Genomic DNA, 72,089 nt, shown 5'->3' on the forward strand with positions numbered 1-72,089 from the left:
GTGTCTGATTCTATTCCATTGATCAATGTGTCTGTCTGCTTATATGCCAATACCATGGAGTTTTTAATGCTTTATCTATAGGACAGCTTCAAATCAGCAATGGTGATAATTCCAGATGTTCTTCTACTGATATATATATATATATATATATATATATATATATATATATATATATAGTGTGTGTGTATATATATAATATATATATATATTGTGTGTATATATATATATATATATATATATATATATCTTGATATTGTGTGTATATGTGTGTATGAAGTTGAATGTTGTTCTTTTTGTCTGTAAAGAATTATATTTGAGTTTTGAAGATTTCAGTGGTAATAATTCCAGATGTTCTTCTACTTATCAAGATCATTTTAAATATAGATATATTTTGTGTGTATATGTGTGTGTGAAGATAAATGTTATTTTTGTCTGTAAAGAATTATATTTGCATTTTGAGGAAACTGCATTGAATGTGTAGATTGCTTTTGGTAAGATGGTCATTTTTACTATGGTAATCCTGTTTTAAATCGATGAATACTGGAGATCTTTTCATCTTTTAATGTCTTCTTTAATTTCTATTTTCATAGACTTGAAGTTTTTGTCATGTTAATCTTTCACTTGCTAGATTAGGGTTATCCTAAGGCATTCTGTTCTGTTTTTAGATGTTATAAAGGATGTTCCTTTCCTGATTTCTTTCTCAGTCTGTTTGACATTTGTATATAAGAAGGCTACTTATGTATTTTATATCATTTTATCTTATTTTATTTTATTTTATTTTATTCATTTAGTTAGTTATTCAATCTTGTATCCAGCCAGTTTGCTGATGGTATCGATCACCTATAGAAGATCTCTTGTAGAATTTCTGGGGTCACCTATGAATACTATCCTATCATCTACAGACAATGATACTTTGACTTGTTCTTTTCTAATTTGTATCCTCTTGATCCCATGCTGGTCTGTGCACTGGATGCTATCCACAGAGGTTTCTGGCTCAGCCAGGTGGGAAAATTCAAATGAAGGGGAAAGGGCACAAGCAGGGATGGGGAAGTGCAACCATTGCAGCTGCTCTGGTGCCATTGCCACAGTAGCTCTCCTAGTTGTTACTCTGGCTGTGCAGAGATGAGCAAGCAGGGGACTGGCTAGCTAGGGAAGTGCAGGAGAGCTTCTAGCAGCAAAAGCTTCCAGAGAGCATCCTCTTCCTAGGAAGCTTTAGAGTTCTTATATTGCAGATGCTCTCAGGTGATGGAGTAGTTCTCACACACCTTTATTCCTTCTGGACAGGATCTGATATACAGTTCTAGGATAGGTTGGAGTCTGAGATCAGGTGCTTCTTTTTGGCTTGGTCTGAGATGATGCCTCATCTACATAGGGAGGGGCTTGAAGGCCCTGTGACATGTCTGATGGTCACAACTCTCTCTCTCTCTCTCTCTCTCTCTCTCTCTCTCTCTCTCTCTCTCTCTCTCTCTCTGCTGTCTGTGTTTATGTGACTGGGTCCTGGTGTTTGGAGCAGGTGAAGCTCCTACCATTCTTTTGGGTCCTGGGGCTTCACTCCATCTCAACTTGCCAGGCCACTTTCATGATTCACTGCCCCACAACTCCTCCTTTTCTTTTTATATAAAGGAAAGGTGTCATCAGAATAACTGTCTCCTATGTTGACAACAGTTTGGTATTGAACCAAGACCTGATTAGTAAAGATCTTTGCAATGCTATTCACCATCTGCTTTAGAAATTGGATTAGGCAAATTGCCAAAAGAAGCAAGGCTCCAATGGCTACTACCGGTTAAAGGAAGGGAAGAAGCCAAGCTACCAAGGGGTTAAAGTACAAGGGATAGGGGTGTTGACAGCATAGCAACAGCAAAGAGTTTCCCTGGAGCTCTTTGCACATTTGTACATCTTGTTCTACCAGCCCAGATTAATTGACATAGAAGCAATATCTCTCCCCCAGCAAAATGCAAGTCTCTCCCTGGTCAGCATTCAGTAAGTGTAGCCATCCAATGACCATGGATGAACTGGCTTTACCTGAAAGCGGGGGCTGGAAATGAAAAAAGATGGGGCTGGGAAGGGGGTGAGCATGAAGCCAAGACAAGGTTGTGATCAAGGCCCCAAGTTTAATATTCAGCACTGAATTTCTATAGGGGAAGCCTGCCTAACCCATCTCTGTTTCAGCTGGATTATATTGGAAAGCAAGCTCAATGGGCAGTCTTCTAAGTTCCTGTAGGAAGTTGCACTTGCAATCAGGGTGGTTGACTCCATCTAGGTCCTTAAAGTCCATTGTGGCAAGTACTCAAGGTATATTCAACCCTCTCTAGACTGGAAAAACCCTGCTCAAGGCTGGGGCAGGCACGAGTAAGTCCAGCCCCCCCCCCCCCCCCCCCCCCCCAGAATTTGAGAACAATTCCTGCTAAGGGGGTTATCTGGTCTTGGAGAGACTCAAGGCTGTCTGCAGTGGGGGCCATTGCCTAGTCAAGCCGGGCCTGGAAGTCACCGATCAGATGTTGTGTTTGGACAAGGGCTGCTCCAGCAGTTCCTGTAACACATTGTGAGACAGCAAGGGCCACTCCAGTGAGCAAAAGGATGAAGATCTCTCTGTTCTATTGGATTCCTCCCATCTGCAAGGTGAGTTCTTCAGGTTCCTAGAGATAAACATTGGGAGCAATTAACCCCGAGGTTCAGGAGCCTTGGGAATGGAGGTTATTGCAGGCACCTGTTGTGTCTTTGCACCAGAGGAAAGCAGGAAGGTTAACACATACGGACTTGGTGATGGTGATGTCACAGGCACATGTGAGATGGGGTTTTGATGAGGTTTCTACAAGGAAAAGAGGGGAATGCTTCAAAAAGAGGAATGTCTTTTGCTTCCTTGTGGGTAAGTGTCCATGGAGTTCATGAAGGGGAGTGTTACTGGGACCAGCTGCTAATACTGGTCAGGAGAGAGAGAAGCACATAAAAAGCATTGGGGTAGTTGGGGTGGGTGGTTGAGGGAAGGAGGTCGCTGTATATTGGATGTGCTATAGCCATAAGAAGGGAGCTTGGAGTTCTTTCTGAGACTGATTTTCCTTTTCAAGACTATTAACATGGGTAACGACTAATTTGGAGGCAGCAACAAACTCATGGGGTACAGGTAGGTCAGCTATGGGGCATTTGGCATAGCCATTAAGGTAAGGTTTACCCATGACTCCAGTTCACCAGTTTTCATCTCATAGATCACTGAGGGAAAGCTGAAAATGAGTTTTAAGGTTGGTGAGCATGGTACCGCTGCATCTGGTGGATTCCATTCTGTAGCTCCAATATCTGCAACCTCTATTATGTGGAGACTTCCTGTGAATATGTGAATATCCTGGAGACATTCACCTGTGTTTTGGTAAGGAAAGCAGAGGAAAGAGCTGGAGGTAGAGGAGATGAATCTGGGTGTAGAGGGTTCTCAATTCTGGTCCTACATCCTTCAAGTGAAAAATCCTGGGTTCCTATGACTTTGTTGTGTCCCTTGTAGGTGTCCTGAGTGAAGAATCTGAAGTGGTATATGTTGGCAAGAGAAAGCCTGAGCAGTAGCAGAGTTAGTATGAAGAATGACAAAAATAATCAGGATAATAGACGAAAGGAAAGCTTATTGAGGCTACATGGCCTGGGCAGCAGTCATTACATCATGGATGTCCTTCCAGGAGATCTTGCTGTCCCTCTGGGTATGGTGCTTCCTCTGCCTCCTCTTTCTTTGATCTGACAGTGAGAGGCAGGCCATCTTCTTGGTTGGTGGGGTGGTATCAGACATTTCTTACAGGAATTCAGATAGGCTTAGGCTGGTCCTGTGGAAAAACACAAGCAAGACCTCTCACAATTGTAAGGAGAGGGTCTGGTCCCTTCCAAATTCCATCCAAAGGATCACGCCATCGTACTAGGATAAGGAGGGTTAATTTTGGTGTGTGCCAATGGAAGGAGATAAGAGAATGTTTGGAGTTTTTGTAGATGTTTAGTGTGTGTAGTGTAGTCAGAGCCATCATTATTTGTACATTAGGGGTATAAGTGGTTGTCTTTTGTTTTAGAAGTGGGGTTTTAGGGTTTGATGTGTTTTTTTCTATTATTCCTTGGCCCTGAGTGTTGTCAGGAATCCCTGTATCCCAATATGTGCAGAAGATTTTGAATTGAGAGTTAGTGAAGGCAGGGACATTATCAGTTTTTATCTGTTGAGAAATGTCAATGATGGGAAGGGTGCATTAATCTTTTTTAATTTTTACTTATTTGGGTTGTAGCCCATATAAAATGCTAGTATCTACCTATGTTAACAAAAATATATTTCTGTCTACTGAATTGGGGAATATGGGTGACATCAATTTGGCATAAGGCATTGGATTTGAGGCCTCAGGGGTTAGTCTCCATTGTTTGCAAAGCTGTGGTAGTAATAAGGGATGCACACATACAAGAGGAGTATTATCCTTTGGAGTTGATCAAGGGAGATATGGGGGAAGTGGGCATGAAGCTCCTATATATTTGTGTGTGTGGTGCCTGAATGGAATTGTTTTGCTTGCTCAATAGAGGCTATGAATGTTCCTGTTGAAGCAATTTGGTCAGTGAGTGCATTTCCCTCAGATATCAGACAGAGCAGGGGACTGTGATCTGACATGCTGGATATAGATTTAGACTCTTTCCTGTAGGAGGGTAGAAACCTGTATGATTTCACGTGAAGGGAGAGTGGGTTGGCCTCTAGTTTGACAAAGGATCTTGACAGCCAGGGGAGCAAATTGACAGCATATACACTGTCTGAAAAGAGGTTAAGGGGGCCCTTGATTTTTTTACAGCAAGATACATAAGATATAATTCTTTATATTGATGAGGTGTGATGAAGCAACTCTCTGAATATAAATCATACTGGGTTCATCCTCAGGGGAGTGGCATATTAATACTGCAGCTCCTCTCTTTCTCCAGTATTAAATATTGAGTGGTTCCAACTGGGAGCTTTTTAAACATAGTTTTGGGGGCAGCCATTGTAACAGAGAGAGGGCAAAGGCCTATTTTTTGTCAGGATAATGGCTGTCAATTTGTCCTGGGAATCCTATTAAGCAGATAGCAAAGTGAGAGTGATTTTTGATTAACCACTGAATATTGAAGAGGGAGAGGGAGTAGCAAGAACTAGCAAGTGCATCCACTTCATTTAAAATTCAGGGTGCACCACTCATTAGGATGTGAAGCCATTCCTGCACTCCCTGAGGTTGGGAAAGAGCCCCTACAAGTATAAGGGTAGAGTTAAAGATAAGGAAATATATAGGTACTGTTGGGTCATATATAGTAAGAAACACATCTTTTAGGGTTGCATTGACAGAAGATTATTGAAGAATTTCTGAGGGAGTCAAGAGTTAATTTTTGAGGGAAGGAAAGGGTTTGAGGGGGTTATTGGGGTAAGGCAGATCTGTTCTTAAACATGAAATGGGAAGAGTAAGTTGGATTTTGTGAGTGGCTATTTTGAATCCTAGGGTAGATAGGGAAGGTATTAGTTGGTCTTTATGTTAGGATGGGAATGTGGAAGAGTCTTCCCATATTAAGATAGCATCCATATAATGGTGTATTTTGAGTCCTTCATCTAAATAAGGTTTTAATGCTGTGGTTACAGCCTCATGACAAATTGTGATCCTGTTAGCCATTCCCTTTGGGAGGGCAGTCCATTCATATGGTGAGGCTAGGCCAGAGTTGTTAATGGGGGGTACTGAGAACACAAAGCTTTCATAGTCTCTGGGTTGGAGAGGGATGGAATAAAGTCGTCTTTTATATCTATTGCTAGTCTGGGGAAATGTTGGCAGGGATGGCTGAGACATGGCACAGCCTCCTCTGGGGGAGAGCCCCAGACTTACATGGTTTTATTAATTGTCTTCAAATCTTGTAATAATCTCCATCACCTTGACCTCTTTTTTTATAGAGAACAGAAGGGTGTTTCATGAACTGTGGGAGGGGTGAAAGTGTTGTAGTAGAAGCTGTTCTTCTATCAGCTTTGTGAGGGCTTTAAGCTTCTCTCTAGATAGAGGCCACTGAGAGACTCAGATGGCTTCATTAGAGAGCCAATCCAGGCAGGGAGTATCAAATCTAACAGTGGCTCTTATAATTGGAGGCCATTTAGAGGAGTGTTTTAGGGGCTCCTTCTTGAGTATTACTTTCTTTATGGGTAATGTAGTTTATACAGATGTATTCTCTTTCTGATTGAGTGGTAAGCAATACGTACGTACTCTCCCTAGTACAATAGCTCTCCCTAGAATATTGGTGGCTACTTGAGCTACCAGGGGCCATATGAGGCTGGTATCTTCATCAGGGTCCTCCCATCTGTAGGCCTGTTTGGTGATAAATGCATGAGAGGTACCACCTATACTTAGGAGCTGCATCCCAAGGGTCAGTTGCCAATCTCAGTGGGATCTCTTGTAGTTTTCAGATTGTCTTGTCTTCTCCAATATCAACGAGGCACTTGAATGCTTTAGTATCTATTTTTATGGGTGATTTTTGTGGGAGCCTTCTGAGATGCTGAACACCCACAAGGCTTCTTTGGGAGTAGCTGTACCTCTTACTGTCAGGGCTGAGTGCTAACCCCTCTGAAGTTTAAAGGCTCCAGTGGCCTACTGTCCTTATCACATATGGAGGTACACTATCTTTTCAGTGGAAACCTTTTCCTGTAACAGGGCAAATTTTCTTAGGGGGATTAGGATCTGTTATGGTGAGGTGTTGGGAGCCAACTTTTAGCAGAAAGAGGCTATCAGCTTTGCAGCCATCTTGAGCCATATACCCTGACATGAGACTTGTTTTTCAACAGCCTACAATAGCTGAAACACTCTGATATCCCACATATTTTGTTTTGCTGTTTACTGCCCCCAGCTAAAAGGCACACGTGGTATCCATGCCTGCAAGGCATACGGTTCATGTGCTATCCAGGTGCTATCCATGCCATACATGCCTGTAAGGCGCACATGGTATCCAAGCCTACAAGACACACAGTACACGTGCTATCCACACTATAGACTTCTGTAAGGCTTACGTCATATCAACACCTACAAGGCACATGGTATCCACGCGCCTACAAGGCACGTGGCAAAAGCGTATAAATACCCCTGATTTCCCTTCAATAAAGGAGACTTGATCAGAACCTCTGTCTTATCTCCATTCTTCGAGTCTCTTCCCCTTAATCCTCTCTCTCTCTCTCTCTCTCTCTCTCTCTCTCTCTCTCTCTCTCTCTCCCCTGACTCACAGACCAGAGCGGCAGCTTGGGCTGGGAAACTGTGGCCGCCAAGCATGGAGTGGAGGGGGCCACAACAGTGAGGGAACGTGGTAGGCATTTATCTCTCCAATGTCCTGTCTCTCCACATTTCCAGTAAATTCCTTCAGTTTTTACTGCTGCTACAAATGTCTGAGCCAAGGATATAATCTGGTATGATATGGTTCCTATATCATGCATGGGTTGCCACAATCCACCTATGGTGGTGCTCTTCCCAGACCTCCTGACAGGCCAGTCTGGATTCAGAAGTCATGCCTTTCCTTACAGTGGTTTTAAGAAGGAGATCTCTGGCTGTGGGGTTGGGTTTTTTTTTCTTTCTAAGCTTGTTCTAGTTCTGAGAATAAAATTGGATAGGGATTTTCCTGGCTTTTGAGGGAGAGAGGGGAGGGAGGAGGCAGGGTCTTCTGTCCTTTTCTCCCCCAATAAAACCCTCCCATGGAAGTGTGCTTGCTTGGTGTGGTCTGTCTGAGGAGCCTTCATTCTAACACAACATTTGGTGGTCTGACTAGGAGATTGCTAGACCCAGGTGCACCTACCTTCAGCCCTCCCATTACCTGCTCTAAGGCCACAGTCAAAACACCATGTATTCTCCCCCTGGGACACTGACCCAGCATAGTTCCTTACTTTAAGGGGAGTTTCTTGGGTAGATGGCCTTGTCAGAGTACATGTTCCTTTCTCATTGAGGGAAAGTTTTCAAATAGAAAGCAGACTGGGTTCCTATATCTCGAACTCCTCTGCCTTTATTAAACAGTTTCAATACATTACTCAATCTTATAGCTTGACTTTCCACAATGTACATATGATCCTGGCTAATAAGTTACTGACATGTACACAGGCAAGTTTGGGAGCAGGTCAGAATACATGCAGATGAGACTAGCAAAGCGACACAACATATCCAATTGGATTTGAGGCAGTGCCTGACCAAGATCCTCGATGCAATTCCCCATGTGGTATTTTAGCCAGAGATAGATTCATAAACTGCCTCCTGGCCGGCCTCTATATGGCAGCCTTAAAACCAGCAAATTTTGAAAAACTCCAAGAGGTCATCCAGGACAAACAAGAAAACCCATCTCAGTTTTTGGAATGTCTTACAAAGGCCTTATTCCAATATATTAATCTGGACCTGAAACCCCAGAAGATAAGCAAATTCTGATGAACTACATTTTTCCCAGAGCTACTCCAACATAAAAGCCAAACTTAGACATTTGGAGAAGGGACCCTTAATTCCACAGGCAGAAGTCTTGGCACTGGCCTTCAAAGTGTACCATGAGAGAGATGAAAAGGCCTGCAGACAAAAATACCATATGCTGTGAGACCAGTCCTAGCCACTACCCTGGACTCCTGATCTTTTAAGACTCAGAGGCCACCAGGCCCCTGCTTCAAATGTGGTCAACAAGGTCATTTGGGTGAGGGCTTTCTCTAACCCATACAAGCCAAAGGGGCCATGTCCTAGGTGCCATTAGGAGGGATGTTGGACTCTCGATTGCCCTCACATCACACAAAACAGAGGAACATGCCTCCCATGTAACCCTCCAGCCTATCTCCTAGGCTTGGCTATGGAGGACTGAAGAGGTCCATGCTCTCTTGACCGGACTGCATCCATTACCAGCTAGAGAGCCCCATGTAGTCATCATGGTATGTGGGAGACACACCTCTTTCCTCTTGGATACTGGCGCCACGTACTTGGTCCTAACAAAGTTTTTTGGGAGCCACTTCTCCCTCTCATTCCCCTATTGTTAGGGTAGGAGGAAAAAATCTTACCTTCCTTACCAGTCCCCACCACTTAGATGCAATTTTAGGGGTGTTACTCTCACCCATTCATTTTATTAGTACCAACGTGTCCTATCTGCTTATTGGGAAGGGATCATCTAGCTAAGTTGGGATCCTCTATTTCATTTGCTCTCCCTCCCCATTTGCCTAAACCCAGGCTTTCCAGCAGCCCTTCTGCTACTTCTCCTAGACAGTCAACCTACTAACCCTAACATGTTGTTTCATTTACCAGCTTCTCAGGTTGACCCCTGAGTCTGGGACATCCAGAGCCCCTCTTTTGCTAAACATCATTCTCCTACTGCATCCAATTACTGGACTCCAACAGGTAAATCACCCAAGTTCAATTCTCATTCTCTCTCTCTCTCTCTCTTTCTCTCTCTTTCTCTTTCTCTCTCTCTCTCTCTCTCTCTCTCTCTCTCTCTCTCTCTCTCTCTCTCCAGAGCTTCAGGGGACTTAACCTTTTAAGGAAAAAAAATCCTCCCTAAATCTTCTCCCTTTAACACCCCTATACTGAAGGTTAAGAAACCTAATAGAACCTACTGCCTGGTTCAAGACATCAGGTGCATTAATTCTACAGTGGTTCCCCTCCATCCTGTTGTGGCTAACCCAAGCACACTTCTTTCTACTCTTTCTTCAGGGACTTCTCATTTCTCAGTCCTAGTACTCAAGGATGCATTTTTTCTTCATTCCTCTAGATGCCCAATCACAGAACATATTTTTCTTTACCTGGACAGATCCTGACACCTACTACTTTTCTGCCCCTTACCTGGAGTGTTCTACCTCAGAAATCTGGGACAGCCCACACATATTTGGACAGGCCCTGGCTTCTGACTTATTTCTCTGTCTTTCCCTACATCTAAGATTGTCCATTACATAGACAACATTCTTCTCTGCAGCCTCTCTCTAAAAATTAGCCAAGTTGACACTCCTGCTCTTCTGAATTTCCTTTCCAGTCGAGGCTACAGGCTCTCACCTTTTAAAGTCCAACTGTCCACTTCTCAGATCACCTATTTGGGACTAACAATCACCCCACCCACAAGGCTATTACCTTAGACAGAAAGAGTCTGATTCAGTCTTTAACTGTTCCTTCTCTAAAGAAGAAATGTTATCATTCCTAGAATTAGCTAGCTTTTTATGTTCCTGTGTTCCTTCTTTCCCCTACTTTCCCTCCCCTTATGTGAAGTGGCATTAGGCCCTACCCATAAACTCTTCTAGACCTATTACTAAGCCTTTTCAAAGGCTCCAACATGCTCTTTTTGAGGCCCTAGCCTTCCATCTTCCTGACGTAAATAGTCCTTTTTCCCTCTATGTAACTGAAAAAGAGGCATTTGCCCTTGGTGTCCTAGGTAACCAACTGGGACCCTCTTTTGCACCTGGTACATTCCTGTCAAAAAAAAAAAAAAAAAACTAGATCTAGCCATACAATGATGGGCGTCTTTTATTCATACCTTAGCAGCTGCTGAACTCCTTATTAGAGAGTCAAACAACTAACTTTGGGTCACCTATAACTCTCTTCTCTTCTCAAAATCTGTCACAGCTACTAATTTCCAGAGCTTTACAGATTCTGCCTCACTCCATGGTCCTTTCTCTTCAGGTATCAGTAATAGAAGGCTCCAAACTCACCATCCAACCATGCCCACCTATTAATATTTCCAGTCTTCTTCCTCTCTACCAAATACTAACCCCTCCCTATCTCACTCCTGCACTGAAACTTTAGAGGAATTGTTACCTCATCCTTCAAACATACAGGAGGGCACATTGCCTCAAGCCATCTATACCTGGTACACAGATGGCTGCTCCTTTCTACATGAAGGGGCCAGAGTGCTGGCTATGCTATAGTGTCAGACACAGAGGTGGTTGAGGCACATGCCCTTCCTGCTCATACAAACAATCAACAGGGTAAACTAATAGCCCTTACCCCTGCCTTTCAATTGGCACAGGAACAATCCCTCCACATCTACACAGACTCCAAATATGCTTTTCCTATCCTCCTGTCCCATACTGCTGTCTCGAAGGAGCGTGGGTTACTTATGACTAAAGGAGAACCAGTAACTAATGCAAACCAAATTGTGGCCATGTTAAAGGCCTCCTATCTCCCTATAGATATTGGGATTGTCCACTGCAGATCCCACCAGACTGGTAACTCTATTGTCTCCAGGGGGAAAACCAAGCTGACAAGGCAGCTAAGGCTATAGCTCTTAGGGGCATAGATTCTTTTCACCCTCCCCAGGACATTCTTACACTGCAACTCACATCCCCACTCTCACTCCCTGACACTCATCAGACTCTGTTCTATCTTCACCAACTCTTTCATCTTAAGGGCCAAGCATTGACTTCTTTTTTAAAAACCACGTACAACCTACACCTGAGGATTTAAGTTTCTCAGAATCTATCACTGTCTCTTGGAAAATCTGTCAGATGTCAGACTCCAACTCCAGGTATAGTAGCATCCCTTTTCCAACCCATCGGGCTAGAGGTTCCCTTCCTGGAACTGACTGACAACTTGACTTTATCCACATGCCCACTGTCAAATGTGCCAAATACCTCCTGGTCTTGGTGGACACCTCATCAGGGTTGGTGGAGGCATTTGCCACAGCTAACAAAAGGGCTCAGACAATTTTTGATCTCCTTCTTCAAGAGATCATCCCCTGATTTGTTGTCTCAGCCTCCCTCCAGTCAGACAAGTCTTGAATTCACTTCCCAAATTCCTCTAACTCTATCTAAAACCCTAGACATCCCCTGGCATTTTCATATTCTCTACCACTCCCAGTCTTCAGTTAACATAGAAAGAACTAACTGCTCCCTAAAAACCACTCTTGTCAAGCTGTCCCAGAAACTTTACCTCCATTGGGTAAAACTCCTACCTCTGGCTCCTTTCAGGCTACAAGCTCTCCCCAAGCAACCTCTCTTCATCTCACCCTTTGAACTCATGTATGGACATCTGGTCCCAACTCCTGATCTTTCACCTAAATGCTCTCCCCCTCCCTGATCATCTACTTACCCCATTATTTTGCCACCTCTGCTCTCTCCTATGGAACTTTGTTGACCACTGTCTACCATGGTCACAAAATGTCCCCTATTCACTGCCTATCAATCTTGGAGACCAAGTTCTTCTATCCCCTCCAGACCATCATCCCACACCTCTTTCTCCTAAATGGCAGGGCACTTTCAAGGTAATTCTCGTGACTCCTACAGCTGCTAAACTCGAGGGACTCTCTCACTGGGTCCCATCTGAAACCTTTCACTGCTCCACCTCAAAATGACTCTTCTTTCTACAAATTGACCAAAACAGGACCCTGCTGTGCTAAACTCCAGAAAACATCCAGACCACCCACCTTGTCCCCAATCCCAGAAAATGAGACTCCACCCCAGCAGCTGTGCTCTACCTCACTGAATTAGACATGGGCTTCTCATACTCCGCATCCTGCTGGTTTCCATCCAGGGTAGCCCTTACATCTGGAGATTTGAGATTCAAGAAACCCCCACTGATAATAGTCTTTCCAAATAGAGTTAGGAAACTGCTCTGTGGCCGGATACAAGAAATCAAGCCAAATTGCTATCATTCCTATATCCACCATTCCATCCAAATATTATGATCTCTTTGCTTGATTTTTCTTTGAACAGACTAAAGATGATTGTAAAAAAAAAAAATGGCCAAATGAACATGGTGGTTGACCATATTGGTTCTGCCAGATACATTTGCTAGGATCACGGACCAGTCACTTCTTCTCTCAACAACAACAACAACAACAACAAAAAACCCATTCTTTTTCTACATACAAGACCCATGGAATCCCAGAATGAGAGACAGAAGTTGTTGGTAAACTCTACCTTAAAAATCAAGCTGGATCCCAAGTAAGTACTATCTGTATCTAGAGAAAATATGTCTCAATTGCCCAAACTTTAGATATTGGAAAAGTAGGAGAGATAATCAAACACTCCTCTGAGGTCCTTACCTCCTTGATATTCCCCTCACAAATGGCACTAACTTGTCATTTCACCTTTTGCTTCAGACCTTGACCTCTGCATAACAACTCCATAATGCCACCTGACATTTAAAGATTGCTGGCTATGTGTACCCCCTGGCACTAACTCACAATTGTAAGCATTTAGAGCTATGAGTTTTCCTCTTAGCACTGCTTTCATCATGTCCCATAAGTTTTGGTATGATGTGTCTTCGTTTTCATTAAATTCTAAAAAGTCTTTAATTTCTTTCTTTATTTCTTCCCTGACCACATTATCATTGAGTAGAGTGTTGTTCAGTTTCCATGGGTATGTGGGTTTTCTGTTGTTTTTGTTGTTAGTGAAGACCACTCTTAGTCCATGGTGATCTAATAGGATGCATGGGATTATTTCAATCTTCTTGTATCTGTTAAAGCCTGTTTTGTGACCAATTATATGGTCTATTTTAGAGAAGATACCATGAGGTACTGAGAAGAAGGTATATTCTTTTGTTTTTGGATAAAATGTTCTATAAATATCTGCTAAATCCATTTGTTTTATAACTTCTCCTAGTTTTACTGTGTCTCTGTTTAGTTTCTGTTTCCATGATCTGTCCAGAGATGAGAGTGGGGTGTTGAAGTTTCCCACTATTATTGTATAAGGTGCAATGTATGCTTTGAGCTCTAGTAAAGTTTCTTTTATGAATGTGGGTGCCCTTGCATTTGTTGCACAAATGTTCAGAACTGAGATTTCCTCTTGTTTGATTCTTCCTTTGATGAGTACGAAGTGTCCATTCTTATCTTTCTTGATAACTTCTTGTTGAAAGTCAATTTTATTTGATATTAGAATGGCTACTCCAGCTTGTTTCTTGGGACCATTTGCTTGGAAAATTGTTTGCCAGCCATTTATTCTGAGGTAGTGTCTGTCTTTGTCACTGACGTGTGTGTTTTCTATGCAGCAAAATGTTGGGTCCTGTGTACATATCCAGTCCGTTATTCTATGTCTTTTTATTGAGGAATTGAGTCCATGGATGTTAAGAGATATTAAGGAAAGGAGATTGTTGTTTTCTGTTATTTTTGTTATTAGCAGTGGCATTGTTTGTGTGGCTATCTTCTTTTGGATTTGTTGGTAGATTACTTTATTGCTCTTTCTTATTTTCTCCTCGTGTTAGAGTTTTCCCTCTGTTATCCATTGTAGTGCTGGGTTTGTGTAAAGATGTTGTGTAAATTTGTTTTAGTCATGGAGTATCTTGATTTCGTTATCTATGGTAATTGAGAGTTTTGCTGGGTATAGTAGTCTGGGCTGGCATTTGTGTTCTCTTAGGGTCTTCTCACTTTTACAGTATCTGGTGAGAAGTCTGGTGTAATTCTGAAAGGTCTGCCTTTATATGTTACTTGGCCTTTTTCCCTTTAGTGCTTTTTAATATTCTTTCTTTGTTTTGTGCATTTGGTGTTTTGACTATTATGTGATGGGAGGTATTTCTTTTCTGATCTAGTCTATTTGTATTTCTTTAGGCTTCTTGTATGTTTATGGGCATCTCTTTCTTTAGGTTAGGGAAGTTTTCCTCTATAATTTTGTTGAAGATATTTATTGGCCCTTTAAGTTGGGAATCTTCACTCTTTTCTGTACCTATTATCCTTAGGTTTGCTCTTCTCATTGTGTCCTGGATTTCCTGGATGTTTTAGGTTAGGAACTTTTTGCACTTTGTGTTTTCTTTGACAGTTGTGTCAAGATTTTCTATGGTATCTTCTGCACCTGAGATTCTCTCTTCTATCTCTTGTATTCTTTTGGTGATGCTTGTGTCTGTAACTCCTGATTTCTTTCCTAGGTTTTCTATCTCCAGGGTAGTCTCCCTTTGTGATTTCTTTATTGTTTCTACTTCCATTTTTATGTCCTGGATGGTTTTGTTCAATTCCTTCACCTGTTTGGTTATGTTTTCTTGTAATTCTTTAAGGGATTTTTGTGTTTCCTCTTTAACAGGGCTTCTCCCTGTTTACAGGTGTTCTCAAATTCTTTGAGAGTGTTATTTATGTCCTTCTTAAAGTCCTCTATCATCATCATTAGAAGTGATTTTAAATCTGAATCTTGCTTTCCTGGTGATATGGGGAATTCAGGACTTTCTATTGCGGGAGAACTAGGTTCTAATGATGCCAAGTACCCTAAGTTGCTGATGCGTATGTTCTTGAGCTTGCCTTTCGCCATCTGGATCTCCTTAGTGCTACTTGCCCTGTCTCTGACTGGAGCCTGTCTTTCCTATTATCTTGGTTGTTTCAGAACTGTGTGGGGTGGGTGTTACTACTGGTGTTAGAGCTATGGCCCAAGATTTGCTCAGTGCTCTGGCACAGACAGGAAGGAACCAGTGCCCCGAGCCAGGAGTGAATTCCTGGGTCCCATTGGGTCCCAGTTACTCTGTTTGGGGCGGGTGTTGCTGTCTCCTTACCTAAGATACTGCCCAGGTCAGAGCTTCTGGGAGACCCACTTCCTCTGCGTTTTGTGAGACTAGGTGCAGAGCTGCCTCCCTGGATCTGCTGAGTTGTGCTGCAGTTTCTTACCACTTCCACAGACCAAAGAGGTAAATTTCTGATATCATGTATATCCTTACATAGTAATGGAAAAACAATGTCCCACAGTTATTTCATTTATAAAATTCAAAACAGAATAATAGCTGAGGGCAGTATTGTACTATGTATATGGTTATGAGAAAAAAATAGAATTAGTTTTGAGAATAATGTTTTTATAATTAGAGATTGAAGCTAATATTCTTATTCAACATGTCAAATTGCCAAATGTTCCTTTGAAAATTTTTGTTTTTTGTTTTTGTGTGTGTGTGTGTGTGTGTGTGTGTGTGTGTTTACTTTTGCATCGGATTTTGCTCCAAGGTTCTTGGTTGTGGATATCTTTCTAAGGGATACATGGTGAGGCCCTGGCCCTGGATGCTTCAAGTCTAATTTTATCCAGCCAAATCAGGAAGGGAAAATCCCCAGCCATGCTCATCCAGTCACTCATTCTCTCACTCAGTGAGCATTTTCTTTATTTTTTTTAATGGACATTTATTGACCTTACTTTGCATGCCAGATGCTGCATGTACTCCAGTCATGGTCTAGTGTGTGACCCCTAGACATCTATGTGATATGGCAGTCTTGAAAGAGTGTGAAACAAAGCAGAAATATGTGTGAGTTAAATACCTAAAGACAAGTTACAGAAATCTCAAATTCTATACAAATTTATGGCAAAGGTATCTGTTTTTAAAGAACACATATTTTTTTTCCATTAAAATATTTTCTCTCCCATTTTATCACCTGTTTCCTCCCTCATCCTGTTCACTCAAACCATACAGATATCCATAGACATAAATGTGTACCAACCCACAAAATTATGCTGTGAGGGCTATATGAAAAGAATTTTATAAATGACTTTTCCTCCAAATTCAGTTTTGAAATTTTGAAGCACAGCCAATTAAGTGATTTGGCAATGGTTGGCAACAGTTAAGAAATCGCAAGTTCCTGTCTTCTGACATAAACTTCTGCAAATTTCATGCTAGATTCTGCTGATGCTAAAGCTACCAGATTTCAGAAGTTTGCCAAAATCTGTTCTCTGCATACCTATTGTACACAGAGGACCACACTGCACTGTTACTACAAGCTACTGAAAGAGAACTTTGAAGGGATCTCAGCCAGAAAGGGGTAAGTTGTGCCTGAGCTTGTCTCAAAGATCTGCAAAATATAATTTCCCATCTAGAGATCTGGGTTGGTGGCTACTGATGCAAACAAAGAAAGTGCTAACTGAGCCAAGTAGTAGCAGAAGCCAAAGGATGCACATTGTATGCTGGGAGGACTGCCTGTCTGATGAGCTTGTGTGAATGTTAAGATAAACTAATTAGAGAGGTATCTTTGAAAGCCAAATGCAATGATAATCTTATCATTCTAAACAGGAAAGAAAGACCATTCCAAGGAAGAATTTGAGCTGTTCTATTATTTTCTGGACCAGTTAGAGAGCACATCTTCTTCCAGAAAAAACAGAGTTGGAGGTTAAGAGAGAAACAAATGTTTTTACCTTCCTTTGTCTATAGAACATGATAAGTTCCCTACCTCAAGACCAGTGGTTCGCAACCTTCCTAATGCTGTGACACTTTAATATAGTTCCTCAGGTTTTGGTGACCTCCAACCACAAAGTTATTTCATTGCTACTTCATTACTGTAATTTTACTATTGTTATAAATCGTAATGTAGACATCTGTGTTTTCCCATGGACTTAGACAACCCCTGTGAGAGAGCTCTTCGACCCCAAAAAGCTCATGACCCACAGGTTGAGAACCATTGCTTTACAAACGTGGTTCAGGATAGTTGGTCTTAATTATCAAAGGCTGGAATTTCCATAGCAGCAGACACTTTTCCCGTTGGGAGTTTTAAAACACACATGTTAATACATCTGCCGCTATTGCTTTACACTGTCTAAATAACAGCAAGAGGTTTGTTTTTACCATTGTCAAAAGGTATCAGATTGAAAAGCAAAAAGACTAAAAGTCTTTCTAAATTGTGTATTTTATAGAAAATTCAGGGACGTTTAAAGAGCAATTGGAAAATCTGACTCGAAAAGAATTTCACTCAAAATTGACCATGTATGTTTTCCCTTGCCAATTAGCTCATATTAAAGGCCTTAGTGTGCTTTTCTGACACTAATTTAATGTCTACTTAACTTATTAGAAGTTAATTTTTATGCTCACTTAAGGTCCATTATGGATCATGAATATCAATTCATTTTGCACTAAAATTTTATGATCCTTACAAATGACTTCAGCGTCCTACATGAGATTGGTCCAAATAGACCAACAGCACATATGACACTGCAATTGAAGTTGTCCGGTTTCTACTTGGTAAATTGCTATGGTAGTCAAGATAGCTGTATCATAAGAAAGGAGAGTATCGAACAGTAAGAGAATCAAAGTAAGCTTGTAAAAAGGTCCTTGGCTTCCACCTGTAACCAGAGGGAATGAGGTGAGTAGGTTTTACAAGCTTACTTTGATTCTCTTACTGTTCTAATATTTTACTGTCTTATGATACAGTTATGTTGACTATTGTTTCATTTTCTTTCAATCACTGCTTCTCATCCTTCCATGTGAGAATCCTAAAACCAACAGAACTGATGGGAGAAAGGGCAGGCTCATAGAAAGCCCAGACTCAGTGAATGCCATACACAGGAACTCATTACCCATAGTGAGTTGGGTAATTTTTCCAGGACATCTTAGTGACTCCCACAGGCTTTATTCTGGGAATTACCATTTGGAAGGCTTTCTACATTCTACTGTGATATTTTCTGTGTGTATGTGTGTGCATGTGTGTGTATGTGTGTTTCTGTATGTGTCTGTGTCTGCAAATGCACATGTATACATTTCTTACTGTTTAAGGCAGGGTCTCTTTCTTGGCTGATACTTGCCAAATAGGCTAGGTTGGGTAATCAGTGATGCACCTGTCTGCCCTTTCAGCCACTACACCTAGCTTTTCTTTTCTTTTTCTTCCTTCCTCATTTTTTGAATGTGGTTTTAGGAATCAAACACAATTCCTTGAGCTTTCAAAGCAAGTATTTTATCAACAGAGCCATAACCCCAGCCAGATTTAATATATTCAAACTATGGACTCAAACATATGCTTATTTGGAGAGGTTTCTTTTTTTTTCCCCGATGAGACGCGGGAGGAGACGCACGGGAGCGAGCGGGATTGGAACCTGCAGGGTAGAGAGAGAGCTCAGAGGGCCCCGAGCCCTCTGCAGGCGGATGCCTTACGGCTGCGCCACAGCTGGTTCACTGAGAGGTTTCTTTTTAAAAGAAAAAAAAAAGACAAAGCCTGTGGTTCTGGGTATTAGTAAATCCAAGTTGTGTGTCCTTTTCAGGTGATTCGAGAACTGATCGTTGATGCCTATGTTCAAACTCAGTACCATTAGTGTCATCCTATAGAAAGTCAAAGGATCAGGAATGTCAGGGATACGTCCTGTGGTGGCCTAGTCAGCATAAAAAGGCAAAGTGGAATATCTGTTCCCACTGTCTATATCCTGTAGATTTAAAATGTATGGTGGTTTATTATATTTTTATTTGTTTGAGTTGATTTGCTTGAGTGTTTTTGCATGCCTGTGTATATTGTCTAGTGCCTACAGATGTCAGAAAATCATGTCAGATTGTCTGGAACTGGAGTTATAGATGGTTGTGAGTCAACATATATGTGCTGGGAAGAGAATCCAAGTTCTTTGCAAAAGCAACAAGCACTGTTCACTGCCGAGTCATCTCTCCAGCCCCTAGCTATGATGCCTTTGCTCATCCCAGCAACCAGACCATTCTCAATTTGTTCATTGGGTTCCAGCCTTAACTCATGAATTATTTGGCCATATCTATGCTCTGCTTCAGTTTGGCTGCTTACTATGAGAGTGACCTTGGGTAAAGTATCCTTTCAAAGCACCAGGGTCCAAGTCTGGGAAACAAGATTTTGATTCCACCCACCTGTGCTGATTTGGATGAGGATGAAATAAACAAATGGGAGCTTTGTACTCGACTTATGGCAAATCTCTCTATGATCCAAAAAGTGTGCTTTTCACATATCTTTAGTTGTGCTGAATCAGGAGACATCTCTTTAGCATCAAGTTCATTTGACTGGCATTATGTTTCTCTTGCTCTCCAAAGTAGTTCCTGAATGCATCAGATTTAGGGTAAACAAAATAAAGCATTTACTATTAATTTCAACTGAGATGATAAATCATAACTGTATATATTTTATAAAATATTTTTATTTTATGTATATGAGTGTTTGCCTGTATGTATACAAGTGTACGGCGTGCATGGCTAGTGCCCTCAGAGACAATATCAGAACCCCTGGAACTGGAATTACGGATTGTTTTGAGCTACTATATGGTACTGAATCCAGGTTCTCTGCAAGAACAAACAGTAGGTGCTCTTAGCTGCTGATTCATCTCCCCAGTGCCCTGTATATATCTTGTCCTTAATTAGTTAACTGGTATAATAAATCATTGATCAACATCATCAAACCAAAACCTATTTAAGGCCATTAAAAGTAAAGAATTCCAGGCTAGCAAATTTTCAGCTCTGCTTCCTTACCCACTTGGTGCTAGAATAGCTCAATGATTCAGTTTGTCATGTATCATAACCGGTAGGATTTTTGAATACTTTGGAGTTGTCAGGCCTAAGGAAGAACATTTCCAGAGAGGGGTACAGATTGTCTGAGGCAAATCATGCCATGTTAAAGGAACATCATTTTCTTATATAGGTACTGAAAAGACTTCAAGGCCTTTGACATGATAGGTAAGCACTCAACTGCTATCCTATATTACCAAATCCTTTTGTTGGTTTAGTTTTTATTTTTATTTTATTTTACTTTGAGACAGGGTCTTACTAGGTAACTCAGGTTGGTCTTGAACACACAATTCCTTTACCTCTGAGTCCAGCTTGTTTGAAAGAAGCCTTTGAAGAGAGAGAACAGAGTTATCTGTACAAATTGACTGCTTGAATTCTAAAAGCTCTATACCCTCTTACACTACCTGCACTGTAGATTGTGTGGGGTTCATTTTGGCCTCACCAAGAGGTGCTCATGCATCTAGAGTTTTCCTGTCCAAAGACCACTGGACCAATGAGTACAGAGTGGCTCCCATCCCACCCTTAATCAGTTATGGGGGACTTTAGAGCTTCTCTTTTCATCACAACAGTGTCCATCGGAGTACAGTGTGAGAAGAAAGATTAGTGTGCAAGACGACAGAGGTGGAGTTTCTTTTCTCGTCTTGTTTGGTGTCCTCAGGAGAACAGAAGGCTGTGTCCCATGGGTGCAAGCAGTGTGCAGATTATGCACAGAAAAATAGGGAAAAGGTTGTGAATTGGCTACCAGAGCGTGACAGCTGATTTGGGGTATACAAAAAGGGAAGTTAAGCAATTTTCCTTCTTTCTGTTGTTAATTTTTTGGTTGGTGTTTATGATTCATAGACTTCCTTTAAATAAACGAGTTTCGGTTTTTTCTCCAGTTGACCATAGCAACACCAAGTCAATACTTTGAGCTCTGCAGCTCCATCCTCCTCTTCAGGGATATTTAGGCTGTCAGCTCATGCAAATGTTTGTGCAGAGACCATTTTGGACCAATGACTCTGTTAGTGGAATCCCCTGAATCATACTTGTTTACACACTATCATTTTCAGTGTCACAAATTCGAGTGCTCAAACAGCAGAACTATGTTCCTTCACAGTTTTACAAGAAATCTAAAATCCATGTGATACAGGCAGGCTTAAATCTTTTGTGGGCACCCCGAAGAAAACCTAAGAAAGGAAAGGGGCACCAGGAAGCTCAGTGTTCAAGACAAATAATCGCTTTGTGTTATCATTAAAAACAAACCAAGGACTGGAGATCAGTCCTCGGATCTCCAAGGTTCTGAGTTCAGTTCCCAATACCCAAGTGGGGCAGTTCACCACTCCCTGTAACTCCAGTTCTGAGAGATCTCATGTCCTGTTCTGGGCATGTCCAGGGGCAGATCTCATGTCCAGGGGCACCTGCACTCACATGCACACACACACATACACACACACACACACATACACACCATACACAAGTATATTAAGACTAAGAATAAACTTAGAATAAATCTTTAAGAAAACCCTACAACTCAGGATAGGTATGCATATGTAATCCTGGCATTCAAGAGGCTAAGGAAGTTCCTGAATTCTAGGCCAGTCTGTATTACAGAGTAAGAACCAATCTCAAAACAAAAAATGATAATCAAAAAACTTGGCAAGCCTCAGCCCTCAACTCATACCTGTTTGTGTGCAGAAAGTTATGTTGCAATTGGAGGCAGGCTGAGGGTAGCAAACGAGGTCTTGTTCTTACTAAAAATTCTTTTTTTTTTTTGATCATCATGGATTTTCATTGACCAAATTCTGTTTTTGGAGTCCCCTAACATTTTTGCAGTTATGGCATGTGTCTACCGAGCCTCAACTGGATCAGGCTCTACTTCCTCAAAGTGAGTCCATGTAGTTTCCTATCTGGAATGCTGAAGTGGGTGTTCATAAGCAAGGTAGATGCTAAAGTTTCCAGAGCTGAAACTAGGATGAGTATGGTATCCTGTGCGCCACAAGCAGAGCATTTTGTAACCCTTCATCTCTCCTGTTTTCTCTCAGGATAGCTCATCCTGGCCCTGACTTTTATCTAAGGATTCTAGATTTCATCATTCCAGACTCTCTCTCTCTCTCTCTCTCTCTCTCTCTCTCTCTCTCTCTCTCTCTCCCTCTCCCTCTCTCTCACACACATACACACACACAGATACACACACTTGCTTGTATGTTTGTCCATCACTTGCATTCAGTGCCTATAAAAGCCAGAGAAGGACGTTAGGTCCTCTGGAACAAGAGTTTAAAATATAAGCCTCCATGTGGGTGCTGGGTATTTATCCCAGTTCTTCTTGTAGAGCAGTCAGTACTCTTAACCACTGAACCATGACTCCTGTCACCAGTACTCTTATTCAGACTCTTAGTCAATCCACTGGCATGCCTCTTTTGAGATGTCTTTGCCTCCTAACTCCCGAACCCTCCCAGGATTTTGTACTGCCAACTACTCCATGAAATTCTCCACCCCTTCCATATGTGTGTTTGTATGTATTATCTCTATAAATTTTATTTTCATTATTGCATTCCTGTAGTGTACTTGAAACATTGCTGCTTCTCTATTTTATTCTCATATTTTATTCTCTATCATGTCAAATGTGTTTCAATTATTATACTATAGTGAACATGAATTTTGGTAGAGTGGTGATGCATGCACAAGGACCTATCCCACCACCAACATGTCTAGGAATGGCATGGGTGGAAGAAGAGGAGAGAAAGAAGAAGGGAATAAGAAAGAGGAGAAAAGGAGGAGAAAAGAGATAAGAGAAGGGAAAGGGAAGGGAAGGAGTGGGCAAGAAAGAGTAAAAGAAGAATAGGAAAGGGGAAATATATTTTGGTCCATTTTCTGTTGGTTTGTGTTCATAAACTCTACATATTAAGTATGAATTAAATACAAATGGTCAAATGAAATAGATCAAAGGTCTAAGAAAGAAAAGAGGGGGAGGATGAAAGGAGGAGAGAGAGGAAAGGGAAAAAAGAAAAAAGAAGTCTACTTTACCTCATTTTGGATTTAGCTTCTGTTTGCTATCCTTTTGGTAAAACTTTACTGAAGAAACATAGCCCTCTCTAGGTTTTTTTGGTGTCCAAGCTCCCTGCTGCTCTAAAATCCAGATGGATGTGTTATGTTCAGCTAGGGAGTGTTTGATGACAGCTGAGTACCTTAGGAAATGAGTATTAACAGTTGTAGTGGTTTGAATAAGAATGCCCTTCTCCCTCACTTTGGGCTCATATATTTGAATGTTTGGTTTCCAGTTGGTAGACCATTTAGGAAGGATTAGGAGGTGTGGCTTTGTTAGAGGAGGTGTATCACTAGGGATGGACTTTGATTTCAACAGTCCACACCAGGATCAGTGTTGCCCTTTTTTTTGTCTCAGATATGAGCTCTTAGCTACTCTAGGATCATCCCTGCCTGCCTGTCACCCTATGGTGTTCATAGGCTAACCATTTGAAACTCTAAGCATGCCTCCAACTAAATGCTTTTTTTCTATATAAGCTGCTTTAGTAATAGTTTCTCTTCACAGCAATAGAATAGTAATGAAGACACAAACTCTGTGAGGGCCTGTGTGGAGTGTCAAGGCTTGACCACTGGTTAATCATCTATTTCCCCTCAACTTCTTTGCTGTTCACTGCTCACTATTTGATGCACTTTTCAAATTTTGGTTAGTTGGAATTTGCCCATTTGTGTTCTTGCCTCAGTGACTTCTTAGGAGGCTGGTGTTAGAAACTTCAAGCTCTTCACTCAGGAATATCTCAACTTCTCTTCATTTCTGTGACCCATAATTCCTACTTTAGACTGTGTGAGAGGCTAGTTTCATCCTGAAAAAATGTTGACTCTCAGTATATTCCTCTGCTTGTGACAGGAGATCCCTGGAGCTTTTCATAACTAATTGCTTTGCTCTGTATAAAACATATACTTGTATTTGAAACTAGATGCAGAAACCTTAGTTTGAGGAAGTGGGGCCACAGTGGACACAGCCTGTTCTCTTGATTCACTAAGAATGTCTTACCAACCAATAGCTCTATTAGCCCGCAAAGGAATATGTCTGGAATCTAATTTTACCAGGACACATATTCCCCATAGCCTCCTTTTCAAAATAATGGCGTACTTTTTAGTGAAAAGTTAAAATAGGAACCTTACCAACACTCACTCAGTGAGATGATCAAGGTCTGCATCAACAGGAAAAGTCATATTCATAGCATATACTCTTGGTCTTGCTGAAATGACACACTATATTTATATGTCTTTCTCCTGAAAGCAATAACTTCAGTCTAATTAATAACAAAAATGTCATGTAAGTTCAACTCAAGGACTTACATAAACTTCCACCTTTCTTTCTTTATTCTCTTCCTATCTAATGTTCTATCGAAATTTCTGATTTTTAGTATATACATCAGAGAGGAAGTATTTTTGTATTTTTTTCTGGTGCTGGGTTTGAAAACAGTTCCTGAAATAAAATACATGTTCAATAAATATTTGCTGAATGAATGAATATAAAAATTCTTATATTTTTCTCGTGGGGAGCTGATAGAAGGCAGCTATCATCCTTGCAGCCATCTTGAGCCATATACCCTGACAAGAGACTTGTTTACAACAGCTGAGCACACTCTGATAACATCTTGTTTTAGATACCCAGGATCTTCCCTTGGGTGTATGAAACTTAAAGGTGTGTGACTTAAAGGCGTGACTTAAAGGTGTGATTTAGAGACAAGACTTAAAGGCATGACTAAAAGGCACGACTTAGAAGTGAGACATATAAAAGGTGAGAGGCAGACAAAAGAAGGGACTCAGAAGAAGTACTCAAGACTTGGAACTTGGAACTGGGAAAGAGACTATCAACTTGGAACTGGGATAAGGCTTGAGACTTATTACAGCAGAAATTAGGATTAGGACCTGAGAGTTGGTACTAGGAACTAGGGACTTGGAACTAGGAACTTGGAGAGAAGAAGAGAGACTGAAGAATAAATGGGATTGAATCACACTCTGTCTGGTCTCCATCCTCACTCTCTCTCTTGCTGAACCCTGACCCGTGGACCAGAGCAGCTTGGGGCAGTGTGGGCTCTAACAATTTAGCCCCCAATGCTTTTGGCAGTGTAGGTTCCAACATTGATAGAGCGGTCCATGACATTTTGGCCCCCAAGCTTGGGGTCCTGCAGTTCTCAACATTTTCTATTCCATTTTTACATGGTATTCTGTCATAGAATTAAAACTAGACCCTTATCCATAGACATTGATATTATTTTCAATCTTTTGCTATTATTAAAAAGCTTTGCTTAGAGCATTTTTCTATGTAGACATTGGCATATGTAGCTGTCTTCAGGATCTCCTTCTAGAATTGAAATTGCTGACTCCAGGTATACATGTCTAGTTTTGAAAGATGTTTCAAACTGCTGTCCATCTTAGAAGTAGCATTAGTTTCTATTTTTGACATCAAGAAATGAGCTATTTCATGACATATCCAGCTGCAAAGTACATTCATTTTAAAACTCAGATCAGCGTAATTTACTGAGCGATATTGGAATAACTTTTTATATGTTTAAGAATTGTTCACAGGGGAAGAAGAGATGGCTCAGTGATTGAGAGCATTCTTTCAGAGCACAATTCTCAATTCTCAATTCTCAGCACCCACAGAGTGGCTCACAACCATCAGCAGCTCCAATTCCAGGACACCCAAGAGACTTTTCAGGCCTCCAAGGGTACCTGGCTCACATGATGCACAGACATACATGCACATAAACATCCATACACATAAACATCACTCACATTTCAGTTTTTTAAAAGATTTATTTATTATGTACACAGTGTTCTGCCTGCATATATGCCTCCATACCAAAAGAGGGCACCAGATCTCATTACAGATGGTTGTCAGCCACACAAGTGGTTGCTGGGTAGTGAACTAAGGTCCCCTGAAAGAGTAGTCAGTGCTCTCAACCTCTGAGTCATCTTTCTAGTCCCACATTTCCTTGTTTACTGTTAATATATTTTGGTCCATTTTCTATTGGGTTGTGTTCATAAGAAGATTCTACATAATAAAAACATATTAAGTTTAAATAGACAGATGAAACAGATCAAGGAGGCTAGAAATGAATCCAGACATGCAAGAAAGTTGGACATGCATTATAACAAAGCAGGGATCAGACGATTCCACAGATGATAGAAACAACTGGAAAAGAAATAATATACTGAGAAAAGAATAATTTGGGTTTACTCCTCATACTTTATGCCAAAACAATTGTGGTTGGGTAAAATATTTTAATGTGGAAAAATGAAACGATAGATTTAACAGGAAAAAAGTTAGGAAAATTGTTGTTTCTAGAATTGAAGTGTGGAAGCCTTTCCTAGACCCTAAAAATAAGTCAGATTCCCTTGTTGAGGTGCTTATAGCATCAAGTAATTTTTTAAAAAAAATCACAGGTGAAATCTTGTAGTATTATGGTATGCAACTCATCTCTATCTACCCAGAAGACTAAAAAAATAACCAATAATATAGAGTTTCCAGGCCATTCACTGGCTGACACGTGCAGGAAAGTATATAAAATGACCTCCAGACCTGACAATGTTCAGATTGGAATACATGTAGACTTAGATATGCATAGGGCCCTAGATAAATATAATATTTCCCACAGTGTCTCACAACTTGTTTACATTCCTGAGAGTCTACAATGCTTCATGTTCTTAAGCACTATCTTTAGGATACTGTTTTGATCTAGGGTCTCATGTAGCCCAGATTTGTCAGGAGCAGGCAGAGAGATGAACTTGAACTCCTGATCTTTCTGTTTCTACCTACTGGGTGCCAGAATTAGAAGCTTGCACAACACCACTCCAGTTGAATCGGTGCTAAAGATTGAGCACACAGGGCCACTGGAAAGCTGAGCTGATACTCTACCAACTGAGCTACAGCCTAGCTGAAGTCATCTTATGAACACACTTTCAAGTTGTATTAGTTTTCTATTGCTGCATATTAAGTAGACTCCACGTTTAGAGTTTCTGAGTGAGATCTATTTGCTTGCTTAGAGATGAAAACTCAGTTTGAACACCAACTTGATTTCTACTCTAAAAGTGCATTCAACACTCCAGATTGCTAGAAATACTGTTAAGAGTTAGTCATGTCTTCCTTAGAGAAAATTTAAATCTAGCAAGTAAATAGCTATTAATCTCAATGTTTTCATGGTCAATATTCCACATTTTTTTGCATGATCACTACATTTGAGGCACCATTTTGCCCCATAGATTTCAAAACAAAATTATGGAATATGACAATGAGTGACTTAAAAAAATTGAAGTCAGATTAGCTTAAGTCCCAACACAAAACTATATCATTCTGGAAGTTATTTAACTCTTAGAGTTCTCTTGCTCATCTGAAAAATATGAATAATAAATCGTGGTCTTATAAGCCTTACCTTGTGTAAGGAAATGTTGATGGTAGCACTTAGTGCAGTGCCTGACACTTTTTTTTTTTTTTTTTGTATATGTGTCATGGATTTTTCATGTTTTCTCAAGGTAAGGAACTAAGGGAATCTGATATGTAACATCACCGCAGAGAAATAGAAAAGCAGAGGAAATAATTGTGAGAACTATAGAAAGCAAGTGATGACTTTGACTTAAGTGTCTTGGATGATACTACAATGGATACATCTTCCTGGGACATGCATCCTACAATGAGCTCTTTTTTGTTGCTGGAAAAGTTTTATCAAGAGTCATGCCAAGAAAAGCTGGGGAAAATACTCAGTGAATAAAGCACTTGCTGTGTAGTTTGATGACTCAAGTTCAGAGACCCCAGCACCTACACATGAGTCTGGGAAATGTGATGACTGCCTGTAACCCCAGCTCTTGGGAGACAAACACAATGGGTCTCTGAGGCAAACTGGCTATCTAGACTGGCCAAATTGGCAAGCTGTGTCTCATGAGGGAGATCCCACCCCAATAAATAAAGTGATGAGTGTTTGAGGAAGAGAATTTGTGTCACTGGCTTCCACCGGAAGCTACCTACACACATGCATGCATGCTACACTTGCAAAAGAGTGGTTATACAAGTCGTTTGTTGCTAAAAATGTGTGTCATGTCATGCTATACACTTATTTGACCTACACTCATGCTTCAGCTCAGATTTAATGTGGTGGGGGGCATCTTGATTAATTCCTTTTCAAAAGCTTCTTATGATCATATCTCAGGGTTTCATCTTTACCTTTTCTTCTCCCTGAAAGCTAAAAACATACGAGTATTCTAAAACTCATTTGACACAACATATTAAATTATTCATGGCATTTTACATCTCAAAACTCATAAGTATAGTAGAACACTGTTAAGTTTGCCAAGAAACACCCATGAAATATTGCTACTCTAATATGGTACTTTTTCACTTTTGGTTTTCCTTAGGAAACCATGTGCCCTCAGTCATGGATTCTGATGTGCTTTTGCCTGCTGGCCTCTGGAACCAGTGCGGTCTTCCACCAAGTAAACTATTCAAGAAGCTATCCCTGTGATGAGATAAGGCAGAATGCCCTGGTGATTGCAGAATGCAATCATCGTCAACTGCATGAAGTTCCCCAAACTATAGGCAAATATGTGACAAAAATAGACTTGTCAGACAATGCCATTACACAAATAACAAAGGAGTCCTTTCAAAAGCTGCAAGATCTCACAAAAATCAATCTGAACCACAATGCCAGACAACAGCACCCAAATGAAAATAAAAATGGTATGAATATTACAGAAGGGGCATTCCTCAGCCTAAGAAATCTAACAGTGTTACTGCTAGAAGACAACCAGTTATATACTATGCCTGCTGGGTTGCCTGAGTCTTTGAAAGAACTTAGCCTAATTAGAAACAATATATTTCAGGTAACTAAAAACAACACTTTGGGGCTTAAGAACTTGGAAAGACTCTATTTGAGCTGGAACTGCTATTTTAAGTGTAATCAAACCTTTAAGGTAGAAGATGGGGCATTTAAAAATCTTATAAACTTGAAGATACTCTCATTATCTTTCAATAACCTTTTCTACGTGCCTCCTAAACTACCAAGCTCTCTAAGGAAACTTTTTCTGAGTAATGCCAAGATCATGACCATCAGTCAGAACGATTTCAAAGGACTGGATCAATTAACCTTACTAGATTTGAGTGGGAACTGTCCAAGGTGTTTCAATGCCCCATTTCCTTGCAAGGAATGCAAGCCAAACTCGTCCATCGACATACATCCTCTAGCTTTTCAAAGTCTCACCCAACTTTACTATCTAAACCTCTCCAGCACTTCCCTCCGGACAATTCATCCTTCCTGGTTTGACAAGCTGACAAATCTGAAGGAACTCCACCTTGAATTCAACTATTTAGTTCAAGAAATCGCCTCGGGAACATTCTTAACAAAACTACCCCATTTACAAATCCTTGATCTGTCCTTTAATTTTGAATATAAGAAATATTTACAATGTATTACTATTTCCCCAAATTTCTCTAAGCTTCGTTCTCTCAAGAAGTTGCACTTAAAAGGCTATGTGTTCCGAGAACTTAAAAAGAAACATTTCATGCACCTCCAGAATCTGCCAAACTTAACAACCATCAACTTGGGCATTAACTTTATTGAAAAAATTGATTTCAAAGCTTTCCAGGATTTTCCCAAACTCAATGTTATTTACTTATCAGCAAATCGCATAGCACCCATAATAGATAGTACAGACTACTCCTCTTGGCAACATCATCTTCGGAAACCTCTCTCAATAGACTATGATGACTTTGATCCACACGAGAATTTTTACCATAGTACCAAACCTTTAATAAAGCCACAGTGTACTACTTATGGCAAGGCCTTGGATTTAAGTTTGAACAATATTTTCTTTATTGGTAAAAGTCAATTTGAAGGTTTTCAAGACATTGCCTGCTTGAATCTGTCCTTCAATGCCAATGGTCAAGTGTTCAATGGCACAGAATTCTCATCCATGCCCCACATTAAATATTTGGATTTAACTAACAACAGACTAGACTTTGATGATAACAACAAGGCTTTCAGTGACCTTCACGATCTAGAAGTGCTGGACCTGAGCCACAATGCAAACTATTTCAGTATAGCAGGGGTAACACATAGTCTAGGATTTATCCAGAACTTAATAAAGCTCAGGGTGTTAAACCTGAGCCACAATGGCATTTACACTCTCACAAATGAAAGTGAGCTGAACAGCACATCCCTGAATGAATTGGTTTTCAGTGGAAATCGCCTTGACCGTTTGTGGAATGCAAATGATGGCAAATACTGGCACATTTTTACAAATCTCCAGAATCTGACACGCCTGGACTTATCAGACAATAACCTTCAGCAAATCCCAAATGAAGCATTTCTCAACTTGCCCCAGAGCCTCCAAGAGTTACATATCAATCGTAACAGATTACGTTTCTTTAATTGGACATTACTCCAGAATTTTCCTCACCTTCACTTGCTGGACTTAGCAAGAAACGAGCTGTATTTTCTAACCAACTGCCTATCTAAGTTTACACATTCCCTGAAGACACTGTTGCTGAGCCACAATCATTTCTCTCACCTACCCTCTGGTTTCCTCTTCGAAGCCAGGAATCTGGTACACCTGGACCTAAGTTTCAATACAATAAAGATGATCAATAAATCCTCCCTGGAAACGAAGACAAAGACAAACTTGTCTGTTCTGGAGCTACAAGGGAACCATTTTGACTGCACATGTGACATAAGTGATTTTCGAAGCTGGCTAGATGAAAATCTGCATATCACAATTCCTAGATTGGTAGATGTCATTTGTTCCAATCCTGGGGATCAAAAATCAAAGAGTATCATGAGCCTAGATCTCACGACTTGTGTATCAGATGCCACTGCAGCTGTCCTGTTCTCCCTCACATTCCTTACCACCTCCACGGTTATGTTGGCTGCTCTGGTTCACCATCTGTTTTACTGGGATGTTTGGTTTATCTATCACATGTGCTCCGCTAAGTTAAGAGGCTACAGGTCTTCATCCACATCCCGAACTTTCTATGATGCTTACATTTCTTATGACACCAAAGATGCATCTGTTACTGACTGGGTAATCAATGAACTGCGATACCACCTTGAAGAGAGCGAAGACAAAAGTGTCCTCCTTTGCTTAGAGGAGAGGGATTGGGATCCAGGATTACCCATCATCGATAACCTCATGCAGAGCATAAACCAGAGCAAGAAAACAATCTTTGTTTTAACCAAGAAATATGCCAAGAGCTGGAACTTCAAAACAGCTTTCTACTTGGCCTTGCAGAGGCTAATGGATGAGAACATGGATGTGATTATCTTCATCCTCCTGGAACCAGTGTTACAGTACTCGCAGTACCTGAGGCTTCGGCAGAGGATCTGTAAGAGCTCCATCCTCCAGTGGCCCAACAATCCCAAAGCGGAAAACTTGTTTTGGCAAAGTCTGAAAAATGTGGTCTTGACTGAAAATGATTCACGGTATGACAATTTGTACATTGATTCCATTAGGCAATACTAATGCTGGGAAGTCATGACTCTGCCATCATAAACACACACAGCTTCTCTTTACAATGAACTGTGGCAAATAAAAAGGCGCATGGCTGCTTGAGGTGCTGCGAACAAGTGACAATTGGGTGGAAGATGAATGTGTGACCTAGAAGACAGAGAGAGGGCTGAACAATGCTATCTTCTGGGCTTGACACCCATTGCAACTGCAATCACACAGCAGCTAGGGTTGTCTGCAGTGAGCCAGCACAAGACTGGGCCTCTTGTCAGTCAATTATGTATGTGGGCCAGTCCCATAAAACTATACTCTATCTTTCTTTGGGGGCAGGTCCCCTCTACACCATCCTTCTGTACTATTGGCTATTAGTGAGTCCTGAGAAAGAGGCAATCATTATCTTCAGTTGTGTACCCATTGATGAGCCCAGATTCAATAGATGGTTCAAAACCCATGGTTACATAGAAAGCCCTGGTAAAATCAGTGCACCAGAAGACAAAACAAAAAGGCCTGAACATGAGAAATAGTCTTGTGAGGAGGTGGGTAGGTTGGCAGCAGGAGAGAGGAGATAGGAAAGGTGGGCATGAGAGTAACCAGAATGCATGCATCTTTCTCAAGAGACTTCACTCTGGGATCCACACCCAAGCTCACCCCCATGCAGTTGTCAGCATGATTCAGCTTCTGCTGTGTGTTAGCCAAAGGCTTCTCTCAGCTCCCGGCTATGTGTACTCCTTTTCCAAGGCAGCTTGTTTCATCAAGGCCAGTGAGACGGGACACAGAGGTTAACAACAAGAATCAGTCTTTTGGAAGTGAATCAGAAAATGATAGCCTACCATTGCAGCTCTACTCTATTTGATAAAAGTCAACTGCAAATCCTACCAGCTCCAGGCACCAAGTACCTCAGGTTCAGGGAAAGCTATTGAAAACCAGGGTAATAGAACTAGGGGCCCCTTAGCTAAGAGGAAAGAGTGTGACTGAGATACGTGATTGTCTGAGGCAATTGTTATCTAGTTCTTTGGACTGAAATTAAGAGACAGCTTGCCATGGTGGTCACAGATCATCAATACCAGGAAGGTCAGATCACATGGACAATCTTAACTGGCAGCTTATTATACCTACTTTTCCATCCCTAAGAGCCTTTGCCACTGTATATAATGATCTTGACATTAAGATGCTGGTGAAGTTGATATATCCATGGCTATGGAATTATATTACATTGTGATTGCATTGATCTTTCTTTTTACAATGACATTTTAAAATAAGTTTTGAGATTATAGTATAATTACATTACTTCCTCCTCTTTCCTATCTCTAAACCTTCTAATGTGCCCCACTCTGACTTTTACAAATGCTGACTACAGTATTTACTTTTTAAGCTTTTGATGTCACTTAAGCACTGAAAAGGATAGTTTTTTTTAAGCCTTTTAATTCTTAATCATTTTAAAGGTATTCATTTAAATGAGAAAGCTTTGGGGGTATTTGTTATTCCCATTGGTGTATATTTTCAAATGAATGATTAAAATGTCTTCATTTTACATGACAAATGGGTGATGAATCTGTAGTAGAAAAACAGAACTCTAATATAAAAGTTGTCATTTGCACTGACTAGTTTTGAGATTCCTTTTTTTTATTGCTACTATTTTACACCCCGACAATTTCTCCTTCTTCCTCTCCTTCCCATTCCTCTATCTACCTCCTCTTTGGCCCTCCCCATTCACTCCTCCTTCATTTCTCCTCAGAAAAGGGCAGGGGTCCCAAGTATATCAACCAAACACAGCATATCAGGTTGCAGTAAGACTATGGACTTTCTGCCTTAAACCTTCCTTTGTATTAGGGCTGGATGAGGCAACCCAGTAGGAGGAAAGGGTCCCAAATGCAGGCTAAAGAGTCAAATACAGCCCCTGCTCCCACTATTAGGAGTCCCACATACAGACCAAGCTACACCACCATAACATATATGCAGAGGATCTTGGTCATTCCCATGCAGGCTCCCTGGTTAGTGGTTCAGTCTTTGTGAGCCCCACTGTGGGCAGGTTAGTTGGCTCTGTGAGTTTTCTTATGATGTCCTTGACCCCTCCAGCTCTACAATCCTTCCTCCCTTTCTTTTGCAGGATTTAACATTTTCTTTGACCACTGTATTAATTTGTTCTATCGTATATTCTACACCTGAGATTTTCTCTTCCATCTCTTGTATTCTGTTGGTGATTCTTGAGACTGTAGTTCCTGTTCACTTCATTTTCCATCTCCAGAATTCATTTAGTTTGTGTTTTCTTTATTGCCTCTATTTCTACTTTTGAGTCCTGACCATTTTCATTCATTTCCTTCACTTGTTTGTGTTTTCCTGGGTTTCTTTAAGGAATTTGTTCATTTCCTCTGCATTTAAATCTATCATCTTCATAATATTAGATTTAAGGTAATTTTTTCTTCTTCAGCTGGATTGGAATACCCAAGGCTTGCTTAGGTAGGGTAGATGGGCTCTAGTGATGCCATATTGCCCACAGTGTTTTTGGTTGTATCCTTACACTGCCCTATAGTCATGTGAGCCTGTGGTTCTTATAGGTTTACTTGCCAATTTCCGAATTTATGTTTGTTGGATGGATTGTCTTTGGATGTTCTCCCCCTTCCTTTCTGCTTCTTCTCTGATCTTCTGACCTGAGTGCCCTGACTTGCAAGTCTTTAGGTCCAATACTGTGACTCTGTTGGAGTTTTGGTAGCCTGTGTGACTTCTGGGGTTTTACACTGCCTCTGGGGTTCTGGCATTCTGGAAACTGGTGTGGCCTCTGGGGTTCTGGATATAGGTATGGTGGGGTTCCAGGTGCCTGGGGTTCCTGAGGCTCCTAATAATGGCATGGCCTCCTGTAGAGCTGGAGTCTTCTGGAGTTGCAGGCTGGGATATGGAGCCCAGGAGAGGTGGTGCATTTGGGTATTACTGGGTGATGTTTAAGAGTATTAGTGTGTGGTCGGTGGTGTCTTACCTTGGGTTCTTAGTACCGGCATGGTCTCAGGTAGAAAGGGAGTCTTCTGGTGAGGTTGTGCACTGGGATATGGAGCTTAGGGGAAGGAGTCCTTTTGGGAACTGGGGTTTCTAGTACCAGTGTAGCCTCTGGTAGATCAGGAGTCTTCTGTTGAGATTTCCGTTTTGAAAAATCTTCTGGAAAGATAAAAAGAGAAACAGCTTTTATATTAAGATAATTACTAATAGAATAATTTCATCTTATTTCAGTCTCATAAGAGCAAACTCCAAGTGTCTATTGGTATCTTTTATTTGTTCTCCCAAACAAAACAAGTTTGACACTCCTCACTACATCTACTAGCCTCTTTTTGGTCAATCTATAGCATCCTTTGTCCTATAAGAATGTGAAGCATGTCATGAAATTTATATAATAACAATAGGAGATTATGTGAATATAAAAACATAACGCCTAAGAAGATAGCTCTTATCATCCAAGGACTGGCAAAGAGGGCTTAATGGCCAGCTGGCCTATCACAATCAGGGGAGTCCTAGGTCTCAGTGAGAGGCCCTAGTTCAAAATATCAAAGTTGTTTCCACATACTCTCACATACATGAGTACATGTGTAACCACACACACACACACACAGAGACACACACACACACAGAGACACACACACACCAGAGCAAGGGAGAGAGAGAGAGAGAGAGAGAGAGAGAGAGAGAGAGAGAGAGAGAGAGAGAATCCCTTTAAATATACAGAAAAACCTTCAAAGCACTATCTTTCCTTAAGTACAGTTTATATTAGCTTGATAATTACAACTTTAGTTTACCTTCTAGGATGAGATATTTTAAAATATGCATTCCTAAGGACCTTACCAAAATAGTATGTCATAACGCTATTTAATATGGACAATCTCACTTAGAAGGGGAAACAAAATAGTTATTGGGGTGAATGGGAGGAGGGAACTGGTTGGGAGAGGGGATGAGGAGGGGAACAGGATTGGGATCAGGTGTGGGTAGAGGGCGTGAGTAGAGGGCTGGGAGTGAAAACAGACATTGATGGGGGCTCACCTCTGGGACTAGCTGGAGACCCAGCATAGGGAGGGTTCTGGGGAATCTATGAAAGTGACCCTAGCTGAGACTATTACCAGCAGGGTATATAGAGATTTAAGTGGCCAGATGGGGTTGGGCTTTCAACAGATGAAATTAAGGTGACACAGCAGTCAGTCTATAGCATACCTATTGTCACAACATTAACTTCATGTATGGTAAAAGGCCTTTCTTACAGTCCCTAATAGTCTCGGTAAAAGAAATAAAATAAGTAAACATCATGTCAGTAGTGTTACAGTTATAGATTGAATGGGAAATGTCCCCCATGGACTCGTGTGATTAAACAGGTTTTGGGAGGCAGTAGAACCTTCTAGATGTGAGGCCTATATGATAAACATAGAACTATGGGGGTGGGGCTTTTGGCTTAGAGTCTGGCCCAGTTCTCTGCTTCCTGGCTGCTAACATGATCTGCCTAGATGTCTGATGCTCCAGCTGCCAGATCATCTCCACTGCTACCACAAACACAATCTTTTCTCACCAAGATAGACTACCATTGTCCGCGACCATGAGCCAACAACAATCTTTCTTCTCTTATTTCTTGTTAGACTTTTGCTCACAGAGATGAGACACATAACCAATACAGTAAGTCAGGAAAGATCTCCATGAAGCATAATGCCCTTTGGAAGCAGTCTGATGACAAAGTCAAGAGTTAATGGAAGTCACAAGTGATTTTTTGATTTTTTGATTTTTGAGAGCTGTTCAAGTGATTTTACTTTCTCCTTAGTAATTGTACTTATAAATTGAAGAGAATGAATGCAATGCTTAGTAAAACTGTTTCTGAAACCCTGTTCACTCCTCATTCAAGTTTCTGCTATGAAAAACTCAGATTTGAGATTTATTGATGAGGAACTTGCCATTACACTGATTGTTATTATTAATTCAAAAGCACACAGTACTTATAGGTACTTTTAAATTTTTCAAAAGTTGCACAGGGTTGAAGAATGAATTCTAAATCTTTACATGGCCCAATTTTGGCTTCCTAAGAAATCTCTCTATATTATAACAAAGTATAAAGCTTCAGTTGCTATAACACAGAGATCCAATAATATAGAGGTTTATCCCTCTGTACCAATATATTGGTTACTTTTCTCATTGCTGTAACAAAGTACCTGACAGAAACATCTTAAAGAAGGAAGAATTCGTTTTGGTTAACAGTGTAAGGATATAGTCCATTGTGGCTAAGAAAACGTGGTAGAAGGAGCTTGGAGTAGTTTGTTATATTGTGTCTGTAGTCAGGAAGCAGAAAGCAATGAATGATGACGCTTAGCTCATTCTCTTTTTAATTCAGTCCAGAATCTCAGGCCAGGGTATGATGTCATACAGTTAAGATGGCCCTTCTCACCTCAACTAACCTAATCTAGATAATCCCCTATGGGCAAAACCCAGAAGCTAACCTTAACCTAATTCAAAAACTCTTTTACAGGCATGCCAAGGAATCTTCTAGGCAATTTTAGATTCTGTCAAATAGACAACTAAACCATCATACCCAGCATTGATTGACCCAGTGAAGATAGTTGAATTTAACAGCCAGTCTCTACATGGATGCACCTTGGTTTTTGCTCTTGCTATACTGCTAAGGAAATAGCATTGTCTGCATGGCCCACAGTGACTTACCACTACAACTAGATTCAATTCAAAATGGTCCACACACTGTAGCAAGGGGCCAAACGTTTTCAGGAAGAGACTACAAAGCTAGTGTCATAATGTCCAGAATCACCAGTGGCATGCTGTCTTTGCTCCCTTCCATTGGTGAAGACTTAATTAACTTTACTATGTCTGCTAGAAAATATACCAAGTAACATCATAAAGATGGAAAAAAGGGACAGAGATTTAGTATACTGCTAGGAGTGTCTGCTACAACTTCTAGTTTTCAGCGCACACCCAAGCCTTTATTGCTTCTTCAACCATTAAAATAAAAAACAAAAAAACACGAATGTTGCTCCTGATGTTTTGCACTGTTTTGGAATATATCTCAAACGTTTCTAAAATGTATTTACTTTCATTTTACGTGTATGAGTGTTTTGCTGGCATGTGTGTATGTGCACCATGTGGGTGCTAGGAATTCAACCTGAAACCTGCACACAAGCAACACATGCTTAGAACCACGAAGCCATCTCTCTAGCCTCTCAAAGTGTATACTTTTCAAAAAAAAAATAGAGCATTTCTTTAAAGAAATGTACTGTGAGGTATTTTGCCAGTGTTTTACTGCTAAACATTTGGATTGCTTCCAATATTTTGCCATTGGAGATAATCATATAATACCCATGCCTTTGTGTTTATATGCACATATTGGTAAAGTAAGATTAGAAAAATGATTTATAAAGAATTATCTGAAGCACTAATCTGTGAACTGAGTATGCATGGTATATCCTTGGGGGTGAGGGTGGGGTTTCAGCAGCAGATATTGGATTCCCAAGGCTCTTCTAGGCATTACTCTAGCAGGGACTCCCAGTGGGTAGCTGTTGGGGACCGCACTAGCCCCAAGTTGGGGCGGCCAAAATAAATGTTGCAGCCCAGGCAAAATGTTGAGGCCCGGGCCGACCCACGTTTGGGTGGCCACTGTATCCCGGCCCAAGCTGCGGCTCCGGTCTTCAGGTCGGGGGTTCAGCAAGAGCGAGGGTGAGGCCAGATTTTACCTAATGTCTGATGTGTATGAATCTCTCTCTCTCGTCTCCTTAATGTCTTCTCTCTGCTGTGTCTCCCTAATGTCTGAATCCTACTGTGTCTCCCTAATGTCTTCTCTCTGCTGTGTCTCCCTAATGTCTGATCTTCGTCTCTGATGATCCCCTGTATTCTCTGATCTCCGTCTATATTCTCTGATCTCTGGTTCTATCTTCTGTCATCTCAATTCTGATCTGTTCTGTCTCTGCCTTTTATATGTCTCACTTCTAAGCCACGCCTCTAAGTTACACCTTTAATCATGCCCTTAGGTCTTGTCTCTAACTCTGATCTCTATACTTCTAAATCATACTCTTAAATTACACACCTTTAATCTCACACACCTTTAATCTCAAGGTATCTAAACCAAGATTATCAGAGTGTGCTCAGCTGTTGTAGGCTATTGTAATTTAAATCTCATGTCAGGGTATATGGCTCAAGATGGCTGCAAAGCTGATAGCCGCTTTCTGCTAAAAGTCGGCCCCCAACAGGTAGCTCCAGCCCGGCATCAGGTTTCGGGATGGTCTCTCAAGCAGTCCACTAGATCCTTTGTAACCTAAGAAGGGGCTGCCACACCTCCACGGTGTGCACACCTGCACAATGAGTACCACGTGAACATTGCCAATGCTAATTGTGCACTTTTGAGTGATGGTTGAATTGTGTTTGAACTCACCTGAGCCACAGTTGAAAACCAGGGAGCAGAGGCCAAGGTGGCCCTGGGCAGTGAGCCTATTTTGCCCTTTAAGGCTTGCCTTTTAATGTTGCTAGGCTGGGAGGATCAACCTTAAGATCCTCTGAAATGTCTTTGTTGTAATGCATAGTAAGCACTTGGCCCTAGTATTGCTGATCACTGTAACTAGTCAGTTGCTTGCAAATACTCTAACAGAAAATTTCCCTCTTTTACATGTACAGGCTGCAAATTTCCCATTTTATACTCGACTTACCTCTTAATTATAATTTTATTTACATACTAGGTCAGTCCTTTACACACTCACCTTATCTTCAGTGACTGTATTAGTTACATTTTTCTTTGCTGTGACTATATCACTTACCAGAGGCAGCTTAGAGGAGGGAGGATTTCCCTGGGCTTACTGGTTGACTCATCAGGATTGGGGAGGAAGGCATGACATGGCAGCAAGAGCTTAAAGCAGTTGCTCACACTGCAATTGCAGTCAGAAGCAGAGATGAATACTGGTGTGATGTTCAGTTCCATTTTTCTTTTTTTGTTCAGTCCAGGACTCCAGCCCAAGAAATGATGCTCCTCATAAGTGGATGGGTCTTCCCTCCTCAGTTAATCCAGTCAAGAAACTTCCTCATAGACTGACGTGTCTGGAAGTGTGTCTCCTTAGGTAATTCTAGGGCTGGTCAAGTTGACTATCAGCACTATCATACTGATTAAAGGTACAGGGTAGCTACTTCAGCCCCTTCTTGCTTAGATAGGTCTTCCCCCAAGATATCCTAGTTCATTCTTCTTAAACTCCACCTCTGACAGCCAGTTGTGTGGAGCTGTGTCTGTATCCCAGTACCCTAGAGACAGAGAGGCAGGAAAGCTGCTGCATCTTTCAGCTCAACCTGGTATAGACAGTGAGCTCCACTCCAGCCAAGGCAGCGTAGGATCCTGCTTCGAAAAGCAAACAAACAAATTCTGCTCTTTCAGCAGTTCAAGGTCATAGGCATAATGCCCCCAAATTATTCACAACTGTGTAAGAAGAATAAGTCTTACCTGAGTTCCAATTAAGACGTCCTTCTTCCAGTCTGAGAGCTCATCTGAATAGAGTTTATTTGTCCATTTTTCTGTCAGCATTTTGGTCATAACCTATTCCAATCTATCAGTGACAAGAACTGAAAAATTGAAGTTTAATTTGAGATTCAACAGAACCAGGGGACCGAAGACAATGGTACTCAAGAGCCCTTTACTGGGCATCTCTCATGCTTTTGCTCCAAGATAGCTCAGGGTTCAAAGCAGAGACAGAGAAACAATGCTAAAAATACAGAATATTTCTCATCACTATCACCAGATTTGCTGAGGATAATAATTCTGGGATAACAATAAATACATAGACCCTTGTCTCTTCACCTCCTTGCTCCTTCCAGGGACCTGTTTTCAATATAGCTAATCTAATCCTGCAAGAAGGAGAAGTCACTTGCATGAGAACATTCCAGAAGATCACACCTCTATAACCTAACTCCCCTTGCTGGGATCCACCTTCCAATGCTGTCTAGTTTAGAAATCAAGGTTTCAGGCTGGAGAGGTGGCTCAGCGGTTAAGAGCAGTAGCTGCTCTTCCAGAGGTCTTGAGTTCAATTCCCAGCAACCACATGGTGGCTCACAACCATCTGTAATAATATCCAATGCCCTCTTCTGGTGTGTCTGAAGACAGTGACCGTGTACTCACATACATGAAATAAATAAATATTTACTTTTTAAAAAAATAAAAAAGAAATCAAGGTTCCAAGACACACACAGGATTCTCTGAGAACTTGTTTAGCAATATGTTTAGGTCTTCATTGTTGGTACCCTTGTACCTAAAGTCATAAAACACCACTAATTCCATGAATACCAAGGAAAGTCACAAAGCACTCTCTTCATCTCTGGCTTTAAGATAAAGGAAGAGGGGATTGGGAAACCCTCAAAACTTACTTAGCAATTCACTCTCTCCCTCCTTATTCTCAGCAGCCAGTAGGTTGATTGTGTCTAGGCAGTATAGAATGTCAGCAGTCCTGGGTGCTATAATGTTGATTCTATAAGACTCAGCGTCTGGGCAAGAATCACATGTATTCTTATTTGCCTATTGGGCAAATACTAAAAGTAAAAAAAAAATCATGTAAAGGATTATACCCTTTCATGTGTTCAGAATTATATTTAATGTCATGTTGAAAACTGATGCAGTTAATTATTAAGCTTTATGTAGCCTCCTGCTTTGTGTTTGCTAGATGTACAATTTTGAACAGATAGCTAGAAATGGACATAAAATGTTTAACCCACATATGATTAATAGGTCCTGGCACTCAAGGCTGTCAGAGATCTATTGAATATGGAATTTAATAGCTTAAACTTGAGATTCTTAAAATGATAGACAGAGACTTGCAAATCCTAGTAGTGATACCCTCAAGGTCTCCAAGAAGATGCTGACACAAGAAGAAAGAGTTCCACCTGGGTTGCTGTACAATAACCACTGAGAAACCACTGAAAAAGGCTGCTCCATTGCCTTGCCCTCTGCTGAGGCCTGGCCTAAACTGTGGACAAACAGGGACACCAGACATGCCCCACGTTAAGACAAAGCAAGGTCAGTCTCTTAAGTTCCTCCTAAACAGGAAGGCCTCTTAGTTTGCCAGGCCTGGCACCCAAAGTGTGATCCAACCTGGCATCTGTATCCCCAGTGAAGCCATAGACATCACAGGAACCTAGTGAGGCGACTGTCTGGGTAATGAGTAAGTCTGTCATTTTAACCCACACACAGGCCATTAAGATTGCAATAAATCCTTCTCAGTTTGAAGCCAGTGATCAATCACCTGTGTCTCATGGTAGTAATTGGATAGGAAAAGTTTATGTAAGGTCTGAGGATATGAACTCTTCTAAGAAAGTATTTAAAGATCTAGCACGGTGTTTTGAGGTTGATAAATACAAGTAAGTTATGGAGGATTTATCTTTTTGTAAACTTAAAAAGATTCTTATAAGCTAAAGGAAATCTACTCAAATCCACCTCCCACAGTCAAATGGACTCAAGATAAGTACTGTCAATTATCAGCTTGTTTCCCTCCCCACCTGCCTATTCCTGGGGGTGAGATATGTTTTCCTTTCCCTGGTCCTGGAATCCCACCCCTGCCACTACTACCAACACCATGGGCCTAAAAGTTTCAAATGAACACCCAAGAAAGTTTTTCTCCCCAAACTTTATCTTTTGCCTCTAGCACCCAGGTGTTCTCTCAGAATCTGCATCCAGGAAAGTTCCAATACAGTTACCCATAGGTGCTCTGGCCCAGCCTCACAGACTGCTTTAATTGGGACTGCTTTACCTTGAGACAGTCCCACAACCTGGACAGCAGTGAAATAACCAGCTCTTCCAGAACTTGGCTGGCATTCCAGCTTTTTGTTTACACCCCATAAGAATGGCACCTCAATGTCAGCAGGAAGTAGTAATGGATGATTATGTCGCCCATTATTCATTTATAATAATAAAAAAAAAGGCTGGGATGTTTGATTTGAGACCCTGGTACAAGGGACTGAGGTGCATATTTTACACATCAAAGCAGACCTGACCTCCAGGTTCACTGAGCATCCCTCAGTCCCTACCTGGTATACCCTGCCCCTAACCCTGAACTTTCCAGCCCAGGACCTGGGCTGCCCTTCCCCCAGAGGCTCCTCCCTATATAATGCAGACATTTGGGTATCTCTTGATCCTTCTCCTCCTTCTCATGTGCATGCATCCTTTCTCTCTTTCTCTGCACCCAGCCTCCTCTCTCTGTGGTGATTTCCCTGGCCTCCTTCCTTGGGGCAGCAAACTCACCCACCCTAGAGCAGCGTTGCAATAAAACTGTCTTTAATACATTCTAATCTGGCTTGAATTGGCTCATTTCATGTCAAAGACATCACGTATCCCTATAAAATCCACATATACCATTCCAGGTTATATGCTCAAAGGAATTTAAGTGAGCATATTGCAAAGATACTCAAATACCCAATGTTGATTGCTGCACTGTCCACAATAGCCAAAATGTGGTGGAATCAGTCTGTAAGTCCACCAACAGAGGAGTGAATAAGGAGGAGGTACATGTACAAAATAGAGTTATACCCTCATAAACAAAATGAAGGAATTTATTAATGAGAAAGTGAATGAAGATGATCATGTTAAGGAAAATAAGCCGAATTCAGAAAGACAAATATACTTCATTTTCTCCCACTAATGGAATGTACGCATATTTATTGAGGGGAAAGGTGTAGAGAAAGTCAGGGACTTAAAGGGAGAGGGATAAAGCAATAGAGAATAATAGGGCAGAAGCATGACACATAGGCCGTATTCTCGTTCATATGTAGAATTGTGTGTGATAAAGAAAACTCTTCTTCAGGGCAACAGGCTTAGGAAACATTTGGTTGTCATATAGCTCTAATACGCACCGTGACACACACACCCCCATCCCCAAAGAGAGCTGGATTATATAGCTTTCCTAAATATTTGTCTGTAGATTAAAAAATTTCTTTGCTTGTGATGTATGTACTGAAACCAAGGTTTCTATTCAAAAATGCTGGTTTAAAGACCTGATGCAGAACCTCTTAACCTGGTAAGCCCTTGAAAGTGTTCCTAAGTGTACGGTGATAGTTACTATTCTGCCATGGATGCTTATGTTTTTAAAACAGGGAGAAAAATCCCTCAGGCCTTATTCCTTGAGTTGTTTATATTCAGTTGATCTGCTTCTTGATCACAAAGTACTAGTTATCCAGAGGAGACATTATTCCAAAGAGACAGGTGACAACAAAATGGATCATACTTCAGAAGTCAAGAACAAAGAAAAGGTAACCATGGTAGATTCTTCTTTGATATAGGGTGAAGAGGACAGCATCCATTTCAGTAGCATCATTAGTCATAGATAACATAAGCTCGGCACCTGACACAACTGAAAATAGTCCTAACACTTCCTTCCATGGACTAGGTTATCTTTGCTGGGACTGCAGAAAATATCTGGTGACTTATTAGGGAATATTGTACTTTCAAAGGTATTAAATCCCATGGGAATAACTGAAGCAATTACTTTCTGATCTTGAACGAATTTCCACCTTGAAAGAATTTCCACTTTCAAAACAGCAAAGCTGATCCAACCAAAGTTGGGTAGCCTGGAGATATTACTTACATTGAAAACAACATGAAAATATGTATATGCATATACCAATACTCATATGTATAAGCATCTACCTGTAGGTGGAGATGGCCATCATTAACTGTCTAGTAAGTATAAATAAAAGGGGCTGGAGATATGGCTCGGTGATTAAGAGTATTTGCTGCTGTTGAAGAGGACCAGGGTTCCATTCCTAGCATGCATATGGCAGCCATTTGTGACTCCAGTTCCAGTGATTCCTATGCCCTCTGTAGGCACCAAGGACACAAGTGGTGCATAGACATACATGCAGACAAACACCTATACACATTAAACCAAATAATAATAAGTGTAAATAATGAGAGAAGAACATGAGGTAGCAACAGTTTCTATTTCTACACAAATGTTTTGGTTGTGCACATGTATGTTCATGAGTGTGCAGTTGCACATATGTGTGTACATGTATGCACATGAATGTAGAGGCCAGAGGAAAGCCTCAGTTGTAGAAGTAGACAAGTTCGGGGTCATAAGCATTGGCATGTTGACTTTGGGGTGTTATAAAGTGAGATTTTTGTCACTGTGGCACCACTAAGATCTTGGATGACATTATTCTTCATTGGGGATTGGAAGGATCTGTCCTATACTTTTTGGGATTTTCCACAGCATTTGAGTCTTGCTGCTGCATGCCAGTAGGGCCTTCCCTTTTGCTGCTTATATACAGTGCATAGAAAGAAAATATATATTAAATTCTTAGTGTAGAAATATGGGTCTGAAAGCTATGTTTTGAGAGTTGCTGCCTTTTGCCTTAAAACTTGTAAAAACAAGGGGCTATGTGTCTCCATCAAAGCGACTAGGGGAGAAAAGGGGAAAGTTGCTGATGGTGCCGTGTGGATACTTTTGGAGATACAATTTCTACTATTCTGGATTGACCTTGGTGGATGCTGTATTCACATCCAGTCAGGGGATCCCATTTGTGCTTACAAAAACGGTCACCCCATATGAACTGAGAACCCTATAAGCAGAATGAATGCCTTTGTAAAGGCCACATCTGTAGTGAAAAGTGTGGGGTGATCAACCTCTCAGACTCAGGACTCAGTCAAGTTCACCACATACCTGTATTTTCTCATGGATGATGGGGCTTAAAGGGTCCTAGCTCAGGCGGTAGAGGCTGGCCTAGAATATACAAAGACCTATGTTCTATCCCCTACACATAAACTAGATGTGGCACAGGCCAATCATCCTAGTACTTGGCAGTGAGGGGCAGAGTTAGAGGCAGGAGGGTCAAGAGCTCAAGGTCATCTTCAGAGTAAAGTAAAGGCCACCCTAAATCAAACGAAAAGATCCAGATGGCTATGGATCAAAGACAAAGTACACTGCCATCTGATCAGAGTGTCTCCCTTTCATGGCTACTCCATTTGATATATTGGAAGGAGCTCAATTTGCGTGTAGAGACTGAGGTAAAATAATGAGCAAACAGCCTAAGGTATTCTGGCTTTGTTTATCAGAGGGACCTTGCCATTCTTTCGAATCTATACCTAGGACTGCCAGCAGATGGCAGTAAAAGTCCGTCTAGTGCTCTAGCTTTGGGCTAGCCAGGCGCTCAGGGTGTGGTATCTTTATTGTTGATTCTGAAACCTGGCCCCTCACCTGCTTGAAATCTGCCAGAAAACGTGGTTAAAAGCCAGATTCCTAGTGAATCAGAGAGCACTCAAACAGGGCAGTGTTCAGGAACCTCGCCCTACATGGTCAGATAAGCAGTCTACGTGGTGGATTCAGTTCAGACCTTAACAAGTAAACTCAACTGCAAATTTTCTATTGGCTGCCGGTGATGTCATTTGCTGTGGCTGGGAGGCTGGAAGAACTGGTTTTCTAAGTGTGGGGAACCTTTGTTCTTTGCAACACCCACCTGGAACCCTAAAGGCCTTGCTGTGAAGCCAGGGCCCCCAAGGGAACTGGATACTGCTCTGCTCCAGCATATCCAGAATGCCTGAGAAGAAATGGAAGAGCATAGTAAGGGTTAGGCCAAGTCACTGTGCAGTAATGGCTCTCACCTTGGCTCCATAGAACTCAGTCCCTAAGCCAAGCCTGGCTTTGTGGAGTTTTAAGTCACTCACTTGATACCAGTTCTGCCCCCGGGTTCTCATGGCCAGGTTCTGGGGTGAATGGAGTTCTGAAAAGGCCCAAGAGTGGTTCTAGGCCTTCTACATTGGCTCCCAGGTTCATTAAATCACCTCACCCTCTAACCACTTTAGATTGTTTACAACTCAGGCACATTTAAAATAATATGCAAACCTTAACAAGGCAAGGATAGAAGAATAGAAGCCCCATTACTGCACAGTATCAAGCAAAGTCAATTTCTGCCCCCTCCTAAACTGCCACGAGAGTAGCATTGTTCCCAAAAGGTCAACTTGATATTTGCATTGTCCCTTTCTGAAAGAAGCACTTGTATCTGCTTGTCTTCAAATACCTGCAGGTTGTCTAAGAGGAAGTCCGTGGTGTTTTTACTTTTGTAGGACCTGGCCATTTGTTGACATCCAATCTCTATAAACCTCTACAGCTGCGGGTGGAGAATTCATAGATCTTTATTCACTGCCTGAGCTTCACGCTCCATTTAGGATAGATCAGCAGTGACCCAGGTGAGCCTGGTCAAGTGCCAGTTCTGCTGGCCACACTGATAGTCATTTCCCCTCCTCCACCGTTAATAATGTGGTGGCTGCAGTTGAACTTGCTGTTAAGTCCCACAGTTCTCTTGGATAGGTAGGCCTTCAGAGGTAGCCTGTGGTGGAAGAGTCAGGAATGACTGTGAGGGTGTGGTAGAAGGATCGCAAGGCTAGTTGACAGTACACCGAGCTGACAACACGGCCTGGCTGCCCACTCAAAAGCTGGGTGAGCTTATTTACAGAACTTGTCACTGTCTCAAAGCTTCACTTTGTTCACCTCTACTATCAAGGAAGAAAAAACATTCCAGGAGCTTTTCTTAAAGGAAGGCTAAACCTGAGGTGCGCTGAGAAATGATCAATGACTGACTTGTAGGGTGGGGAGAAGCTCTTGGTTGGTGCTTGCCAGTTTCCAGGAGTCTCAGAGCACGTGCCCCCTCCTCGGAGGACAGTCTCTTTCTTGCCCAATCTAGGCTTTTGCTGCGTTCCTTGGCTCTCATACCTGGCTTTCACTTCTGTGATTGCGACTCTCTGAACGCTTTTCAGTTTTTTTTTCCTAATCCCTAAGGATAAAATGAATACCTTTGTAGGTCTTTTTTTTTTTTTTTCATCTGTCTCCACCCCTGCACTTCCTTCTTCTCAAGCTCACAGCAAAATTACTAGATTTGGAATGTATGCTTATGGGATAAATGAAGGGGTGACTGGAAGCTGACATTAGCAGGGCCGACCTCTTAAAGCAGCAGAGCAATAAAGCATCTCTTTGTGCATCCACTGCAGCCCCTCCTGCAATGCATCCTGGGATCTGTAGGGAAAAGCAAGACTGTCTGGCAGAAACAGACCTCCCCTCAGAGACCAGCTATGCCTCTGTTTGTTAGCATTTTACTGCAGGAAGGGAGAAGTCGATGAAGGAATCCGAGGAACCACAGACTCTGCTGCAGACATCTTTGTTTCTGTAAAGCTCCTACCTGGATTTGGCCCTTTAGACGAGTTGCTTACTTACCTACTTTTCTCATTTATCAACTGTGAGAAAACCTATGCTCAGCTTACTTCTAAGACGTATAGGAAAAAAAAAAAAAAAACAATAGATGTTTGAGCAGGCTTTTTAGTCCTGCCACATAATACATGGCCAGCAGTTGTGCCCACGTGCTAAGAAGGGGCAGGGCAACAGGGAAAGTTCACATTCTCATGGGAAGTGAAAGTGAGTCACATTGCTGTTTCTGTCATGTGACAGCTGTGGGACACAATCAACTCACTGAGCTTCTGCTTCCTGCTGATAGGGTGACAGGCCAGGTCTGGTGGCTTATACCTGTAAATTCTACCGATTGGGAGGCTGAAGCTTGCCTGAATTATAAATCAAGACCCTGTCAAATAAAACAAAACAAAACAAAAGGTTTTATTTAGTAATAACTTCCAACATGACTTGTCCTGTTCTAGCAGTGCCCCTCCCCCTGAAACCCCAGCATTTCAAAATGGCAGCCCCAGCTTCATTTGTGTCAAATGGTACCTAAGCTTCTTTGCATCTTTGCTCTGCGCCATAAATACAGCTTTTGGAAGCTGTTTTGTAAATTATCTTTTCCATTTTATTTGTTTTTTATTATCTGACATACATTATTTTTCTTGAGAGTATCTCTTTATGTAGCCCAAGCTATCCTTGGACACATAATACTCCTAACTGCGTCCTTGTCACAAGTGCTAAAAATATACGCATGCAGCACCGTGCCCAGTTGTAGGGTTTCATTCTCTTGAACACATTCTAGATAAGTTCTCTGATACAACTTTGTGACTACTCTTTACTCCATATCTTTACATTTTTCTTTTCAGAGCAGAAGCATTTGATTTTGAAATTGAACTTGTCAATGTTTTCTTTTATGGGGTACGGCTTCAGTGACACATTTAAGAAATACTCGCTAGCAGGATGGGTGTTATATGCCTGTAATCCCAGCATTTTGGAGGCTGATTCAAGGAGCTCACTAGTTCCAGGCTAATCTAGGCTAAATACAGCAACCCTGTATCAAAAAACAAATGATTTTAACCCTTCCTACCAAAGACAGAATTATTTTCTCTTCTGTTCACTTCTACAAATGTTGTGATTTTATGTCTATGTCTGCAATGCATTTTTAATTTTCTTTATTCGTAAAAATGTTATACAACTATACAATGGTATATCACATTTAGTTCCATTTCCCCCTCCAAATTCTTCCCTATCCTCCTTAATTGCTCTCCCTACTAATGTCATAATTTTTAAAATAACTTTCCAAGTCCAGTTTGTGCTGCCCATATGTATGGGTCTGGGGAATCCGCCACAGTATGGAAAACCTCCATGTAGCCACATCCTAAAACTGAGTGAATCTCCCTTCCCCCAGCAACTATCCACTGCCAATGGCTCCTCAGGAGGAAGTAGAGCCTAGAGATCATGTACCCCATCCACAACAGAATTCTATCTGGCCTGGACTTGTGCAGGTCTCCTGCAGGTAAGCACAGCTGTTATAAGCTCATGAATGCACTCACCCTGTCATTCCCAGAGGGAAGTGTGTCACAGCACTCCTCCCTGCCCTCTGGCTCTTACATTCATTCCACATCCTCTTCCTTAATGTTCGATGTTGGAGCTTATTTCTTATATGGTGTGAAATATGGATTTAGCTAATGAATATTTATATACCTTGAATTTCCTGGGAAAAAAAAAAGAATATTAAACTAATACATAGTATCAAGGTTTTTTTTTTTTTTAAAATGAATATCATGATAGTGTCAGCTTAATGTTATACCAAACCTAGAACCTAAGCTTGACCTCTAAGCCACTGTGTGGCACACTTAGGAAACCATTCCTGAGCAGAATGAGTACATGTGCTCTAGCGGTCTAGCTCCAGATTTCTACATTAAGACATATGGCTGCTTGGGAAACATTTGGGAAGTTGAAAGTAGGGTTATGCTTGGACTAAAGACCAATGTGGAAATGGAAATATGTGGAGGAATTAGGAGAAAGGAACTCTAAACCCTCCTGGATGAAGTGTTGCTTACTTAGAGGAAGTAGAAGTGCTGGCAGATAGGGCTGGCTGCAACTGGTGGTACCAGTATTTCTTCTTTGTCATGCTTCTGGTGGCAAGAAGTGCTGGCTGGTTAAGTTCAGAAGCATGGAGTGGCCTAGGCACAGGTCATGGATGTAGCGCTAGGGGGCAGTGCAGAGCGGAGCTGGTTAGAGCAAAGGCCCCTTGGCGTCAGTTGTTAAAAAGCCTCCCAGGGGTCGATGTAGGAAGCTAGCTAGCAGAGTAGAGGCAGGAAATGACACGAAAATGACTTTGGCCTCTCTCTGAGTATAGGAAAAGACATTCATCATGCGTACTGCTGCCTTGCGTTTTTTTGTTTGGTAGGACATTAAACCTTTCTGGGGGGATCACCCATAACATACAGACTATGTCTTTCACACAGCAATGGCGGTCCCAATCTCCAGGAAGTAAAAAAAGTCTTTGAGAAGAAAACAAAACCAAAAGACATACGAACAAACCAACAAAACAAAAGAAAAGAAACCCCACAAAAAAAAACAAACCGAAACAAAACAGAAAGTACATGCACACACACACACACACACACACACACACACACACACACACACCACCAATTAAAGTTCCTTAGAAGAACAGATGTTAGTGGCCATAAACTCAGCCATTTCTCAATTTGGTCCCCCCATCCCCAATATCCTCTTTTGATTTTCAGAGGCATAGTCAGCTCTCGGCTTCTGTTCCTTGCATGTAATTATGTCACATAATAACAATAACAATGGAAAATGCTGATGCAAACAAACAGTGCAATTAAGAAAAACAAAATCAGAGAGAGAATAAACTTTGCAAACAGCTCCAAGATATGCCTCTCAAACTAGATAGGAGACAGGAGTGTAGAACGTCGCAAACATAGCTGCCAGGGTTCAAGTCCCTATTTACCAGCAAGGCCACGATTTGGAGCATGTAGATAGCAAAGCTTCCTTCATAAACATGGATAATCTCAGTCACCATGCTTCTGAAGGTAAGACAAGAGATTTTTTGATTAGCTTTCTAGCATACAGTAAGCACACTATAAATATTAGTCATTATCCTATTCTTCAGGACTAACAAACAGGATCTCTGGCAGAATATGGGCAATCTGAGGCCACTCAAAGGATCAGCAGCCCCATGCCTATACCTGTATTTAAAAGAAACTCTCTAAATTAACGAGTCTGCTCTTCATAATTCAGGGGTCAGGTCCTGCAGGCCCAGTTCAGTTAGGTACTTCGTTTTCAAAGAATGTCATTGATTGTGGGTGGATGTTGCAATTCCCTAAAGGCACAAACCAGTGTTAAGACTTGGCCTACCATTGAGGAGGAGACCCAGCCTACCAGGAGGGGCAAAACAAATTGACACAAATGGCCACAACTAGCAACAGTTATCAGCACAGACTTTCCAAAGTGTTGGAGAGTAAGAACTGCTCCATGGTTCTTTATGCTCATTGAAAACACATAAAATGGGTAAGATTAAATCTCAGTCAAATTGACTATTAGAGATCATAAGGGAAGGAAGCGAGTAGCCCTGTTAATACAGTGCCTGGCACATAGTGGGCTCTTGGGAATGCTTTGCTGCATGAACCCATTTAGCAGCAAGGCTAAGACTTGGAACTCATGGGCTTCCTTTCATCCTCCATGTTGTCCAACAGTACAAGGCAGGGAAGCAGAAGTATGGGTCAGAGGTTGTAAGAGGAGGTAATAGTACCTCTGCCCTGGGGTCTCACTTTTTTCCAGTCCCCCCACCCCCCAACAACCACACGGCTCCCTCGCTTACAGCACCCTTCTTCAGCACCCATTGGCCCTCACTTGGGGGAGGCCTAGAAGAAGTCTGTGGAAACTTCCTTCTATAGAAACGGCTAGCTGAGAGGACTGGCTGAGAGATGAGGAAACCAAGGAAACCGCAGCCCCTCGCCTGCAGAGGCACCAGCACAGAAGCCTTTTGCTGAGCCTGGGACCTATTTCTGGCCTCACTGTTTGCTCTCTTACAAATCGCTTACCATATGCCTCACTTCCTCGCTCAAAGGTGAGATGCTGGCTGCCTAGTGACACCCTTCCATGGTTTTCTGGGGCATGGGACAAGAATGAGTTCACAGAAAGAAACTAATGCAAAAGGAACAAAAACCAAGCACTTGGATGAATGCGCTCTTGTGTAATGGTGCAGCCTGGTCACTGGTGCTTCTAAGTCAAGAAAACCCTCACAGAGTATTCGGACACATACATACACAGCTTCCCCACCTCAATGAAAATAGAAAGCAGTTCAACAAAATGTACTGTTCTGTTCCATTTTATAGGAGGTTATCTAAGAAGTAGCTGCTAAAATTAGGATGATCTAAGGGTCTAGATGGCTGAACAGTGCTGTCAAATGTACATCCAGAACAGAGTCTGATGCACTGTGGCCCAAGGATTCATTTACTTTAGGATTGTTCAGAGCTGCAGGTATCACAAGAACTGTCTGCCCGCCCTTTAAGAGCACAAGTTCCTTCACTCACAAATAAGCAGGAAGTCCCTCTCCTTGGGTTGGGCCTCTGGGTGGTGCCTTTCACTTCCTTCCAAAGGTGTTTTCTTCCTAAACCCCAAACACCAGGGTCACATTCTGTTACTTTCACAGGCCTACCTAACTGCCCTTGGCTGGGCTTTGTGGAAAGTTTCTTGATCAAGAAAAATAAATACTATTTTTTAATGCATGAAAGGGAAGATAAAACATAAAAATAATATTTTACATCAATATAAAAGTAATACTATGTGTTTCTGGTACAAGTGGTAAGTTTTATAATTGGAATCTCCACTCCCTTTTCCCAGGATCAAACCGTTAGTAGCTCTTGAAATTTTCTTGCGGAGAGCTGGGGAGGGGCACTCAGTGAGCAAAGGTGCTTGGTGGCAAGCCTGACTGCCCAAGTTCGGAACCCCAAGACCTGTCGGTATGGTGGAACTGACTCTTAGACGTAGTTGTCCTCTGGTCTTCATATGTGGTACATGCACTCAACACACACATACACCTACCTGTATCCATGAGTGCCTTCTGTGTCAGACTTTGTGTGAGCACACAGTTTTGTGTGTGTGTGTGTGTGTGTGTGTGTGTGTGTGTGTGTGTGAAACAGTAATAGCAGTAGTAATCATCATGACCATAAGAACTCCTACATATATGGAAGCTAGAGGTCAATGGTTGGGTCACTTCCTCAATTGTGCTCTACTTTATTCCTACAGGCAGTCTGTCTCTGAACCGGGAGCTTCCTTACCGACTAGACTGGCTGTCCAGCAAGCTTCCTGTCTCTTCCCACCACCCACCCCCAGTAGTCATCAGGACAATTCAAAAGCCCTGGCTCCCACCAGTTTTCCAAATTGGTTCTAGTTCTTCTTAGCTATGATTTCCCAATATACTGAGTCCACTTTCCATAGCAGAGTAGAGGGGAAAATTCAAGTAGAGTCTCTCCAGCTAAAACCGGTGTTACGTGGTTAGGTGGTTCAGGGAAGACCCCTTAAATGTGTAAACGCTGCAGGCGGGAACAAAAGAAAAACAAAGAACATCTCTGACCTCCTCCCTTTCTTCCTTTGTATTGCTGCAGTAAATGGAATGAAACTAGGGCCTTGTGAGGTGCTATGCTGGGAAACACTCTACCATCGAATAGAGTGAGTAAATCTGCAGACCTTGTGGTCTACTTTTAAGATAAACAAGACCATTTTGTGCCCAGAAAACAGGTTGTTAATCCAGCTGTTGCTTTTAGTCTCTTCGAAAGAAGTCCTCAACAGCCCCATTGCTCTAGAATTTCTTTAGGGGGAAAAACACCTCATTAAAATAGTTATCATAGGTGTACTTCGTAAATAAATATTTTCAGAGTGCTTTTTGACACACTTCACCTTTGAAGATTTTCCCTTTTGGAGAATCTAGGGATGTCAGATTATAGCAGGGTTCCTTGTAAGGTACTATCCCAGGAGGGAGGAGGTGCCTTCACTCCCATGCAAAATCTCACTAGGATTGGTGCATGATGGGAGGCTATTTCACCACCATGGAGATAATGAATCCTCCCATAATTCCCAAGTACCATGTAGGAAATAGAGAAATTAAAAGTCTTGGGGCTGAAGAAATGGATCAGTGGTGTTAAGAGCATTTGTTGCTTCTGCAGAGGTCCCAGGGTCAGTTCTCAGCGCACACATGGTGGCTCACATTTATTCTTAACTCCAGTTCCAGATGATGTGACACCCTTTTCTGACCTCCTCCTGCACTAGGCACCAGGCACCCATAGAATACATATACATACATGCAGGGCAAACACCCACATTCATAAAATAAAAAAGAGATTAATCTTTATTAAAAAATTAAAAAAGCATATCTCAAACTATTGTAGCTTTCTGTGAAGAAATTGGGTAGATAACACCTTCATGAAGTGATCAATGTTACTTTTTAACATTCCCAGTAACTAAATAAACCAGTCACTCTACTCCTGAGAGTAGACAACAAGAAGGTCACAGCATTCCTCATGCCTGTAGTATTTCTGCCCCCAAAGAAAACACACAAATTTAATCATGAGGAAACATCTATTAAACACAAATCAAAAGAAATTCCACACAACAGCTGCCCTATTGTCAAAAATATTAGTGTTGTGGAACACCAAGAGAGCCCAAGGAAGTTCTATATTAACACATATCAACAGGATATAGCAATTAAACGTTTGCATGATCCCGAATTGGAATCTGGATGAGACAGAAACTGTTAGAAAGACATTATTAGACAAAACTTGAATATGCCTGTTGATTAGATCACAGTATTGTGGCACAGATAATTTCCTGACACACACAATTGTACTGGTGTCTATGCTGTGGAATGTCTTTGTTAGTCAACATGCATCTAGGGATGGCAGGTGGGGTGGCAAAAGATTTCATATTCACAACTTTTTTGCAAATGGTTTTCAAAACAATACACAGATAAGTAGGTACATAAAATGCCTGGAAAAGGAAAGCAGTAAAATATTAAAACTTGGATTTCCTAGACAAAGAATATGCAGTCATTAATTATCTTTGAAGCTTTTTGTAAGTTTGAAATTATTCCAAATAATTTTTTACATAATCTGGTAATTCTAAGCATGGTTTGTGTGACAAACAAATAACAAACCAGGCCTAATTACCAAAGAAAGCCAAACCTGTAAAGTTGCAGAAACCAAAGGCAAAGAAGCCAAGCAGCAGGGGTGGCTCAATGGGTAAAGGCACTTGCCACCAAGCTTGGTAACCTGAATTTTATCCCTGGGACTCAAGTGATGGAAGGAGAGAATTAACCTTGTAGGTTGCTCTCTGACCTCCACACATACACTGGTGTGTGTGCACCTACATATACCCAAAATATATGCAATAAGAAACATGCATAAGTTCTATCTTGACAAAAAGTACTTCTCACCTATTTTCATGACCTATCTCCCTTTCCTGGTTTGTGTTTCCTGGCTTTATCATTTTTGTGTGTGTGTGTGCACAAGAGTGATAATTCAGTGTATGTGGTTTTTTTTTTTTTCAATTCCCCCTCACTACAAAGTTTAAATCTTTCACCCAACTGATTTACATCCAGTACCCAGTAGGTAGCACATAATGATCCTTACCCAGCTCAATTTCCAATGGAAGTCAAAGCTAGAGAAACCTATACCTGGAAGGTCCTCTCTGAGTTGCCTCCTTTTTAATACTCTTTGTTGTGGTGGTGGTGGCGGTTGCTTTGGAAAATTGGATGTAGCATTTTTTTTGTACATAACATTTTTATATATACATTATGTAAAAATGAACCATTTTGAAGTCATTAAGTCCACTTGTTGTATTGGACAAACATTACATCTACCTAGTTTTAAACCATTTTTACTGTTCCCACTATAATCCATTACAAGGTTTTTCCCATTCCTCTCAACTCTTAGCTCCTGGTAACTACTGATACACTTATTGCTTCTGGATTTATCGAGACCAGATGCTTAATATAAATAGAACCATATACAATATGCGGTCTTTATAACTACCTTTTTCCCACATTGCATAATGTTTTCAAGGTTTGTCTATGCTCTAGTATGGTTCAATACTGTATCCTTTGGGGCAACACAGGAAACTGAACCCCAGGCTTTGCTACTAGAATGAGCTATATCACCAGCCCTTCATTTATTTGAGACATACTCTTACTACATAGCCCACACTGCCCCCTTGAAATCAGTATGTAATCAAGACTGACTTCAAACTTGAGACCCTCCAACCTCCTGAGTACTGGGATTATAGACATATGCCACCATGCCTGGCACCGTATGGTAATTCAGTGCTTAATATTTGAAGACTAAGGTTATTTAATCTTAAACCTTTAGTTGAATCTATTAGCTGAGGTGACATTCAGGAATTAATGTGTCTGTTGATTTCAATTGTCCATATCATCTTTACCAATTCAGATCATGCAGACCTGGCTCTAAATTGCAAATTCTGGTAAGTAACTCAAGTGGCCTTTTCCTGTACTTTCCTTTACGATGAGTAGGGTTTATATTTATAACTTCTACTTTAGATACAAAGACAAATGCCACAATGAACTACTGTAGGGTAGGATACCTCCCATGGGAAGTCAGTAGAGTTATCAGAGAGAATCAGCGACAGGGTACAGATGCTAGGAAAGGCTTGCTCTCTCACTAGCCATACATGTCAGTCAATGTCTGCACACACGTAAGCTGAGAGCTGCAGGTCACCCTTAGACAGGAAAAAAATAACACAGCCAAAAGGAACAGAGCCTGTATGTGCGCACTACACACACCCTGGGGACAGGTAATAGCTGCTCTAGGTCATCGTCTTCCGTAAAGAGGCTAAGTTGAACCTTTGAATAGAGGGGAGAGGCTGAGGCATTCTGCGCAAGCAGCTTGGCTGTTACAATAGCACAGAATGGGTGGAAGGTGAGGAGCCCAAAACCCTTCCAAAAATGGCAATCTGAACTGCAAAGCAGGACAAGACAACCCAGGAACCTCCCCCAAAACCACTGGAGGTCATGTAGAGAAGTTCCTATAGACATTAACAGACCAGAATTTCCTGGAGTGGAGAGTGGGGATGTGTGTGTGTGTGTGTGTGTGTGTGTGTGTGTGTGTGTGTGTGTGTCTGTTTCTGTGTGTCCGTGTGTGTCTGTGTCTATCTGTGTGTGTCTGTGTTTCTGTGTGTGTCTGTGTTTCTATGTGTCTGTGTGTATATGCATATATGTTTGTGTATGAGTGTGTACACGTTCATGCACACATGCTGTATGATATACACAACTGTGACTCAGCCCCAGGTTAGCAAGGCTGGACCTCAACTGGAGAGGAAAATAAAAAGATGTGACAGGGATGACGAATTTCACCTGTGGTGGCATTGGTGCCACCAGCTCTACTGAAGAGCCTCAGTCACATACTGCCCACCCCCCCACACACACACACACATATTCCTCGTAAGTAGGCCAGAAGTAAGGACACAAACACTGTATAATCGCTAAAGTTTTGACAGGCAAGACAATGTGTGCTTGGACTTCATTGTGTTTAATTTAAGAAGCCCATTTTTGTTCTTGTGCTTTCATATGTGTTCTCTACTTTCCTAAATAATCTTTCCCCAAATTGCCACCATTTGTGGCTGTGGACCAACAAGAGCAGGACATTTCTGCAGCTGGGCAGCACAGGTGGCTGTGGCCAGGTCACTAGAGACAAAAAGAAAGAAGAGACGAACACAGAGCCAGTCCTAGATACAGAACAAGGCAGTGGCACTGGAGACACACAGGAATCTATAATCTGAAAGAGTAGAATTGACTTCATAACATAGGGAACTCTGTGAAGAAGGAACAGGAGGAGCCTCTGCATGAGACCATGAAGAATTTCACAATGGCGGCAGTATACCACTATGCATCAGGGTTTTTTGAGTTCGGGGTCCAGTCCAACACACAAGCCATACACCCAGAAACCCAGTCCCAACAAGCTAATGCTTTGGTCAGCACTCTTCTCAAACACGAAGCAGCTGTCTACTGCTTGAACTTGGTTTCTTCATCATAAAGCAAGATTGCTACCTTTTGTTAGTAATATGGAAAATCTCTGTCATTCTTTAGGCATTATCTACCTCATTTTTCATTTTGGTTGTTGTTGTTATTGATTTTTTTTTTTTGAACAGGGCCTGGTCTCTGTCCTGGAACTTGTAACATAGAATAAGCTGGTTGGCTAGTACACACCAGTGACCTGCCCGCCTCCATTTTTCCAATGCTTGAATTTTACACATGAGCACCGCCATGTGTAAATCCTGGCTCTTTATGTGGGCTTTGGGGATTGAACTCAGGTCCTCATGCTTGCAAGGAAAGCACAGGGCTGAATGCATCAGCCTTGGGATGTATATTTCACAGAAAAGGTTTGACAAGCGTGAGCATGAAGTTTAGTGGTAGAACGCTGCCTAGCACGTGTAAGGCGCAGAGTTGGAATCACAGCACCACGAGGAAAAAAAAATAAAATAACATCAACAACAATGTAAAACAAAAACCAAGTTTTCATACCCGTAGCGGAGCATGACCTTTAATGTACAGTCTTCTTGCCTCCAATCCCAGTGGCTGGAATCTCAAGCATATGATGCCACTGTTAGCTTATAGTACCTATAATTCAATTATTTAAATATTTACATTCCAAGTATGTCTGTGAACCATATATGTGTCTGTTACCCAGGGAATCCAGAAGTCAGAAGAGAGTGTCAGATCCCCCAGAGACTGGAGTTACAATTGCGAGTCACCATGTGGGTACCAGGAATCAAATCCAGGTCTTCTGGAAAAACAGCCAGTACTCTTAACTGCTGAGCCATCTCTCCAACCGTTATCTATATTTTGAAGTGTGTTATTTTTATTTGTTTTGGGGTACTGAGGACTAAACTCGGGGCTTTGCACATGCTAAATATATGCCCTAAGGACGAGAGATTCCTGAGCCCTATACAAAAAATCTTAAGCACACTAAGATGGTTTATAGACATAGGATATGTCTTTATGTCTTTATTTCTAGCTTGTCTACACAGCCAGTCTGAAGACCTTAGGATGCTAGACAAACCTAGCATTTAAATGAGGCCATTTCTAAGGTAACTAACTGCTCTGAGTCCCCACCACGTCACTGGGGTTGCTGTATAATCTTATCCTAGTGGGTTAGTTAATTTCTCTGTAACTCCCTTATCTACAAAGTGAGGAAAATAACAGGCCTCCTTAGCAGGTCTTTTGGGATACTACAGGGAGAGTTCCCAGGATACAGCTGACAGTCAGAAAATGCTGGCTCTTACCACTGCTCTTTTGGCCATTCTCGCAAATAGTATTATTCTTCAGCCTGTTACCTACCTTCCTTTCAACGACATATTCCTGCCACCGTCTTTCCTCCCATGCAAGTCCCTTGCCAAACCAAATTTACTCACTGCCCTCTCTGCAAGACTCAAAGATTCTGCATTTTTGAACCGGCTCCCCTGGCTATTTGGAGGCTGAATAACCACTTGGAGGGGATGTTGTAGAGGCAAACTCAGAGCTGCAGAAATTCCTTCAGATCGATGGAGAGGACAGGGCAATCAGCAATGCTGCACGTGCATGGGGTGGGATGGGGGGCGGGGGGCTCTGGGTTTTGTCTGTGCTTGCCGGTTTTCCTCCGCTCATTTTTCTCACACTGGCAGGGGGAGCCCTTTGTTCCACCGTACTGGAGCCACAACGTGGAGCTGTCGTGGGTGAGAATACTAGAGAATGCTGGAGAAAGGTCTCTTTCAGCGAACCTAGTGGCAGGAGTCGAAGGACAGACTCATAACGGGATTGTTTGCTTTAGAGAAAGTTGCTTAAATTCTATGAGCCTCAGTTTCTTTTGTAGTAAAATGAGGAAGTCAGTACCCAGTGCTTAGGATGAGAATTGAATCCTACTCTATATGCAAAGGCTTCAGGGAGGTACAAAATCTAGCTAGGACTAGATTTTGAAGATCCCTTCCCTTTGTCCTTTTCATCTTCTGTTACCAAGGGACTCCAGGCTGTTCTAGGGGATTTAGCTTCTCCGGAGTGCAAGGGGGCGGGGTCATCTGTAAGGGAGAGTTTGAAGGAAAGGTGGCAATTGTAGGAACCCCAGGGGAGTGTGGACTGCAGACCGGTGGGGCAGGTGGTAGGAGGCCCTGAACTCAGACAAAAAGAGTGGGATTTGAACAAGCAAAGAGCTGAGAGCCCCTGCAACACTCCCTGTTCCCAGGCTCCTCCTCTTTTTCCTTCTGATCAGTACTCTGGCCAAAACTGAAAAGTTTAAGATCACAGGACTCATTTTCATAAGCTCAGACTTCTACGGGCTGTCGCTCCATCATTGGAAACACACACAATTTTGGCCCAGGCCCACACTGGAAAGCAAAAGAAAACAAAGTGCCTGCTCACGCCACTTCCTGGTTCCGTGGGGGTATGAGCTTCGACAGGGAGGGGCCACTTTGTTGGCACATTTCTCACAGGGTGCCATGGCCTGTGAGCTGAGAGAGGCAAGGCAGTTCTGAAGTGGGCTCTTTGCTTGCCTTTTACTGGGAGGCCCGAGAACAGAATTCACCATGCAACTGAAGGGACCAGGGCCTCTGAAAGAAAAACAATTGCCTCTTCACATCTTTGTCTTTGTCCCTTTAATTGGAATTGAAAACTCCCACCTCAGTGGTTATTGTGCTCAGTATATTCTAATCTACTTATAAACGCTTCCTTCCCTGAAGCAGCAATTGTCCCTGACATCTGGAATATTAATTCTAAATAGACTCAAGTGTCTGAGATGTAAACCAGTTATTGGAGTCATCTGTTAAGAAACTGACTTCAAGAACTGAGAAGCAACTGAAGCAGTGCGAGCCATGGTTAATTGAGCAAATACTATCTTCTAGGTGTCAAGAAACACACTAGTTTATTACCCAGGCTGGCCTCAAACTCACTCTGGATGACTTTGAATTCCTAATTCTCTTGCCTCTACATCCTGAGTGGTGACATTTCAGGAGTGTCATACCATGCCTGTTTTATGTCACACTAGAGATTGAACCTAGGGCTTGGTACAGTCTAGGCAAGTGCTCTGCCAAGTGAGTTATTTTTATTAGCTTAAAAAAACAGAAAATATCTCATTTTCACTGATAATTTTTTAGTAAATAATAAATTACAAGTAAATAATAGCGAGTTGCTTCTCTCTTACAGCCTGTCTGCTCTTTTTTCAGTCAGCAGCTAAAATAATCTGCCTGCCATCGTGTTAGGAAAGTAGAAAACTATAGATGCTTATTAATTATGTAGAAATATATGAAGAAATATATACATTTCTCTTTATAAGAGATGTAATGCCAAATTACTTGAGGTTTTTGCTAATGGTAAACATGAAAACATTTATTCTTTTCTTCTCAACTTTCTCTTTTAAAGAGAAATTATAATAACAGGACACAGTGCTTGCCATTGTAAAGTTTGGTCCCAAGAACAATCTTCCCACAACTCCACCCACTACTTATCACCACTTGGCCACTTTAGAGAAGAGTTAAGAAAAGAATGATCGCCACGAGGAGCCCCACATGACACTTTTAAAGACAATCCCTTTTGTTTGCATTTCATTTTATCTGTTTCACCCTATCTTTTCTAATTTTTCTGTCCAGTGGGCAAGTCAAGACCATATACAGAGGACTCAGTTCCCAGGGCAAGTTGTTTCCTCTCTTACAGTCCGTCTGCTCTTTTTCAGTCAGCAGCTAGAATAATCTGCCTGCTACGCTGTTACGAAAGTAGAAAACTCTAGATGTTTACAGATTCCACTCTTTAAGCTCCTCTGGCTGCATAACTTCTGTAAGGGCTAATCTTTCCTAAGGCAAACAGGCAAACAGGGTCAAGGCTATAGCATTCCTTTGTCACAGGAAGAAGACACGAAGACAGGGACAGCTAAGTGAAGGGACATGGAATCCAACGACCCACCGAAATGGTGTCAGTGTAACTGCAGCTGCTAAGCAGAAGAGGTCAGGAATGCACCCTGCAAGATCTGTTCTGTGTTTCAACAATGCAGTGAACTCCCTCCAAGTGAACATGGGGAGATGGGGGCATGTGTTACCAGAGAGGTGACATCTAATGCATGCTCAAACAGGTCCAGGGCCCCATTCAAAGGGCAGAAAGGCAATCTTCCAAGTAGAGCATTAACCGGGGAACCACATGGGTCACCTGCTCCTGCCTACCCCCATCTCCTTCCTCCCAAGTAAAAGGGAAGTAGACGAAGAAATGGGGAAGTCCAAGCTGCTCCAGCAGTGGCAGTTTAGGGTCCCTAATAACACTTGACTCATTACCAGAGAGGCACAGCCTCTGTCATAAAAATGCTTAGCAAAGGCTTTCTGGAAACATCCCTCCAGGGCACAGAAAAGGAGAAGGAATGTTTTATAGTTCTCCGTGTCTCAGAAATAATCTCAACGACGCCTTTTTATGCCCTACGTAGCTTCCTCCTATCGCCTGCCTCTTGCAGGCACAAGCTTGGTACCTGTAATTACTTTTGAGTAGCAAGTGGGTCCCTGGTACTCGCCAACTCAGGTGCCATTTTGAAACCCGCACCTCTCGACCTGAATCGCCCACATGGGTTGCAGAAAACCTTCCCTTCAAAATCTAGTTCGCGCTTCAGTTTCAATCCTGAGATGGTAGAGCTAACGGACTTGTGATCTTCAGAGATCCTTGGCTCTCATTAGCAATCACTTTTAAATGATGAAAATAAGAAAAGGAAAATTAACTTCCTTATTGTCGGTCAGTAGCAGAAGTTGAATTTAACTTAATTTTTAAAGGGCAGGCAGTGTTCTCTGTAAAACTCGCAATCACCTTACACCTAGCAGACGTTAGTTACTTGACTCGATTGCTCACGGAAATTATAGCAAGCAATATAGATGCTACAATGCTAAAACTTGTCTTTTAAAAATCCACTCAAGGACCCTTTATCGCCCTCTCAAATCAAAGGGGGAGACAAGAGAGGGAGACAAAGAGGGCCGGGTGGGGCAAATGCGGTCCACTGGTCTGAAAGCTGAGTCATAGGACTCAGACCCCTGCAGCCCTTGTATGAGGAACACCGCACCCTATCTTGGGGGCGTTGGCTGCAGACAAAGCCGGTTTCTAAGTAAAGAAATGCCTGTCCCCTTCAGTGTCACTCAGGCTCTTAGTTATCACGCATTAAACCTTAAGAACAGGTTTGGGCGGCTGTTGCAAAAGTTCATGATAATAAAATAGACGTCAAATGGGGAGGGGGAAGCATTTTGAAGGCGTTTGTTCCTTTTCTAGTTCCGCCATCTATGTGGTTCAAGGGCCCCGGTGGATGGGGATGTGGGGGTTGGGAGGGGGTCCGATAGGCCTCCGAACGCCCTTCCGGAGACGCGGCGCGAAGGAGTTAAGCGGGACTGCGAATGACATCACCTCATTTGCATAGGAGCGCGCATAAAACAGCGCTCGCCGCGCCCCTCCCGACAATCGGCTGCAGCCTCTGAGCAGATCGGACTCTCCTTGTTCGCACAGCTCGCTCGGGTAAGCCCCAGGGCCCCTTCCTTCTGATCTTCCCTTCCTGTCCCGCCATGGCGCTTGCCCCTCATCTTCCTCATCCTTAAAGCCAAGTCCAAGGGGTACTTCCAGGCAAGGTTGTTTCGGGGAATTGGGGGGATGCTAAACTTTCCAGATGCTGAGTAACGGGAAGGGGAACTTGATTAAGAAAAAGAAAAACCCCACAAAATCGGGAATTTGGCTGCGCAGCTTAGCGGGGAATCGTTTTTCTCCTCGACCCTCTCTCCGAAGTATTTTCCCTTGTCTAGCTGGCTGTATTTAATCAGAAATAGAAAGATCCTTTGTTCAAACGCTCCGTATTCCCCTTAAACTCCTGACGGCTTCGAGGGCTGTTATCTATGGCAGGTTTAACCTTCCTGGCCTTTAGCGTGAAAATTGGGAAGCCCTTGCAGATGAATGTATGCAAAGGCAGTCAAATGGCCCCTGCACGCTGATCAAGATGCATTTGCGGGAAGTGCGGAGGCAGCTTTGTGTGCGGAGAGGCTGCATTGTTGGGCTAGAGAGAGGAGAGGAAGCGAGTAGGGCGGTGGTCGGCAGCTGGCGGCGTCAGCTCCCCCGCCTTTGTGCGGAGGAGAAAGCTGGATCGCCTGGCATCTTTTGGAGAGCAAGCCCTTGTAGACAACATAGATGCGTTTTGCGACCTTGTCTCTATTTTAAGAGATTTTACTAGACTTTCCCCCTTTAAACTGGAAGTGGCTTCATTCTTTCCCGATTTTAATTTTTCAACATTGCACAATGATGAATTTTATTATACGGAAATATTCACCTTTGACTATTTTTCCACCTTTGATCTTTGATTCTTCACTTTGGGAATATTAGGGAGGAATATTTTTTCTATAGAAAGAGGAAGGTCTTGAGCGAGGAATAGATGAGGAAAGTACCCGGAGGCAGTAGGATTTCGGGCTTTGGGGTTTCGGGGCGGGGGGGGGGGTGCTTTCGGAACTGGGAGAGGCGAGGGAGGGTGGCTCTTTCTTAGCTTTGGTCTTGGTTTTTGTACCTGCAGCTCCTTCCAGCAACCATGTCTGACAAACCCGATATGGCTGAGATCGAGAAATTCGATAAGTCGAAATTGAAGAAGACAGAAACGCAAGAGAAAAATCCTCTGCCTTCAAAAGAAAGTAAGCTGTTCGCCCCCACCCATTTTCAGAACAGGCTGGGCGGGAGCAGAGCAGAGCGGGAGCTGCAGCAGGGAGGAGGAAGGGAGGGGCAGCGGGGAGGATGGGGGGGGTGCGGGGGAGGAGTCGACAGTTTGATGATGATAAATATGGCCTGCAAAGGTTAATTAAAAACTGTTTTGCAGCCAACAAGCGCCGGGCTTTAGTGATTTAATAATAATGGGATATTTTATATTCCATATTATGCAAATACATTTATTGGATAACTGTATTTCTGTTTAGTATGTCTTGCTCAGTGTGGCTGCTACGTTATCTTTCTAGAACTTTTATAATACGAAAAGAGATTTTTAAATGAAAATTGCGTCATTTTATAGATTGCTCTAAGCCTCCATTTTTTTTTTCTTCACAGCAATTGAACAAGAGAAGCAAGCTGGCGAATCGTAATGAGGCGACCGCCGCCAATATGCACTGTACATTCCACAAGCATTGCCTTCTTATTTTACTTCTTTTAGCTGTTTAACTTTGTAAGATGCAAAGAGGTTGGATCAAGTTTAAATGACTGTGCTGCCCCTTTCACATCAAAGAATCAGAACTACTGACCAGGAAGGCCTCCCCAGCCTCTCCCGCCCATCTGCTGGTCTGGCTGGCAGAGAGGGAAAAGAACTTGCATGTTGATGAAGGAAAAAACTGGGTGGGAGATGGTGAAATAAAGAGTAAAATTCAAGATGGTCTAAGATGTCCTGCAGGATGTTAAAATGCAGTTTAATCAGAGTGCCATTTTTTTTTGTTCAAACAATTTTAATTATTGGAATGCACAATTTTTTTAATATGCAAATAAAGTTTTAAAACCTGGATGGTGTGTCTGTTTGGTGTCTGGAAGGAGTAGTTAAATGGGCGATAAGACCTTTGCAAAACTGTCTGCCTCTTGGTCATTGGGACATAGCAGTGACAAGCATAAACTGCCTTGGCATCACAGCTCTGAGTTAGTCCAGGTATGTGAAATCCCATCTATAGCAAATGATCAGGAGGTCATCTTATGCTGATTGTTGAGTCCCTAATGGATTACATAAAAGATTTAATGAAAATATTTGAAATTGGTACAGCCACCACTGTTGGAAGAAGGAGGCTGTGGAATGAAGGGGTGGGGGGTGGGGGTGGGAGGCAGGGGTATGACCAGCCTGAGTAGCGTACATGTAGTTAGAGCCTGTTATAAATAAGCCAACAATGAATTTATTGCATATCCCTCAAAACAGAAGGTGGTGGTTCGACACGTTAACATTAGGTATCAAAATGAACTTGGCTAACGAACGATCTGGTATTGAACGAGTGGAATTTAGGGCAATCCTGAAAGATAAAAATGAAGATCACATTTTAGTGTTTACTTTGGGAAGAAATTTAGAATTTGTCTTTGTATAGTGGCCAGTTTGCAAATCAAGCTCAATATTTAAAATCAGCTTTATAAAACCATTAAACGATGATTTGAACTTGGTGAAATGTTAATAAGGAATGCTTGGGCTTAGAGGACAAATGCAGGACAGGTGAAATCTGGGCCAGATAACCATCGGCTGACCCAAAGAGCTTGAGTCCTTCCTAATCTTCAGGCATCTGAGCTGCATATTTAATTGACGGGTACAAGCAAAGCCCTTGTTCTGTCCAGGCCACAACATGTAGAAAGAGAGGGAAAATGAGCTCTCAGTTTTTAACAGGAAAACGAAGGTACGCAAAGCTCCTTGACAGAGAGCTCTGTTCTTAATGAAGGTTGTAGATCTATTAAGTCAAATAAGGCAATATTTAAGACCACTAGCTCACCCACCATCTCACCTAGGCTGAAATATACAAAGCAAAGGTCCACAGGAGGAATTTTTTTTTTTTTTCTAAAAGATCGCTTGTGAAAATACTGGTTTGTAGGCTGGGTTGTGCATTACTTAACCCAGTTGATTTCCTTTGCTCAATACTTCTTTTGAGAAATGCACATGAAACCACGGACCTGTGGTTTAGACAATCGAAAAGACCATCAGTGAACAGGCCTTTATCTGCCTGTCAGGGGTGGGATGTGTGGATGTGTTGGCCACAGCTCATTCATCCTGTGGAGAGGAGACCGAGCAGCCAGCACAAAGGTTCTGGGGATAGGAGTCCTCTAGCCTTGATATTTCTTTGCTGACCTACAAGGCAGTTTAATGAAAATGTCTAAACCACAAAGAGAAAACAGACAAGTGCGAATTTTTGCTGTGTGCGCAAGATGGGAAAAAAATTAGAAAAAAATTTCACAAAATTCCAGGGTTCCTCATTTTTAAAAAGGACAGGGAAAGGAGTGGGGTTCAGAAAGGTCCAGGATGGAAAAGATGGCCTTTCTGTCCCAGGAAGACCAAGGCAAAATGTAGTGGGGACAAAAAGGACGTTAGAAATCGAGGCTTGGGGATATAGCTATATTGGTAGGTGCTTGCCTAACAGGCATGAAGCCTGAGGTTTGATTCCTAGCACTGCATTAAAGCTGGCATGGTGGTGGAGGCAGGAGGATCTTTCAAGGCCATCCTCAGCTGCATAGGAGGTTTGAGACCACACTAAGGTACAAAGGACCCTTTCTCAAAATAATAAAAAAATGAAAGAAACTTAGAAATGACTCAATGCCGGCTCCTTGGTGTGAGAAATGGGTGCAAAGTCAGAAACAACTGCCCACATCATGAGATATTGGAATCTGGGTAAAATGCTACTTGAATAGAAGACAATTCTTTGCTGCTGTTTTGTTGTTTTTGTGATGGTGGTGGGAAATTATTACTATTATCATTTTTAAATTCTTTATTTGATGAAACATTCTATATTCTTTCTAGGAGAGAATTGTTCAGAAGGGCTGGAGGTATTTAAGAATCAGTAGGAAAATTTATGTTTCTGCTATGGGAGCACATAAAGTTGCCAGTATTTTCAGAGATGCTGAAGAAGAAAAGAAATGTATCATTAGTGCAAGAGAGAGACTGTTTCAACTACAGACCCCTGTTACCATATCTTTGACTGGTCTCCTTCCAAAAGAAAGCAGGCCAAAGGACCTTATGTACACTGAAGGCAAACTGAACCTAGTGATGCATACATGTAATCCAGGACTAGATAGGATAAGACACGAGGGTCAACCTAAGTTTCAGGGCATTTTGGGCAACATAGAAAAACTCCTGTCTCTAAAATAAAATGGAATAAAAAAAAAACAGTCACAAGAGTTTTGCAGTTCTGTAAACTTTGAACCCATCAAAGATGAATTAAACAGAACTCGAGAAAAGAAGAGGCTCACTGAAAGACCCAAGGATTGGAGCTGTTTCCAAATCTCACCAAATTTTCAACCATTTTATCTATGCATACTCCTGTCTTTGAGTGTATGGACTTTTAAGGTTACTTTTCAGGAGAACAAAACACTTTTTGGTGGTGTGTGCAAAAGGAGTGAGCAAGTGTGGAAGTCGAAGTCATGTGGGCAGACAGTCTGACATGCAGGCAGCCTCTCAGGCTTCTTCCAGCCCTTCTAGACACACCTAGGTTTTGTACACGCCCTGAAGAATCTGTTTATTTCTCCCAGAGAAGCATAATTCCTCAAGACACAAAACAGAGCTTGTTTCTTTTTTTCTATTTCTAAAAATATGAGTGCTATTCATGCTTACTAGAAAGAATACTGCATTTGGGAAACTGTGTTACAGCCAAAAAATAAATTTAAAAAAATCGTGAGTCTTCCTTAGCTCAGAATGTACATTTAAAGCGTTTTCTATAATGTAGAGAGCACCAAATGTTTCATTTTCCATAGCAGCCCTTATGGGCCTAGTGTGAAAATAAGAAAAGCAAAGTAAGTACTTTCTTTCCCCTCACCCCACTATGCTCAGTTTTATATTGTGTTTTTAAAAGTTATTTGTAAATTATATCTTCGCGAGCAGCTTACATTGTAATTTAACAGAAATAAACACACCATTTTGGGATTCATCTATATTTTATTTGTGGATAATGAAAAAGGACAAATTACAAGCTTAAGATACAAATGTAGAAAGAACTGAAACCTGCATTCATCAGCTTAGATTTTCCTCAGGCATTTGTACAGTCTTCTCTAGACACATCATTTGGGTCCTGCCATCCTCTATTGCGTGGACAGAGCTGTGCATGTTACTTTCATTGTGTGTGTATTGTGTATTCTTTCCTGTTTAAATGTCTCGAATGGGGAGGGAAACATTAGTTAGAGCTTTGGTCCTTAATTGATGGAGACTTCATGCAGTGTGCTTGCTTAGGAGTACTTTTGAACATGTGATTAATACTCCAGATAGCACTATTATATGTGTGTGCTTTTTTTATGAAAAAAATTATCAAGTTTAATTTAAAGAACACCATCCAAATATGGCAGTTCCTCCAAAAGAAGGAGGAGGAGGAGAAGGAGGAAAAGGAAAGAAAAAAAGTAAAAGTAAAAGAAAAAGAAAAGCATTCTGGAAATCATGCTTATTAGAAGGCTGGAGAAAAATAATAATGACATTTTGCTTAAAGAATTCTAAGTTTCTTGCAAATCAACTTACTTTAGAGTGGACTAAACCTAAGGTCATTTTAAATATCACAATATATGTAGGCTTCTTCCATTGAATATCATGTACATTTAAAGGGACACTTATACAGAATTTCTTTCTTTCTGTTTCTTTTCTTCTTACTTTCTCTTTCTGATAAGATCAATTATTTATTTCTGCCAACTCTAATTCCTTCAAATTTCCAGACAAAGAGCATTGGAATATTTTATTTAGTTTATTTACATATCTCTTCACCAATTTCTCTAGTGCATACAGTTTGTTTTGTATTCTCCAACACTATTTAAATATTGCTCATAAGCATTTCATCTCTTCTGAAACTGTCATTTCTTATTTTTACTCACATTTTCTGATCCAGGCTGAGCTGGTAAACTCCATGATCTCCTTTGTGGCATTTTATTTTGTTTTGTTCTGAAATCAGGGTCTCACTACTTTGTTCAGGGTAGGTAGCCAGGATCGCTCTGCTTCAGTCTCTCCAGAGCTGAGATTTGAAACATCACCATGCCTAGCCCTTTAAAATATCTTCTGAAAGGATATATTTAGAGAGCTTTGAATACTAACTTGCCATTGACTTTGGTTAACCTGATTCGAATCTGTACCTACAGCCAGCAATGTCTTCTCCACACTAAGCCAGTGTGATGGATCATTAGTTTACTCTAACAATATTTACTGATTGTCTATTCCATGTTGACTATTTTATTTGCCACAGAGGTAAAAAGCCATAGTCCCTGTCCTTGTGTGTCCGCCATTAATTAGAAGGTACTGTTTTCATTTAACTTTGAGTAGAGAATGCAAAGACATTGCTCCCTTGATTTTCTAAATTGCATTGTTTCAGGGGTTGAGGCAGAAATATTAGAGGTTCTGGGCCATCCTGAGCTATATAGTGAGTTTAACCAGCCTGAGATACCTGAGACCTTGTCTTAAATAATTAAATAAAAACAGACAAGTAAGATGGCTCAATAAGTGTAATATGGACAAGGGTAAGAAAAAGATGCCTGGCCACCAAGCCTGACCACATGTGTTCCATCCCTAAACTACATATGGTAGAAGGAAAGAACTGACTCTTGCAAGTTGTTCTCTGATCTTCATTTTTGTGTTCTAAACAAACAAACAAACGAAGGAAGTAAACCCTGAAGTCCATCCAGTCTAGCCAAAACAGCAAAACAGAAAGGTTCGGTGAAAGACCCTATCTTAAAAGATAATGTGGTAGAGAAGCCATTGAGCAAGACGTATGGATATCAATCTCTGTTGTCTGCACAGGCCAACTTGAGTAAGGACACCTTCTCCACACCCATCCACCCATACAACCCCTCCACACACACAACACTATGGTGAGTTTTCCAGAGAAATATTTCTTATTGCTAAGTCCTTCCTCTGTTCACATCTTCTTTTAAATTTAATTGTAAAATTGTTGTAAACAGAAACCATCACCGGAAAGCAGGAAAGATGATACAAGCCTATAGTCTGAGTACTCTGGAGGTAGAAACAGGAAGATTAGCACAAATTTTAGGCCGACCTGATCTATATACATCAAGTTCCAGACCAGCTAAAGCTATACAGAAAGACTTTCTGAGACACACACACACACACACACACACACACAGAGAGAGAGAGAGAGAGAGAGAGAGAGAGAGAGAGAGAGAGAGAGAGAGGTCCAATGTTTGAAAAACCCTCAGAATTTAGCAAGACCATGAGTGCTCAAAGCTATCCATAAGTACAGTACCTGATTGGCTGAGGAATAGGTCATATTTATTTAGTAGGATTCCACAGCTTCAAGTACCAGTGGAGAGGGTCAAGTTATGTTCATAATCTATTCAAAGCAGCAGAAACCATTCCTGTCACATTATTGTCAAACCACAGGAAATGATGCTGTTCCTCATTACCACATTCAGCTCTGTAAGTGACTGATAGCTTTGCCTTCACAGTCTTTCTGATAGTGTTTTCTCAATTTATGTGTGTGTGTGTGTGTGTGTGTGTGTGTGTGTGTGTGTGTGTGTGTGTGTGTGTAAAATGCCAGATACCATGGGATTGTTTCTATTTAAAAGAGCAGCTTGCTTGGAGGTTAGAAAGAGTCTTTATTTTCTTCACAAACATTTGTTGAGCATCTCCTGTGTACTCAACTCTTTCCTGGTTGCTGGGAACACAAAGTAATGCCTGATCTGGTACTGGGCTGATGTAAGAGGCAGACTCCAGGTGAGTGAACAGTCCCCATACAGCATAAGTCAAGTGTGCTCATTCAATAACTATTCCCTCTGCTTCTATTTTTGTTCAGTAAAATCCTGGGCTGGGACACGAGTTGGATGGAACTGGATTGGTAAGAGCTACAACACCTGGTAAGAGTTTGAAAATCACCCTTAGGCAAATGAGAGATATCAGAGTTGAATTGAGAGTCCTCATGAAGCAGCTTGTAACTCTCTGTTCTGCTATGTAGGCATAAGGAAGGTTGGGCAAGAAACAGTCCATACTTGTCATCCCAAAAGCCGATTAAGATCCCCTTGTTACAGTAAGCTGGCACCAGGAGGTAATAAATCTTACTGTGATTGGAGTTTCCTCAAGGCTGTGTGAGCTTGTACTATCTCTAAATTCTAAACACTTTTCTGTGTTCATTTGCTAACAATTTTAGACTAATGTGAACAGAAAAGCAATAGTTTTGAATATTTAAGATTAGACCATTGTGTGTGTGGATGGGTATCTGTAAATTGTAGTCTATCAGACCAGGCAAAAGCTGGTCTTCAATTATGTCCTGAATCTGCTTCAACAATAATCATAATCTTCAGAACCCAAAACAACAGAAATGGGGTTAGAAGGAGACTCATTGCCTAGTAAATACGTGGGTCTATGGAAGGACAGACAGAAACCGAAGGGTTGTTAAACTGTATTACTTACTTCCTTCATTGTGTGACAAAATGGCCAAGTAAAAACTTAAGGAAGCAGAGTTTTATTTTGGCTCATGGTTGAAAGAGAGACAGTCCATTATGGTGGGTGAAGCATGGCAGTGAAGGTCTTTGGTGGTAGTTGTGTGAAGCTACTGCTTGTTATATCTTGGCAGAACCAGGAAGCAAAGGGATCGGACTATATCCAGTCCCCAACTACAACTTTCAAAGCCGGGCCCTAGTGAACCACTTCCTCCAGATCAACTATACTCCCTAAAGGCACTATAACATTTTAAGAATACAGTTGTC

The 72,089-nt window shown here is 41.6% G+C and overlaps 2 protein-coding genes across 2 annotated transcripts; both read left to right on the plus strand.

The window, feature by feature from the left end:
- Positions 1–16,501: 16,501 nt before the first annotated feature.
- Tlr8 (toll like receptor 8) lies at positions 16,502–33,151 on the plus strand. The gene is made up of 2 exons (XM_034486423.2): positions 16,502–16,635; positions 28,467–33,151. Exon 2 carries the CDS (start codon positions 28,473–28,475, stop codon positions 31,563–31,565), a length of 3,093 nt encoding a protein of 1,030 aa, XP_034342314.1. The 5' UTR covers positions 16,502–16,635; positions 28,467–28,472; the 3' UTR covers positions 31,566–33,151.
- A 29,937-nt stretch (positions 33,152–63,088) lies between these two features.
- On the plus strand, positions 63,089–65,227 carry Tmsb4x (thymosin beta 4 X-linked). The gene is made up of 3 exons (XM_034486334.2): positions 63,089–63,227; positions 64,264–64,378; positions 64,785–65,227. The coding sequence occupies exons 2-3, from the start codon at positions 64,279–64,281 to the stop codon at positions 64,817–64,819; spliced, it is 135 nt and encodes a 44-aa protein (XP_034342225.1). The 5' UTR covers positions 63,089–63,227; positions 64,264–64,278; the 3' UTR covers positions 64,820–65,227.
- Positions 65,228–72,089: the final 6,862 nt, after the last annotated feature.

This window comes from Arvicanthis niloticus, chromosome X (assembly GCF_011762505.2).
Source record: "Arvicanthis niloticus isolate mArvNil1 chromosome X, mArvNil1.pat.X, whole genome shotgun sequence".
In the NCBI taxonomy this organism is placed as follows: Eukaryota; Metazoa; Chordata; class Mammalia; order Rodentia; family Muridae; genus Arvicanthis; species Arvicanthis niloticus.

Excerpts from the sequence above, each read along its gene's own strand:
- Tlr8 (XM_034486423.2), top strand. The coding sequence starts at position 28,473 with ATGTGCCCTCAGTCATGGATTCTGATGTGCTTTTGCCTGCTGGCCTCT.
- Tmsb4x (XM_034486334.2), top strand. The coding sequence starts at position 64,279 with ATGTCTGACAAACCCGATATGGCTGAGATCGAGAAATTCGATAAGTCG. Across the intron at positions 64,379-64,784 it reads TCCTCTGCCTTCAAAAGAAA|CAATTGAACAAGAGAAGCAA; the intron begins GTAAGCTGTTCG and ends TTTTCTTCACAG.